Raw genomic sequence first — 71577 nt, forward strand, 5'->3', positions numbered from 1 at the left:
GTCTGTGCTGCAGCTGCGTGGCCCCGGCACCTCAGCCCAAAGCAGCGAGGAGGCTCTCCGGGAGGTCCGGGATGTCCCTGGGCCAAGTCTGGCAGCAAAGCGCACACGGGAGGGCCGACGGCCCGTGGCACGCCTGGCAGCTCTTGCCCAGGGGCCTGGCACCCCGGTGGTGAGCCGTACCCCACAGCCACAGCCCTGGGGGGATCCAGTTGGCCCCTGTGGCCCGGGGGGTCCGCGGGCCTGCTTCACACCAGAGGGGGTTAGTGGCACAAGCCCTTCTGCTTGGAGAAGCCTCTTACTCTTCTTGGCAGCTTTGCAGAAGTTGGCTATAAGCTGTCTGCTCGGCCCGGCTCTGCGCAGGTAACACCCCGATGGGGGTTTCAGGGCTCTTTTGGAATCTTTGGCTTTCCCTTCTGGCCAGCTTTACCATCAGTTGTGGTGCAGCTATTTCAGCCCCATTGTGTATTATTGGTTAAAATAGTCCCATGCTTGTTCATCTTCATCTTGAAGCCTCAGAGAGCCAGCAGGCTGAGTTTTCCTGAAGGTATTGATCAATACCCATGGATAAGGGCTAGACTTTTGCAGTATAACTTGAACCAGCATCAGGTTTCATTTGAGTTTCTCAATTTATATTTAACTTTAGGCAATTTGAAGAGGTTAAGGTAGTAAAGGGCGCATTCCCAAGTAGCTGCACTCAACACGTAGGCGCAGGCTTTCTTGCTGGATGTTGGCAGGGTCTTATTGCATATCCACGGGCAGCGTCTTGGGGTACAGAGCTCATTCAGGGCATCAGAGCTGATGAAAAGTTTCACGCGGAAGGAGATGGATCCATATGGCTTTGCAGAAGTGAAGGATTTTGGGGGGATCACTGGGCTGAGCTGATCATTCCCGAAGCACGCTGTGTGCCACAGAGCTCACTGACTTGGCAGGGAGGTGAGCGTTCTCCCTTCCCACCGCTGTCCTCACCACCTTGCAGGACTGTGCCCGTATTTTGACTCCTGAATGCGTGTCCTCAGCGTGGCCGGGTGCTGGTCCCAGCCTCTCCAGCAAGCAGAGCGTGCTGTTCCGCCTGTCTGCTCACAGCTTTCGCCTTTCTTCTGTCCTCCTGCTATTCTATCGCTACCATAAAATGCAGTTCTGACCTTTTTGTCCTCAGTAAGCTATTCATTTAAAATACAAATGCTGTCCTCAAACAGCAGTCATTAATATGAGGCAGCAAATTCTTTTCTTTGTTCTTTATTGTTGATTTCCCCCCATTGGGAAACTGGGTGGCAGGAGAACTGCATAGCTGCAGGAGCAGCTTGCTAATTGCATACTTTCAAATACTAATTTGTATGGGTTCGTTTGGTTATAAAGGGAAAAAGAAACAAGCCAGGGGGTGATAAAAAAATGTCAAGGTTATAAACCCCACAGAAGCTCTCTGGCCTGGAATTTTTATTAATTATTTAAATGCAAATTGTGGGCGCACGGCTGCACATCCGTGCCTCCCGCCGAGCGCCAGGTAGCACCATGCAATTCGCCCTGCAGACCTTCGGCGTGGCACTCAACCCGAGGAGCCGAGCTCTGCCCTCGGCTGCCTGGGAGCGAGGCCGGCGAGGTGCCAGCCCAGCCGCTGGTCCCATTGTGGGCATGGCTCCCAGCTTGCGCCTGGCTGACTGCGGGCAGGAGCCAGCCCCTGACCCAAGTGGGATCAAATCGTGGTTGGGGGCAAAACCATTTCTGCCTTTGGGGAGCTGTGGTTTGGAGTGCTATCGTGTCAACGGTGTGTCTACGATGGTCTAAGGGAAGAGGTGAAAGAAGGTACACATCAAGGAGTGACACTTTTCACTAAACCAAGAGGGATAGCTGAAAAAAAGACAAGTCTTTGGGCACCTGCACTGAGACTGCTGCTCAGAGATTCCCTGATGCATGTGCACACCTCAGATCCACCAAGGAACGTGATTACTAAACATGAAGTGCAAGCTTTCACCGTTTTGTAACATGACTGGGTGATTTGTAATGGAAGGCAAAACAAGACTTATGGATATTCAGCTCTTTGAAGTGTTCAAGACCATAGGAACCAGCTCCTGCTAGGTTATTAGAGGTGGTTTTTTGGCCAGTTGTCTTTTCTGCCCACTTCCATATTTTTTGCCATATCTGATGTTTTCCTATAGATTCTTCCTTGCCATCAATCAACATCTGCCACTTTTCTTCTCTTTTTAAAAGGTGTTTTTAGATAGTCTCTTCCGAGAAGCTCACAATGACCACGCATGGTACTCACACATAGCAGAGGCATTTCTGCCTACAGCAGTCAGCTCTGTCCCACTTGGACATTATTATCACTTCATCTCCTTCCCTGTCTCCATTTTTTTGCAGTCATAGGTTTGGAGAAGCGCCCCGGCACCCCAACACCCAGCAAAAGCAGAGCATACCATGCTCGTCCTCAGCACCAGCACTGCCCTTGCACCCAAGGACTGTGGCTGCCAGCAGCCCCTGCTGCCTGCAGGGATGCCCCCCAGCAGCACTGCTGCCCATGTGAGCGTGCTTTGAAACATGTGCCGAGCTGCTGCGAATGTGGCAGATAAGCAGCTCTAAGGACCTGCTTTGGTGTTTCTGCAGGAAGGATGTGAGAGCGGCCAGTGCCAGGAGGGAGCTTCTCAGGGCAGTGAGCATTGAAGGGACGGGCACAGTACAGGACCTGCAATTCACCGTCATCCTGGTCAGAGCTGCCACTGTATCAGCAGCTAAAGATACCGGAGGGCTCCAAGGTTGTGAATGTGAGGGAGTCAAAGTCAAGGAAAAATCTTATTAACTGTGTTATTTTTTGTCTGTTTGCATGGGAAGGGTAGTTATCACTGTTTGTTTGCTCTCTTGTTGACACATAACATGATACTGAGTGAAAATGGATTTTATTGTGTACCACTTGCATTAAAAAAAATTCTTTTCCAGTATATACTACAATAGGCCACTGCAGTAGTTATTTCCCCCTCTGCTTAATAAAGTAATCATGGTTGCATGACAGTACCAAGGGGGAAGAAAGCATGCAGAGACACCAGCTCTCACAAAAATAACTTATATTGTATTTCATTGATGAGAAAAGGTCAGAGTTATTAGCCAAGTCATGAAGTTTGAGTGGGTTTACGGTACAAAGCACCGTAACAGGCAGCAACAAACCCAGTATCTAATTATAACACATACAAATGTTTTGTTGGCTGGGAACTGATACCTGAAGGTTTGTTTCTCAGTGTATAATGGGCAGAATAGTGGATCACTTGACAGGAATATTTGGGTTTTTGAGTTATGTGATGCTTAAGATAATTGACCAATTTATTTCCTTAACTGGAAGAGAAAGGATGAGTCAGTAATCTTTATGGCTCATTATTATTAAAATAGTGTTTATTCAAGGAGCGGCAAGAAGAGAATTGGAGTGGAGGTCAGTGCTCAGCAGCCTGCGAGTCATTAGGATAAACCCACTCTGCTGCAGTGAGTACGACCCGTAGAACCTCTGGGTTGCAATAGGTAACCCTTGCGGGCTCTCAGACCTCCGCACTCTCTCAGTGAGGGATCCCCCCTGCCCCAAGCCTACAAGAAGTGGGATGTGGTGGGCTCCAAAGCCGCACTTTACGTTTTGTCACGGCTTTCATGTGTTCTGGAAAACAGAAGGTGGGTGGATTTAAAAACCATAGAGTTTGAAGTGCCTTACTACCACATAGTATTACTGGGTGCTAGTACACGTGCTCCCCAGGACCTGAGTTCCTGCAGCCATGTGATGGGCTCTGCCTCTGTGGCGTCTGCAGCTTGATGGTTGCCTGCTGGTGGAGGAGACGGGCTGTCCGACATCCTGCAAAATCTGTGTCAGGATGGTGGCAACTGAGAGTTGTGGTGGTCTCACCATGAGAGTGCTGTCAGTTGCGAAAGCCCAGCCCTGCTCTGCTCCTGAGTGATGCCAGGGAAGGAAACCAAAATCGTCCAAGCAAGACAAGGGGGACAATGCTTCCACCCCAAGCCCTGGTCTCCCTGGAGCCCTCAGATGCTGCAGTCTTTGGGGGGAAAACCTCTTCGGGCAGCACCTAGTGTAACCCAGCACCAGCCTCCACCACCAAGGTGGGTGCAATTGCTGCACCCACCGGGGAGGGGGAATTAGGAAGACCATAGACCTGTTACTCCCCAGCCTTTTTCCACGGATGTATCTCCATGGACTACAGAGAATTAAAATGAAAATGTTTCTTCAGTGTAACAAAGAAACATTCAGAAGATTTCAGAAACTATACTAAAATCATGGTAATGCTCACAGTCCTTTACCAGCAAAGCAACAGGCTTTCTTCATTGCAATTCACTCAGTAAAAAACATCCTTAACACAAGGTGAAAGCAAAATCCTTGCTTCCCCAGGTGAGGGAAACTCAGGCATTAGCCGCGTAGGTTTATTTTTCAGGATGCCTTTGGATAAGCTGTTCCCCAGAATATGCTATGCTGCTAACTCACACTACAGGAAAAATAACAGTGCAGAAATTGTAGCATGAAGCATGAAGTTCTCTCAGTTGTGGATTCGAGCTTGAAGCTGGCATGCAGCTGGCAGAAACCAGAGGGCTACTAAATATGTCAACAGCCCCAGATAAATGCCAGGATAGCCTTGTGAACAGGAACTCCTGATGGTATTTTCTCTTGTACTGTTGCTATTTTAGTTCTATTTGTTTTCTCTCAATTCTGGACATTATACATAGGGGAAAAAAAAAAAAAAGGGTGCACAGCTAGAGAAAACTAGTCCTGGAAGGAGAAGAATGAAGATGCCAGCTGGTCTCTCCTCCTTTGCTCCTGGCTAATAGAATTGCTGTGTGTTTGATTTTTTCCAAATCACGGAGGGTTTAGATGACAGGTATGGTATGTCATCGGTGTATGTCATCATCTGCCGGGTATTCAAGGATTTCTAAGGATTTAAGCTTCCCTGCTGTTTGAATGCAGGATGAGCAGTGATCCCTGTTCTCTGGCATGTGTAAGGCTTCCCTCAGGGTGGAAAGGGAGACTGGAATTTAAAGCGATTCTCATTTATTTAGTATTTCCCTGTACAAAAGCCAGGAGTTTTCCAAAGCTGACTGGAGTGCAGTCATTTGTGGAGAACAACCCGTGGCTGCTACCTGGGTGATGTCGGCATGTAACAATACCTGTCTGCCTCATGAATGTCAGACAAAGCTGTCATAAATCTTCAAGCCCAGCAGTAAAATTAATGGGAATTGCAGAGAGCAGGACCTTGTCAGCTTCATAATAGGTCTGTGGGTGGAAAAAAAATTCCCGTGTTTTCCTTCAGGCGTTAGGCAACCCAGCTACTGATGCTCAGTGGCCATTATCCAATTACAACCGCTTTTTTGCTCAGAAGAATTCGGTCGTTATTGCTTTTAATGTGTCAAAGTTAAAGAGTCACCAGCGCAGAGCGTGGGCAAGTGAGCAGACCCCGCTGCAGCAGAAGTCGCCTGGGCTGTCTCCTCCTCTTCACCCTTCGGTCTCGGAGCTCTTTGCCATACCGCTTGCATTTTGTCATTTGCAATATTGCTTTGTCATTTGAGAGGTGACTGGGGCGCGGCGGGGGCCTGACCTCTTCCCTCTGCTGCCTCGTCCAGCTGATCGGTATCAGCCCGGGGTGGGGTGTCCTGTTTACGTCCCCGAGCAGGACTGGGAGTGCTGGCCCGTCCCACCGTCCCTGTCCCCGGTCCCCGGAGCGCTGCCGCAGGGCGTCAGGCTGCTCGGAGCGCTGAGGCCGGGCTGTTTGTCCGTGCTGCCTTGAATTGTATTTACAGCGCCTTTCGGGGTTTCTGTCGGTCACCCGCTGTGACCAGAGAAATATTTTTTCCCCCTCTGCTGCGCAACTTGGCTTCTGTTTTCTTGTTGTTGTTTTTTTCCTCCTGCCTTTGTAGCTGTTGGCTGCGGCCAGGGCCAAGTCATGGGGCAGGATGTGCTGCTTCTCCGGAGGTACGGACATGTGAAGAAATTACACAGTTTTCAGGAGCTTTTCCGGGCACTGGAAGGTGATTCTCCGTACCGCCAAGTTGCTAGCACAGCTCCTGGCACAGCTCTGCCCCGCACCACTTCATCTCCTCCCAACGCCCTGGCCCAGGGGCTGCTGAGGGCCAGGGTCCCTCCCAAAATGTCTGTTTCCGAGGTGTTTGATGGCACAGACGGGGGTGGTTCACACAGCAGAGTGGCTCTGGGCACATTTGGTTTGCACGCCCAGCTCCACGTGAACGTGTTCAATCTCAGGTGGCTGCCCGCTGCGTGCGTTGCAGTGACCAGGCTCGGGCTGCCTCATATCGGCCTCCTTGTTCCAGTCACCCCCGCAGCCCCGGGGGCCCTTTTGAGGACCCGCTTCGCAGGTCAAGAAATGACCCCCCCCCATTGCAGCTCTCTGCGGGAAGGGTCTGATCAGGTCTGGGCAGCCATGCTGAGCCAGGGGCGATGGCAGTGATGGCTGAGGTTTCCTCTTCTCCCCCCGCCGGTGTCCCTTGTCCCTGCGTTTGCCCGCAGCTGCAGAGGCGGCAAAGGATGCTGACGGTGTCTTCGCTTGGGCCTCTGCCCTGTTTAACTTCCCTACCCCTACGGACGGTGGGTTTAATCCCCTGCTTTTCTGCTAAGAGCATCTTGGTGATGCTCTTTGAGCTACAGAAATACCTGTACATCTTCCTACTACCTGCCCTGTGCCTGCAGGGCAGTTGGGCAGCCGTAATGGGCCCTTCGGGGTGCTCCTGGGTCTCTTCTGCAACCCTGGGGGGATCAGGGCATCCTTGCACAACTGCCACCGACACCTCAGGTTAGGTGGAGCAGATCTCTAGTCCTTGTTTGCGTATCTGAAATAATGTTTCCTTATCTCCCACAGGTGTTACTCAGATAAAGCCCGAGTAGAGATGACGCAGCAGATTTGACCACCTGGAGGCTGCACAAATGCTCAAGGTCCAGACGCAAGTTGCACCTGACGCAAACAAAGGAGAGGAGAACCAGCTCCTACGAAGAGCAGAGACAGAGCACAGCAGCATTTTTTTACAGCTACACATTTTCAGGTGATAATGTTGGAACTATCTCCTACTGAACTAGGTAGGGATGACGTTTGTGAACCAGGCATGGGAAATACAGTGATGAATGTACTTTACTCCAGATTAACGCCAGCCTAATGGACGCTTGCTTGGTTTTGATCTGTTTTTCCTGTCTTTCAGTACCTCAATGTGTGTCCTGATCCTGGAGCTGGACTGCATTTTGCACTTGCTGAAATGGGTACATATCCATGTTCACAGCAAGTCAGTTCAGGGAAACTTCACTAATGTTGGGTTGAGGAACAATTTTATTCTTCCCAGCAATTTTCGTACAGACCCAATGACCTTCTGTCAGTCAGCCCTGTTTTCCAGATTATTTAAAATCCAGGTCCTGTGCTCAGTAAAGTGTATAAGACTTCTATGCATAAGATTGAGAGAAGAGGCCAAAGAAAGAAATGCCGGCAGTATCAGCAACCTGCCTGGTCAGGGGAGCTCAGAGATGCAAGCAGAGAAAACACCATGTGGGAAACGAAGCGGCAAGCAGTCCCGTGGGGATGCATGTGTACACACCCGCACCTACACACCCCAGACCTCTCAGCAGCCTGATAAACTTCCTTTACACATCTTCTACTGCTGAGAATGTGTCCAGGCAGAGCTTGGAGAAGCCTTGAACTGCAGATCACATTGCATGGAACAGGACTGCGGCACGACAAATTCTTCCCTGGCCTATGTGTATTGGTGGGACTTAAGCATATTCCATGAGCACATCACACCTGTGAGCACATCACATCCATGAGCGCATCACACCCACGAGCACATCATGCCCGTGAGCAGCCCAGCATTAGTTTTGCTCCAAAGGAGCCACCGGAGTGATGAAGAAGTGAGGAGATGGGCTCAGCCTGGAGCCGGGCACACAGTGCGGATTTCCCGATGCCTGCTGCAGCACATTGGCCTCCCGGCCATGCTAAGGTTTTCAATACGCCAACAGATTTCCCATATATAGTATATTTCCCAGCCTCTGAGCCTTGCTGAGGCCTCACTGCCTTCCCTTGAAGGAATAAAAGGCATTCGTGATGTTTCTGTGCTGAACTGTGGGAAAAGAAAGGCAAGAAGCGCTGACCCCTGAGCATGCTTTGGAAACACCGTCATCAAAAAATCAACACATCAGCCCAGAAGGCCCATAGGCAGCTGATCTCCTCCTGCCTTATCAGAGAGAGGGCTCCTCTGGATGCTGGGGCAGCAGCCACTGGACATTTTTGAGATGTTTATTCTATGCAGTGTTGATACTGAAGTCAATATAACTAAAAATAAAGATTAAAAAAAAAAAAATACACTGCAGCTATTTGTTCCCAAGTTGTTATGTTTATCCATACCAGCCCGGCTTTCCATTTAGGCAGGCTGGTATTTTCAGTCATTTTCAGCAACATGGTCATATCCCAGAAGATTTAGTCCACTGGAGCAACTATATTAAACACTCCTGTAATTTTCCACTGTGACTGGAATATTGTGTTCCTCTCGGGCAAGCGACGGCTGACCGGACAGGCCCCATGCACGTGCAGCCGGCACGGCCCCGAGCTCTCTCCTGTCTCTTGTGGTGACAGGAGGGGACACCACTTCTGCAGCTCACTGGGGCTTGGTCTGGGTGGTGCTGAAGGTGGAGAAGGCACCCATCAGCAGTAGCTCCTGGGAAGTAATGGGACATGCTGCTGGGGTCCATGGGCTGCCCAGTCACCCTATGGCCAGCTGCTGCTGTGGGGAAGGACATGGCCAGGGCTGCAGGCAGCTTCTCCCCCATCCCTCCTTGCACTTGCAGCCTGTAGGCATGGATGGTGTCTGTTAAGGTGGTCCAAAGAGAAAAATGCTCTTTCACAGAATCACAGAATCACAGAATCACTAGGTTGGAAAGGACCTTTAAGATCATCAAGTCCAACCATTAATCCAGAACCACCATGTCCCCTAAACCATGTCCTGAAGTGCCACATCCACACGTTTTTTGAACACTTCCAGGGATGGCGACTCCACCACCTCCCTGGGCAGCCTGTTCCAATGCCTGACCACCCTCTCAGTGAAGAAATTTTTCCTAATATCCAATCTAAACCTCCCCTGGCGCAACTTGAGGCCATTTCCTCTTGTCCTATCACTAGTTACTTGGGAGAAGAGACCAACACCCTCATCGCCACAACCCCCTTTCAGGTAGTTGTAGAGAGCGATAAGGTCTCCCCTCAGCCTCCTCTTCTCCAGACTAAACAACCCCAGTTCCCTCAGCCGCTCCTCATAAGACATGTGCTCCAGACCCCTCACCAGCTTCGTTGCCCTTCTCTGGACACGCTCCAGCACCTCAACATCCTTCTTGTAGTGAGGGGCCCAAAACTGAACACAGGATTCAAGGTGCGGCCTCACCAGTGCCGAGTACAGGGGCACAATCACTTCCCTACTCCTGCTGGCCACACTATTCCTGATACAGGCCAGGACGCTGTTGGCCTTCTTGGCCACCTGGGCACACTGCCAGCTCATATTCAGCCGGGTGTCAACCAGCACCCCCAGGTCCCTTTCCGTCGGGCAGCTCTCCAGCCACTCCTCCCCAAGCCTGTAGCATTGCATGGGGTTGTTGTGGCCAAAGTGCAGGACCCTGCACTTGGCCTTATTAAACCTCATACAGTTGGCCTCTGCCCATCGATCCAGCCTGTCCAGATCCCTCTGCAGAGCCCTCCTACCCTCCAGCAGATCAACACTCCCATTCAGCTTGGTGTCATCTGCAAACTTACTGAGGGAGCACTCAATTCCCTCATCCAGATCATCTATAAAGATATTGAACAAGACTGGTCCCAGAACCGAGCCCTGGGGCACACCACTCGTGACCGGCCGCCAGCCGGATTTAACGCCATTCACCACAACTCTCTGGGCTCGGCCATCCAGCCAGTTCCTCACCCAGCGAAGAGTAAACCCGTCTAAGCCACGAGCCGCCAGTTTCTCCAGAATAAAAGCAGGTGTTTCATCTAAACACCTCTGACCCATGACCTCGTGCTTCCTGCTTAACGGGCTGGGCAGAGGTACCCAGCCCACCGGCCCTGCAGAGCCGGGGAGCGCTCACCCCATTTGCAGGTGTTTACTAGCAAGCAGTTGGGTGTGTAAGGTGACCTCCTGGAGGGAGGATGTGGGACACCTCCGAGTACAGCCTCCTCCAAGCATCCAGCTTCAGGTTAGTGAAAACTGATGGGCAGATCTGGGTGGCTCGTCCTGCCTTCTTCCACAAGTAGCAGCGGTGGCAGAGGATGGTGGAGAAAGCTTCGCTTGCACAGCAGCATATGGACTTGCCTTTGCCTGATCCTGACAACACTCATGGCACAGGATATGGGCTCAGAAAGATGTGTGGTGGAAGGAGGAACTGGAAACTTGTTTTTGGGGCTGGGTGTTCCCCTTCTCTGCGCTGTAGCATCTGCTGCAGGTTTGGATCACATGCAGACTCACTGGAGGGGCTGTATGTGCCATGTCTGCTTTGGGGCTGTGCTGTGGTGGCGGCTGACTCCAACACAGCCACTTTATCTCCTCCAGCCCAAGCATGTGTCACCAGCGGAGAGTCACTCCTGCAATGCTGACACACAGCCAGGAGCATGGGGCCTCTGGCAGCCAGCCCTAGCCCCTGTCACTGGCCCCGGGCCACCGCCTACATCTAGCCTCCTGCATTGGAAACAGGGGTGGTTGAAGACTCCACCATGCTTCCTTCGGTGGCAGGCTGCAGGTTGAGTTTGCTCTTTGGGTGCAGGTGAGGCATGAGGACAGCATGGGGGTGCTCTGGGCAGAGCTGCTGCAGCCTCTGGTGCCACTGCCCAAAACCCTGGCACCCACTGCTTTCCTCTCACCAGGAGCAACACGTTCCAGGGGGGCAGCTTGGCCCCTGGTGAAGTTGCCAGCTTTGCCTCCATCTTGTCTGTAAGGCCAGAGGTGTATTTCTGGAAGAAAAGATCCTTTTCTGGATGCTGCTGCCAACTCTGATTATGAACCGGTCATTTTTTCTGCCACTGATTTTTGTCACAGAGCAAGACTGATCAAGGCATTGCTACTCCGTGAGTTGTCAAGCAATAAATCTACTCTTCAGGTGGGCAGGGAAAGAGATCCTATTCTTATACATGTAACAGATGAGATTAAATAGATAAATCAGGCAGGCTGCTCCCATGAACTCACTCATTTGCAAAGATTTACTGTCTGAACAAGCTTTTCTCTCTGAGAAGGGCTTGGCTGGCCATCTTGTCACTGTGAGGTGATCTCATATGGGTGGAGGGATATCCAGCTTGCCTGCTCACCGTAAAGGGGCGTTTGTCCTTCTAGCCAAAGTCCCCTCACAGAAATCTCTCATGGGCAGATCTGTCCTATGGAAGCTAATCCCTTCCTTCTTAAAACCTCCAGTGCCCAGACCCAAGGATCGGGGCCAGACAAGGTGCCGTAAGCAGCGTCTGGCGCTGGAGCCATCCCAGTTCCCTGCAGTGCCCCAGGGGCACTCTGCTCACACCTTCCAGCTTTCGCGATGCCACATTAACCAACCATCCAGTGCAAATGTAGTTTTAATTGCATTCAAATAAAATTAAGCCAAAAACACGTCAAGCAGGCAAAACGGTGAAGTTTTATATCGAAATGGCGATGCTGGAGGCTCTTAGTCTCCAAGCGTGGCCACTGGAGGAGCCTTCCCCTGCGCTCTCGCCGGCCGCCGGGGAGATGGGTGCTGTGGCAGCGTGGTGCGCCCGCAGTCACTGATTAACCGCCCGCCCGGGGTGCTGCCCATGCCTCGACCCCCCGGCTGCTCATTTCTGATGCTTGACTTCACTCTGCAGTGTTTTTATAGACCTTTTGCCGCAGCACTCGTTTCCCACAGCTTTTTTTTTTTTTTTCCCCCCTTTACAGTTTCAAAGGTTTCAAATGTAGGGAGTCAGCCTGGTTTCTGCCATCCCTGGCTTGCTTTTCATGGGTAGCTTCTCTGCAGCTCAGCCGTCAGGCCTGTGTGGATGCAAGGACCTGGCCAGCTTTGAAAATATTTAGGTACAATTCCCCTCCTCACGAGAAAAGCTTAAAAGCCTCACAAAATGGAGGTGAAATGGGATTTCTGTGAGCCATCCATGCTACCTGGCTTTCTGCAATATGGTGAATATTATCCCTTAGAGAGGAAAATATCCTCCATGGCAGCTTCTCCCTGCCCAGCTCCACCTTTGCTGTGCTCCCTAATGCAGGAACGAAGACTGCATTGCCAGTGGTGTAAGCAGTAACAGGAGATGAAGACGTTGATTGAAATCATATTATATTTATTACACACAGAGATATAAAAACAAATTACCAAAATAGTATAATTTTTTTGTGAGTCCACAGGACCTTGAAAGAAAAATACATACGTAAAGCGGATTGGTAGACTCGTGACTTTTCTGGTATTGTATGTCTTCCTTTTCTTTCCCCTCACACTCATGAACAAAATACACTCTATGCAATGTGCTTTAAAGATGCTTTACAGAAAAGATATATTTTAGTGCTTAAAACTGCAGTAAACTGTGCTATATTCCATACTGGTGTTAATGAGGAAATATAATGGCTCTATATATTGCAAACAATAACACAGAAGAAAACAAATAAAATGTTCAGTTTTAAATACTAACATAAAAATAAAGTAAACTCCAGGCCCACCATGAATCGCTGGGTTGTGATACGCAAATGCAAGTCCTTTCCGCTCTCTGCATCCAACTCCTTTTCCTGCAGGCAGAGTTTTTCTCCTCTGGCAATTGCATTTTTTTGTCTCAAAGTCACTTCTTCTTCTCACACTGCTTGTGAAGTCTTTCTGGAGTCCTGCCCACGGGGTCCAAGTGCTGGTCTGAAGCTGGGACTTCAGTGCAAATACTTTATCTTTCAGATTGTATCCTCAGATACTCTGAGTGGCCAGTGCCAGGCTGGCCGTTCCCTTTATACCATTAACGCTGTCCAACTGGGGGAGTCTTCAGGAGTGCTTCTGTTTCAAGGAGTTTTTTTCACGTGCCACCTTCAACCTCTTCTTTTCCCAACACAATTAGACTTCCTGCACCGTGAAGCGGCAGGTAGTAAAGTGCTTTATACAATGAAATATTTACACTAGATCTAGGTTCACTTTTTAACACTTCAGGGACAAAAGCTCAGAGACACTGCACCCTCCGGAGCTGGCTCTTCTCTGCAGCCGTGCGATGGGTGGAGAGCTGGCCTCTGCCTCGCGCCGTGCTTGTGCCAAGGCAGAGGGATTTGATTCATTCCAGCAGCTCCATCCTCACCAGCACCAGCAGAGAATGTAGCCCCCGAAACCTTCAGTGGGGTGACCAGGTTAAAAGCAAACGGTGCCCAATTTTCTTTGATGGGTGCCATGTCCTAACCTGAGAGGGTGTTTCTAAAGGCCGGTTGTGGCTGCCATGCTCCGCCAGCACCTGCCCGCCGCTGCGGCCATCGCCTTCCTCACAGCATCCTCTGGGAGCCTCTGGAAGTCACTCAGGATCTGCACTGGTGGCACTGGCAGCGGTGTTTTGCTTCTCAGCTGTAGCTCGTGGGCACGCTTTCCCTCTCTAGGGTGGCAATTTAGTCTGGGGTGATCAGTGGCTTCACAGGAGTCGTTCCAACATCGCACTGGAGTGAGACAAGCGTCCGCCCTTCCTTTTGTTTCCCTCAACGTAACGACGAGCCAGGCTCAAGCGAGCCCCTGGCAAGGAAGCTACAGGCGAGTGAATGAACATTGGCCAGGAGAGGTTAAGTTAGACAGCGCCTACAACTCTGAATGCCTCGCTGTACGTTTTGGCACTATTTTCTTACATTCCAGTTTTCATCCTAGAGGTCTTCTCTCTGTGAAGGCTGTTGCATTTTGTGCATAAAGAAATGCCCTAGGCGGTCATGCACCTCTAGTTGCAGTCTCTTTTCAAAATCTCCAGGACCTTTCTTCCGAGAGCTGACTTCCACTGATGGACAAAACTTTTCATGTTGACGATGAGTCTGCCCGTTCGGACATCCTCATGACCTGCCACGAGGTACTCCAAGCCTGCAAACCAGCAAAGCGGTCAGGGACTGCACAGCACTATGCTTAAGAGGCCTGCTGCAAAGTCAGTCTGGACACCTAGTCCTGCCTAAAAAAGCACTTATACGAAGAAATATTTATACATATTGATTCCTTCATATATCTGTATATCTATACCTCTACCTATATCTATGGAAAAATGCCCCCTGTGAAGCACCTGTCAGGGAGATGCAGTATACAAACTTTGATTTTGTTAGTGTCTAAATGCAAGTGGAAGCTGAACTCTGGGGGCTGCACTACAAGTTTTTATACCTTGTTTGGGAACTGCCATTACCTTCATTTGGCAGCCACCTGCCTCACCCCTCCCTGAATACACCTGGGTCTGGAAATCGGTTGGTTCAGCACATTCCAGCAATGACAGCACAGGATGGCCCAGTGCTGGTGTCTTGCTCAAAATGTCCGGTGCCCGCTTGCAGGCAAAGGCACGCTGGACCCTGCCGAGAGGCAATGCTAGATTTGCCGGTGTGAGCACCCCAGATGAGCCTCAGGGGTGGCAGTCACACTGAAAAAAGCTACATTAACTTCTGCCTCAGCCAGATGTTTTAGAGACATGCCAGCAGCATCTGGCAAAGCCTTGCCCGGTGTCCAGAAGGTGCCAGAAAGGGATGAAGTGCAGCCCCATAGCACCCCACTGCAAGGCTCGTGCCAGGCACCCATGTCTGGCTTTCGGGGCTTGACTCAAAGAGCGCTTGGAGCTGGGCAATAACTGCTGAGCAGCAGGACGGGGCAAAGCCTCTGGCTTGAATTAGCTAAAGAAACACTGCCACAGATCCCAACAGCCTACAGGGGCCATGAACGTGCCATGAACTGGGACAACAAGGAGGATCATGTGGCAGGAGGAGCTCCCTGCCAGGGCCAGCGTCCCGCTGCAGCACACTTGGGGCACAGTAAGCACGAGACCCCTCCCTGTACCCCCTCATCCTTGCACAGGTCTGGGGAGCACCATGCGGCGGTACAAACTAGCCTGGGGGAGATGGGTGTCCCCCCAGTGCTCTCGGTCACCCCACTCCACCCTGGCCACAGCAGGGATTCTGCTCATGTTTTTTGGGGTTTTCATTTTGTAGTTCAGAATAAAGGGATAGTGTCCCCTAGTTAAAGGTCAAGCATGTTTTTCTTTAATTCAATACAAAATGTTATCTACTGCATCTGAGTTTTTGGGCACACACATCCTCTCTTCTGCTGAGTAAACACAGGATACGTGTATGGCAGTATCACCCTTCGCAAGACATTCATTTTGGCTACATCAAGCCTGCTGTTATAAACATCACAAACATCACCCTTCAAGGGCTCCTAAATCTACCTCCCTTGAGACAGAAATGTGGCATGCAGGCTCAGAGAGCAAGCAAATATTGCTGTGGTTACTGATTCAGTTGGGCTTTCTAGATTTTCAACCAGATATTATAGAAGTGTAAAAATAAAACGAATTGAACGACTGAGATGCCACAAGCCAGGACTTGAGGCTGTGAGTTTTGCCCTGTGCTGCTGGCAGGCAGCTCTCTGCTTGTTTGTGTCTGTGCTTGGCAGAGCCGAGGAGGGGAAGGGCTCCTGTTCCCTTGCAGACAGCTGAGACCTTTAAACCTTTCAGCTCCGTGTCCCCCCAGAAGTCCAACCTGCCTCTGTGGGTGCGTGCACAGGGGAAGGTATGCAAGGGTAGTGAATATCCTCTCGTAGGAACTTAAGCACATTTATCATCTGAAAACAGCCCATGGAGATTTGATAAATGCTTGGAGTTTCTATTATAGCTATATGTTAGGAAATTGCTTTATGTCAGCTTGGCTTTTTATCTGGCTGTTGTTGGTTTATTCATCTGGAGGTCATAAGTTCTTACTCTGAGAGAGGGTTAAATTTGCTAATGTAGCATTGCTGACCATCCGGAAATGAATGTGGTAGCTTAAGAAAATAATGAAATTAAAAAAAAAATATTTAGGATCCTTTTTTTCCACTTCGAAATGATTGAATCTTAAAGATACACTCAGTTGATGTTTTCAAGTTTCCTGTTAGGACCAAACTTCACAAATTCTTTCCAACATGAAAGCTGAGACTAATTTATATCCATGGGACTCCAGCAGCTGCATTTCAAGAAAACACCAAGCTTTTCACTGTAAATCAGGAAAGCTGGCAATGGGGTAACACCCAGTGTGTCAGACACTTGGATTGTCCCTAAAGACGCTTGTGCTTCCACCCTTCCGCTGATGTCTGAGCAATCTTCATTGATTCTGTGATTAATGTTGTCTTTTCCTCTGCTGGGGAAAATCAGTGAAGCTCCTCTGAAGTTAGCAGAGTCACAAAGCTGTGTGTCAGGTGCAGGGCTGCCCTGCACCATCGGTGTCCGACAGCTTCCACGGCATTCCTCCAGGTTTGTATTAAGGCTCTCTTGCTTGCACTTGCGTTGCATATGGAAAAATAAACCGCCTGTATCTACATAATTACAGATTTATGGTGTTTTACCAATATCCAAAGTCTTACTGTGCTTAAACAGCAAAGTCCTGCCTAACGCTGCTGATTCATCCGACCCTTGCACCTGACAAGACTTCCTGACTACAGCTGTGCTATCACGGCAGCTTGTCTTCAAAGCCAGTGACAGTCACTCCGGTGGAGATGAAAGAAGACTGCAAACACTTCATCAATGAATAACCTTTCTGTGTGATCCCACCTCGCAGACAGCCCTGTCCCCCCAAAGGAAGCTCCTAGTGCTGCACACGTAAGGGACGTCTCAGCACTGAAAGCTGACATTTCGATTGGTGATTTCCAAGTGATCTGTGCACCTTACAGAAAGAAATCCCTTTATCTGAATTAGTTGGTAACTGTTGGTTTATCCTGGAGTTGTAAAGAAAGGTGTGTTAGCTGGAGCTTAGTTTTGCTCTACTGAAGAGAGTCTGCATTTCCTTGGCTGTAGCGGAGACCACATGCGCTATTTAGCCACCACTGGCTATAGTCCATTTCAGTGAAAGAAGATGAGAAAAACTATGAAGCCAAAGCTGCTCTCCCACTGCATAAGAGAAGCTCTTCCAAATCTTGTAGCTGCAAATTAGTGTTACTTTCGAAGAGACATCTTCCCTTGAGTTTAGATTAAAAATTGAGTACAGTACCATGACTCAAATTAGATTTAAATGTGTCTTTATGGATTCAAATTAGCATTAGTTTTGAAAAGATATGTCATGTAATTGTGGTGTGATATGCACCTCCCTCCCTCCCTCTGGGAACAGACTGAGACTGGTAAAGCTGAAAGACTGCTATTACACTTCATAAAGAGAAATGTATCTTTGAAGGTCTATAGAATGAACCCAGTTTTTCTCTACAAAATTCAAATTTGATGGAGATTGCTGTTGGAATCCAAATAACGTAACAGCCAATAATTTAATCAACACTGGGCTCCAATCTCAGCTCATTGGCATAAGGGGACTGAGGGGTGGGAAAGAAATCTGTGTAAACGCAGTGGGGATGTACTGCTCGGGGATTCAAACCTACCGGGATTGAGGATGGGACAAGTGCAGCCTCTGTTAGTCCAGGATTCAGGGTAGAGTGTCCTCTTGCCCCGGAGGATCTTCAGCTTTGTAGATTTCAAGACTTTCTTGATCTTCACATTGACTTCTGCATGGGAGCCTTTGTCATGAGCTGACAAGATCTTTGTCTTGATCACTGGGGAGACACAAATTCAAACCCAGGAATATATAGATTACTCACAGTGCTCTCTGTTTTTTTGGTCTAATGCAGGTGTCTGGGTGAAGCAGTGAGGACAATTAGTTTGTTACAGTGGAGTTAGCCTGATGCTCCTTGCTGGGGAGCTGGGGTCAGCACAGCTGCTGGGGGCACATATGTCCCCATACCCATGGGCAGCAATGCTGCTGGTTGGTTTGGCCATGGCCCCTGGACCTGCCACGTAGGCAGCAGGAGAGGTCCAAGGACCTGATTTTCAAAACTTGTGAGGGCCCTATTTTCTCCTGGGGCTCAGTAAAGATTTTGGCTTCCTTAGCACTTTTGGAAATCAGGTGGAAAGACTTGCTTTTAGGGATGGACCTGGAGGCTTTGCTGGCTTTGGTCTGGGCAGGCCAGGCAGCAAGCAAGGGCGTGAAGGGCTGCCCCCATCCCACCCTGGTGAGCATTCCTGCTGCCGGTCCTCCCGCTTTGCAGAACTGCCAAATCTAAATGCAGTGATGTAGATTGAGACGTTGGTGGGGACTGAGGAAAACTGCAGAGTATTTTGAGCTCACAGATACCCACAGGGACAACCCTGCCACCTGGTATCCCACCTGCTGAGCCCCTGTGCAGTGGAGGCTCACATCCCACATGTGAGCCTCCTCCCGACTGCGCTGATGCCTACACTGATAGGTATCGCTGTACGGTGGTGCTTTATTTAGCTCTGCATGTTAGGAAGCTCGGTGAAACCTCTCCTCCAACAGCTTCCTGAAGCTCATGATGAGCCCCATAATTCATAGGATCTTAGAATCATAGAATAGTTTGGGTTGGAAGGGACCTTTAAAGGTCATCTAGTCCGTTGGATGTCCCCCTGCAACGAGCAGACACATCTTCAACTAGATCAGGTTGCTCAGAGCCCCGTCCAACCTCACCTTGAATGTTTGCAGGGATGGGGCATCTACCACCTCTCTGGGCAACCTGGGCCAGTGTTTCACAATCCTCATTGGGAAAAACTTCTTCCTTATATCTAGCTTTAATCTACCCTCTTTTAATTTAAAACAATTACCCCTTGTCTTATCGCAATAGGCCCTGCTAAAAAGTCTGTCACCATCTTTCTTAAGCCCCCTTTAAGTACTGGGAGGCTGCAATAAGGTCTCCTCGGAGCCTTCTCTTCTCCAGGCTGAACAACCCCAACTCTCTCAGCCTGTCTTCATAGGAGAGGTGTTCCATCCCTCCGATCATTTTTGTGGCCCTCCTCTGGACCCTCTCCAACAGGTCCATGTCTTTCCTGTGCTGAGGGCTCCAGAGGTGGACACAGGACTCCAGGTGGGGTCTCACCAGAGTGGAGTAGAGGGGCAGAATCACCTCCTTTGACCTGCTGGCCACACTGCTTTGGATGCAGCCCAGGACATGGTTGGCCTTCTGGGCTGCGAGTGCACATTGCTGGCTCATGTCCAGCTTTTCATCCACAAACTCATCTGTCTCTCCAGTTTAGCTGACACCTTTGCATGTTGAGTGATGAAAGGGGGGGAAGCCTGAGTGCACTTCAGATAAAATTTATGAACTTGGGGTTTTTGTGACTTTTTTTTTTTTTAGTTTCTTATCTTTTTCAAGATTAGACACAGTCACTATCACAGCCAGGGAGCAAAGCAAAGCAGAATCAGATTTTTTCCTAATACCACTAAGCCAGGGCTGTATTTCAACAGCTGGCGGCCTCTTGAACTTCCCTTTGCGGGTTGCTCCGCAGGCTGCAGAGGTAGGCGTTATCTCTCAGTGCATTTTCAACTTCAGTGCGAGACGAAACAGGTGCAAGAGACCCCTGGAAGACTGTGAAGGAAGGGAGTGCTACACAGAGCATTCCTTGCTCTGCTGTGGCATGAAGGAGGCGGTTCACTGGCACACGCCGGAGAGGTCTTGGGAAACAAAGTGCCTCCTCTCACTCATTTAAATCCAGTAGACACATAGACAATATACATCACCTCATTGCAACAGCTGAGCTTTGCTGACCGGGGGAAGCTCCCAGTGGCTGCTAGAGCAGTTTTCTCCATGTAGTGTCCTGTGTGGTGATCACTGTCCCTCTTTACATTCAGTGTAATTCAGATTTAGTGATTTCTAGACCATGCTCAGGGCACCTGGCCTACAGACAGAGTTTCAGTGACCTGTTTTTGGTTACAGTGCTTCACAGTCTTTCTTGGACCTGGACAACCTCTCAGGAACAATTCCAGCTCTTGTCCTCCCATGATTTTGGCACAAGGGTATTTTGGTAGCAAGCGAGGTGGGTGACAGAGTAAGGTGCTTCAACCCACCTTGACTTGGCACCGTGATATATATTTGGAAAGATCAAAGATCTGCCCTTAGACTAATTAGTCCACGGGTTTGCTGGGATGGAGTGGTGCACACAGCAGCTCCTCTCATGCTCTACACACTTGCACCGCCTCGCAGCACCTCCCTTTATGCCTCCACCACCTCACCCACAACTCACCATAGGTGTACTTCATCCCGCAGAAGACCTTGGGATTCCCTAAAACTTGCTCTTTACATTCGCATTTACCTGGGGAAGGAGAAGGAAGCAGATGGCTGTGAATTGTACTTAAAGGACTCTTCACAGGCAGAGCCTGAGACCTGCCAGAGCTTTTCCTGTGATCCACAAGACCCGTGCAAAAAAACCCTATTTTCAGATCCAAGCTGAATATACAATCTTAATCCAAGGGCAATTATTTCTTGTTTATTATTTGAAGAGAAGGGAAACAAGGGCCTTATTATTTTGCCTTGGGATGCAAGTAACACGCATGTCTCTCTCCATGGTATTTTCCGCACCATAATGTACCAGACAAAATTTTAAAAGGAAATGTTGCAGAGGTTAAGGCAGATTAATGACTTCCGTGATCTTAGAACAAAGAATAACATGATATACTTATTTACGTTTAAAATGAAGTTGCCCAGACGAATGATGGAGCTTTCCCCTCAATTAACCCAATTATTGTATCTTTGAGATTTTATCATGCTGCTTGCAGAAAACACAGGAAATTACGCTTGCCTGCTTGCATGCAGCCACTGCAAGGGAGGACAGCTCGACGCTGCGCCGCGGGGCCAGCGTGCCTCGCAGCAACCACACGCAGCACCCAGCTCCTCCAGACTGGGGGGCAATAACTTCCCCAGCTGAAGGCGCAGTTGAAATACGAGGCGATCTCTGATTGCATTGTAAGCTGCAATTGATGCCAAAATTGTTGTGGGAATTGGGGACATAAATTCTGAGTTAGGAATTTCCTAATTCCCTGCCAGCGAAGTGGCAAACTCCAGCCTCTAAATAACGTTGCTGGTTTGTCCAACACGTAGTAGTACTAGTGAATACAAAGACACGTCTAAAACATGATGGCCAAGTAAAACATGAGCATATTCAGCCTTGAAATTCAGAGCTGGGACTGCAAATTGAGGCAGGTAACTCTTGCCTTGCCAACAGCTAAACTCTGGGTGCCGGCTTTCAGCGTGGAGCGTCTGCCTACAGAGTTTACACATCGATAGGACAAGCCACAAGGCTCCTCCAGCTCCTGGAGGGGAAGGAGGTGGTTGCACAGGACATTAATGGAGGAATGTCCATCCCTCCCTGCAACTGCCAGGGCACTAATTACAAGCCAGTGCAGAAGACCGTATCTGCACTGGCTGCTGGCGGGAAGGATGGGGCAGGGAAACACGCGCGAAGCCGCCATCCTACCGGAGTGCCGGAGTGCCGAGAAGCCCTGCTCGTCCTCCCAGCCCCAGGTGGGCTCACTGTCATTGAGGACTGCCTGGAAAGGAGGTGCTTCGTGGTGCCAGGTCACGTCCGAGCTGTTAGGGGGAAAGGGAGATGGTCAGCCTTCCTCATGGAGCCAGCGGAAAGCAGGGCTAACGCCAACCCAACCTCCAGGCACAACTTGACTGCACGTCTTGGTGATGTTAAACGCAAAGGGGCAGTTTTGGAAAGTGAAAAGGTTGAGTGTTGTCAGAGTGGGCCATGAATCCATTTTTGGGTTTAAAATGTGTAATAGGGATTTATAAATACCCATAGCATGGTAAAAAAAAGCAACATATAATTCCAGAGAGTGGGGTATTATTAAAATACGCTGTCTTCTAAAAGTCAGAGCCTGACTCTAAGTCCAGCGCAGTCAATACAAGCTGAGTTGCAACGGCAACAATATTAACCTTTTGGTCTACTCTCACTCAGATCTCCCCAAGGCTCACATTTTGCTCATGGAGAGGAAGCAACGGTTGAAGGTTATGGAAAACACCCGCCCCGAGATCTAATAATCCAACCTTGCCGGTGCCCTGCCACGGTGCGCCAGGCACCCAGGTGAACTGTAGCTGCAGCTCCCGCTCCATCCCCAGTCCCTGACCATACCAAACCCCAAATATTTTATATAATGGATATTTTTCAGACCTGCGTGCCATGCGTAAATCAGGTCGGAGCAGTGCCTTCCCTGGGATGGAGATCACGGGGGTATTGCTGAGGCCGGGGGGCGGCCGGGACCCCTCAACTCACCTGCTGCTGCGACAGTCGCCGGTGCGGGGGTCGCAGCTGCGGGCACAGTCGCAGGGGCGGCAGCCGTAGGCACCGAAGCCCCAGTAGCCGGGGAGGCAGCGGTCGCAGCGGGGCCCCGCCACGCCGGGCTTGCAGGGGCAGTCACCGGTGCTGGGGTCGCAGAAGGTGCGGGGACCGAGGGGGAGCGCGGCCGATCCCAGGGGGTGGCAGGAGCAGGCTGCGGGGAACACCGTGGGGGAAGAGAGAGCATCTGTGAGTGCCAAAGCTCTGCGGGATGAAGGCACAGGAGATGCCTGCAAAACCGCCGCTCTGCCTAGGGAGAATGATGTTTCTGGGCTTTTTTTTCCTCTCGCCTGTATAAATCTGACCAGAGTCTCCCTTTAGAAATGGTACGATTTTAACTTTTCTGAGCTATCTTAATTTGTCAACCTACCCCGTTTTGCCAAACAGACCTTTATTACTTTCCTTATAGTACCTGGACTCCAATCCAGCCAAGTACCCAGGGACGTGCCTGGTTCACAGTGATGTTTAAGCAGCTGTGGGTGCTGCACTGCAAAAATGAATCAGACCATAATTGCTTTCTAAAGTAATAAAAACTGTCTTGCATCCAGGAGGTTGAAAAAACCCCTTCAGAATGGTGATTTTAATTAAAGTGGAGGCTGAGCAAAAAGCACCCTTCTGCCTCTGTCTGATTTAAAGCCATCATTTCAAAACATTAAAAAAAAAAGAATGAGGACACTGATGGCTTTTGCATATACTCCAGGACACGGATTTGCAGAGTGCATGTCAGAAATACCATCTGCTCTTTTTCCCTCCCCCACAGTCCTTTGCAGCAGAACGATGCACTGGAAGCATACTGGGACACACTGGGAGAAATGGCCACTCTCACATCTCAGAAAGGATGCCCTAAAATAGGTGGTGTGAAGTTTTCCTTGCCTACTTCTCAGGATTGTTCTTTTGCATAAATGTAATTTGTGTCTGTTGCAAGACCACAATCTTTTTTCCCCCAAAGTTGTTAATCTTTTCAAAGATCAGAAATACAGTTATCAAAAGCGTGAGCCAAACCTCTGACCATTTGGCCTAGCTGGCAGGCAACGCGATGTCCCACAGGACCAGTAGCTGCGTCGTTCGTGCTTTCGTTCCTCAGGGTTTGGTTCTCTGTCCAGGCCATGTTACAGTCAACCTTGTGCATTATAGCAAAAACTTCCCTGATGAAAGACTTTTGTCTAAAACTCAATTTTGCATAAAAACTGGATTTCCTGAGAAAATTCAATTTGGAGGGAAAATTTTCACCAAATTCTAATACGAATATTTTTATTTTGCAACTGTGAAGGCAATAAAGCAGAAAAGCCACTGCATGCAACACAATCTTTCTTTCTCTTAAAATACTTATTGCTGCACACATATATTTAATTTTGCTCTCACAACATTTTTGTGGTTTCAGGGGTTTGACATACCTGGAGTGTTGTTTCAAAATATTAAAGGATAGATTAATATTGGCAGTTAACTTAGAGGCGACTATGATTCCGAAATCTTTGCCAAAGTAATCCCCAAATTTACCCCACCCTTTCCATTCCCAAACAAATATAATTATGTAAAATTAAAAGATTAGAAAGCCTCTCCACAAACTGCATAACTAGCTGCAGGCAGTGAACTCTGGTACCTTTAATAGCATAGTTTTCAACAGTGCTCACCGGGACTCGCATACCTTTCTCCTGAAGTCTGTGAAGTGTTTTACACCTGACACATGTAGCCAAATGCTCTTTTCCTACTAGATGTGGTGGGTATTTCTGGCATTTCTCAGCCCCTTCAGGGGAAATATCAAACACTTAAAGCTCTTCTATTCTCCTGCAGTCAGTGAGCTAAACCCACTGCTCGGAGAGAGATTTGGTCCTGTTTCTGTTTGGTTTCAGGTGAGTTTTACACCCAACCCTACCAGGGTTGGAGCTTTTTTGTTTTAGACAATGCTTTCGCACAATTTTTTCGCTAATGGAAAATTTAATGGCAGTGGCCACACCATGGTTTATTTTAAAAATTTACAAAGGCTATTATGAAAAATACAGCAGAAAGCTCAAAGGCAATTAAAATGGCAATTAAAAATGAGAATATAGTTGGCTCTACTTTTTCATAAAAGCTGCAAAGAGCTGTGTTGTAAAGGTTGGTAATTTCTACAAGGGCTGCGCACCGACCTGCATGGACCCCATCCTTCCTGGCTGCTTCCCTATGAGCTACCAAGGCGCCAACCTGCTTTCCATGGGCAGATGGAAAACTGGAGCTTTTTGGTCTTGCATCTTGGATGGAGGCCCAAGATGACACTAAGCGGCGTTAATCTGGGTGCTTCGGGTGGCAAATTTACAACATGGTAAATGTGACGTGCCGCAGTGGGACTGTGCTGAGCAATGCAGAGACGTGAAGCGCAGCCTGTTGCTACACACCGGGCACAGAAATGAGACTCTAGAGCTCAAATGTGGGTGCATTGTACCAACTTTGAAAGAACTGCATGCAAACAGGACCGAGTGCTTCCATACTATGGCAACAGGAGGAAGAAAAGGACTGCAGGACTGAAGGTACGACATTTGGCAGCTGCAGCTACAACTCCCTCATGGGCTGCTGCACTGAGAGTCCGCTTTGGACCCCATTTTCCTCCTTCAACCCCGTCTGCCTCACTGTAGCAGGGGTAGTAGGAGATCCACCTCCAGCAAGGTGAGAGGAGCAGCCAAGCAGCAGACAATGCAGCTACAGAGAGTGTTGGAGGGCACTCCGTGGTGGATACACGGGCGCAGGGTGCACATCTCTCAGTGCGAGGCTTCATGACAGTGCCTGTCTCCTGTGCCATGGCCACCCCACTGGGGAGGCTTCCATGGCCAAGGGAGCTCCACCATGAGAAGGGCTGGCTGGGCACCACTAGCCTGGTACCAAGAGAAACTTTCCTCAATCTTGATCTTTTCTCTTTTCTTTCGATTCATAAGCAGCATTGTTAAAATGCCAATTAACCCCCCGGACTACGTAGTAATATTTTGCATGAGACTTCCATGCACATATGAATTAACAGCCGCCTGTGCCGGCATCACATGTCCTGATTGGGATCGAAACCCAGAGAATGGGACTCCAGCAGGGCTGGATTTCCCCACCCCGGATCAATGATACTATTGTGGTTTCTTCAGCTGCCAGCTAACCTTTGGAAATGACAAATATTTACCCTCAAAAACCTACAGTTGAAAAGCAAAAATAACCTCGGCAATTATAAAGCTCAATTTATTGTCTGCAATTATACTGTAGCTGAGGCTTAAAAATTCATAAGGGATGTAAAGAAAAGGACTGATAGGTATGGCGGGGGGAAAGAGTCATCAGATTGCTGTTTTAAACAGCAGAATGTCTCGTTTTATCGGGTACACACCTACTCCTGAGCAAATATTATATATAACACTCTTCGCCTACAAGAATCTTTAAAGTATCCTTAAAGATTACAGCTTAACAACTCCTTTATTTACTTCGACCATGGTATTTTTAAATTTTCACTGCTACCCTGCGGTTGAGCAATAACTGCCTCGAGCCAGAAGCAAGCAGGCAATGCCGTAGCCTTTCCGGAAAGAATAACAGGGCACCACGCACGTCCCTTGTTATTGCAGACCATGGCATGGTCCTTGGAAATGTTCCAGGCATAGGCTGTAATCGGTCTTATATAATTTAATTTAACAGTCATTAGTCATTTGCTACGGCCCTGCGAGCTGCTGGGCTCCCCCAGGAGGTGCTGGGTCCCCGGGTGCAGGGGGCAGCCCCGGCAGCGGGAAACCAGAAGGGGAACAGTGAAGGGGTCTTAGGGAGGAGAGCAGTTGTGAGGGTTTGAAAAGCTCAGAGAGAAATAATCTCTGTGTTTGTGTCAACAGGGCCTCTGAAAAGAAAGCATTCAGATAATCCCTACATTTTTGTGGAACCCAGTTTATGCCGGGGAAAGTTGTCTCCCTGAGATACTCGAGTACTTTGTGCTCTGTAATTCATAAATACTGAAAAAAAAAAAGAGCAACAGAGTAGATGTTCTTAATGCAGAAGGTAAATAAATGTAGACTTTTTCTCACTGTACGCAAGGCTATCCTACAGTTCTTGTCAAATATATGTTACCTTTCGCCTTTAAATACCAGGGTTCATGAATACATAGTGGTCCATAAAGAGGCTGGATTGTTGCATTAAAAAGTAACGGAAACAAATTATAGTCATTATGTCAGACACGCTTTGTTTGGGGGGGCAAAGTAGAAAGTGGAATGCCATGGGCTAGTGATTTAGAGATGAATGCCAGAAGCTGAGAGGACCGAGCACCGGCATTTGTGTCCACCATTATGTCAGTAAAAATACCCATTAATTATCTCATCTCCACAGCTTCCTCCCACCCAGAAGGGCTGGGAGAAACTTTTTAATCAAGTCTCCTGGGATTTGGCTAACATATAGCTAATGATGTGATGTAATGCCTGATTTCATCAGTGCTGCTCTAACTTGCGCACAGGCACATGCACACTGTTGGCAGCCTTTCCTTCGAGTCATGGCTGTTTTGCAGCCATACGTCCGGAGACCTCTGTTTCCACCTGGTTTTACAAGGAAAGAGTTTCCACACTGGCCAGCCCAGGAGGTGCCATTTCACTTCCTCTAGGACCCTCCAAGCAGCCACAGGATTTGGACTGGGCATTTTGGCACCAGGAAAACCCCACGATGGGTCCCTTGTGAAACTCCATCTCCTTGATGGGCTGCATGAGACGTCACAAGAGATGGCAGCCACTCCTACCACCTCCGAGGTGAAGGGCATTATTTTTAGGTGTCCAGAAGATTGTACTCAAATCAGTGCCAAAGCTTGACTTGGCTTCCATGGCCTTGGAAAAGTGCGTGCTCTTCCCTGATGGGAGTTGGCATGTAAAGAGCATCAGGAATTACAATCCTATGAAGGTAGCACAACCTCAGTAAGAGCGCATTTCAGAGCTTGAGGGTCCTGTACAGACTTAATTTCAGTCTTTTGTCCTGCATTATCTACCAGGAGTCAATTAATCCAGTTTTTTTTTTTTTTAATCAGCAAGGCTGAATCCATGAGTTAGAAAAAAACCCTCAAGCCCATGCTTTGGGTCTAAGTGCAAGATTTAAACCTGTTTTTTTACTAATGAGACTCCAAAACAAAAGTTTGTTGCCTAAGTTCTAAAAAGAATTATGGAGGGAAAGTATCTGATGTTTCAGAGGGGGACACTTGGAACTTTGATGTACACAAGTAGGTAATGGAACTTTAAAAAGTCATTAAATTCATTGTTTGAAAAAACAAATTTGTGTACATACTACAGCAGTGAAATAATTATTTACACAAGTAATGGAGAACTGTGGTCAATTCTGTTTTCATAAAGAGAATTAGGGTTGTAAAACAGGCAGTTCATCTGTTGCTGCTCTTCCTTGCAACATGTGAAAGGTGGAGAGGAGGAGGACTTCTGCAACAAGCTGGCAGGGACGCCGGAAGTCCCACAAGGATGATGTGCAGTGAGGGAGTGGGACGAAAGCGGTGGTTCCCTACCTGACCCTGCAGACAAAAGTGAAACCACACACACCCTCCCAGCCTGGGATGCAGCTCCCCACCCCAGAAGGGCTTCTCTTCCTTTAAACACAGGTACTTCTCCTTTGGAGGAGAGAGATGTGCTCAGTGTCCCCTCAAATGACACAAGCAGGGTGTCAATCGGATCTTTTTCTGCCACCCATGAAGGTGCTCCTCCAGATTTGGGTCAATGAGGAAAAATCTGGTGAAGCCAGTGGGTGGCTGTAGGTGCAGAGCAGTGAGCATGCCTGCACCCTATATTTAGCTGACCAGTGTAATGTGCTCAGCGTGGTTTGGGGATCCGGAGTCCCCCACGGTGAGTCACCATCCTCACAGTGGTCCCTGAGGAGTGTGGCTTTTGGATCGCTGCATTTGCTTGGGAAATATTTGATTTCACATGTGGCCAAGTCATTGCCTTTGGCCTGGCCTCCTCAGTGTCACGCCTTCTGAAATATCACTTAACTCGTGTTCCGCTCTCTCCCTCCATACCCACCTGCTGCTGCTGGGAACATGCACTGGTGGGCGATGCTATTTACCAGCTGCACCCCTGTCGGCTGAGGCACCCCCCTTCTGAGGTTGTGGCAATCACCAAACAAGGAGAACATGCAAACATGATGCAGCTTTTGCTCTCCAAAAATAGCAGGAGCAAGTCAATGAATCATCTCTCTTCCCTTGCCCCCAGGCTACAGGGATCCTTGGGATAGATTTGTCAACAGCACCTGCAGGCTTTCGCCCTGCAAAATGCACGACTGTTTTTTGCAAACAGCATCAAAAAGGGAATTCAAAGAGGTCCCTGTCCTTCACTGAAGCAAGATTGCTCCAAAGAGGGCCGGAAGATCTCACCTTTCCTTTGTCACTCTCCCACTTGAGAAGCATTTTACCAGTAAAAGTTCTTTGACTTACGTTTGCAGGCGTCCGGGGCAGAGAAGGGCTTCCTGAGGTCCCGGTAGAAGCCCGGCTTGCAGCGCTGGCAGTGCTGCCCTTCCGTGTTGTGCTGACAGTTGTCGCAGACGCCGCCGCTGCGATTGCCTGATGCCAGCCACGCATCCATGTCAAAATGACAAGTGTCGGCATGCCCATTGCACTTGCACGCTGAGATGAAGCCAAAGGGAACAGAAAGACTCATTAAGAGAATGAAAGATGTTGATTTATAGAAAAGAGACACAAAAACCCAAACTGTGTTTTGGAATGGGAGACCTGACCTATGAACCTGTTATTTATTCAAATGCATGAAGTATCATCACATTTTCATCCACATTTCCCAACCTCTAGAGGTGACATTTAAGAAAAAATAATTTCTTTAACTCTTTTATTTCCAGTTTGTGTTTCCCAGTACAAGGACAGCAATGTGGTAAGGCCGGCACAGGGAGACCTCCCATATTCACTGGTCCTGCTGGGGCAAGATCCTTCCCTCCCTGCTTTAGAAATCAGGAGTGCCCCGTACAGCATCTGCCATGTGGATGCTGCCAAGACTCTCCTTGTGTCTGACGGAGGGGAAAAGCAGGTGGAGGGGAGGTGTATGAGAGGGTGAGCATCCCCCTTTCCCTGCGCTGGCAGTCAAGGAAGACTGGATACCCACACGCCTGAAGCCAGGGGCCAAGTGACATCTATTCCAACCCCTCCTCATCAGATGCTGCTGGTGGAAACGGGGATTCGCTGTCATTCCCCTGGGGAACACCCACACTGCAGTGAGTGCAACTCACACAGGCAGGCTGGTGCTAGCTTCAGTGTTGATAGCATCGTAGCCTCGGCAGGACGGCACCCAGCATGCCTGTAAACCTTGCTGGGGTGGTGCGGTTCATCCCCAGCACCCTTCTGGCTAGACTGCTGCTGTTACTGAAGTGGATTGCACCGTGACCTCTGCGGTCCCCTGCAGCCTGCACTCACCCCAGGCATCCCTTCCCATCACCACAGAAGTAATTCTCAAACCTCCCCAGGGCCCGCGGCTCCTCCTGCCCCAGCACCCGAGGCGTGAGCAGAGCCTATGTCCAGCAGCAGAAGGCCATACTCGCTGCTGATACGTTTGCCAGTGGTGCCCACGGAGGGGACAATGCTGGCCCCCCATCATCTCCAAGGCACGCTGGCAGGCTGCAGTCTGCCCGCAGCGGAAGACCATAACTCAAGGAGATGTGCTCGGGTCCCACAGAAAGGCCAAACCAATAGACAACATGGTCTCATGAGGACTTCCAAGCGAGGGGCTGTGCAAAGAGGGCCACCCCCGCCATACAACCATGCGGCAGGCACTGGGCAGGAGCGTGGCATGGCTCTCCACTCACTCAGGGGCTTTGCGAGCACCTGCCCACCACCCCAGTGCCTGCTGGAAACACGGGAGAAAAGCACACAAGGAGGAAGCGTTTTGCTCCGGCAGAGGTTCTGGAGACACTGTTCCCAGCTGGCTACTTACACCGACACTCTTTGGGGGCTCCAGTTTTGCCGTCGGCAGCCTGCCAAGGCTGGTCGTTGTAGAGTGGGGCGCAGTGCTGGCAGTGGGAGCCCGCTGTGTTGTGCTTGCACATGCATTTCCCGTGGACCTAGCAGGGGAAAGAGAGCAAGGGTCACTCACAGCAAAGCCCAAAATGTCTCTGGGGCATAAGCAATGCCCATGTACTGGAGATACCGCGCCAGCTAGATGCTATTACGTAGACTAGAAAGAGGGCTAGCGTGATGTCTGCCTTGAAGTCCATCTCAGTCAAAGGCAAATATTCTACAGTTAGTCTTTCAATTAGATTAGTATTTGCGCATCTGCATGTCATGGTATTGCATAACCATACCTTTTTTTTTTTTTTGAGATCTAAAAGGATCTTTAGCAGAGAGTTTCCAGCTGCAGCATGGATTTCCAGGAGAGATTAAAAAAAAAGCAAGATCCAAAGCATCCTTGGGAAACACTGTAAAGCCTTTCTCCTTTTCTCCCTCCCAAACATGAGTACACCTTTGCAGTACTGCAGGAATAGCACCCACAATCTCAGAACCCACAACCTCAGCACCCAGCTCTGTGTGCCCAGCCATGACCAAAATAAATAAATACAAGAAAAAAGAAATTCAGCCCCCTGAAACATCGATATCTATTCACCCTAGGCAGAATTTTTGCCCCACAAAGGAAGAACCAAGGACAGCACAAGGACCATGAGTGACTGTACTCGGATATGTTCGTGACAGACAGATAATTTAACAGCTAGACAGCTTAGTGGAAGGGGGTAATTAGAGATGAAAAGCCAGCGTAGCACACTTGGTGCCAGCTGCCCTGTCAGCCGCTGGCATTACTCACACTGCTGGCAAATGCAAAGAAAACGGGACGTAGCCAGAGGGCAAGGGCAGCCCCGCAGCCCCTAGATGCAATGAAATCAAGCTCTGAAGCAGCATGGCTCTGCCGACAAGGCCCTGCCTTTTCCTGTGGGGCGTGCCGGTCAGCTACCTACCATAGCTATTTTGCTGTCTGCCTGTGCTTGCAGCTGTACTCTGCTGAATGTTTTGCTTTTAAATACAGTTTTACTAAGAGCATTTCAGCTGCAAGTCCCTCCAGGTGTCTGATGCATGGCCAGGCTCGAGGCACGACTGGCATCCTGCGTTTGCTGAAACATGGGCTGAGCAGTGCCTCATCACCCTGGTGCTCCTTCCCTCACCAGTCGTGAGGAGAGTGATGGAGAAAGGAAAGCAATAAACTGAGCATGGTTCGGCTTCTCCTGCTGCCCAGTAACGAGCCGGAGACCTCAGTCTACCCTGCCAGGGTGGCCTGTGCTCATGCCAGAGGTTGGCCATAAAACCAACGGAGCTGGGGAGCTGCACCAGCCGCTGGCTGCTTTCGGCACGGGGAGTGACACAGGGCTGCCGGGGTGCCTGGTGCTCCGGCCCGGAGCTGGGGCATGGCTTTAACTGCTACTGGAAAATGCTGCCTTCCGCTCTGTTTAACTTGCGGTTTTACAAGGGTGCTGCTCCTAACTGTATTGACCTGCTGCGAAAAAGGTTCCTGTGAAAACCCTGAACAATAAACAAAACAGAAGAGGACCTTGAACATGTTATAAACAGCTCCTGCTTGTTAAGTAGGTGAACACACAACCCACACACACTCCTGGCTAATGACGACTTTCTGATTTATTTATTTTTAATGAATACATTTCAGCTGCTGTCTCCCAGGGGTCTGATGTAACCAGTACAGCTAAAACTTCAAAACTGACCTTGAAAGTCCTTAAAAGACTTTTCAGCAGTAATGTAAATAGCAAAATCTTTCAAAAACTTTTCAAGTGATCCTTTCGTGCCTTATTAAAATGTCTGGATGATCAAAGCAGGAAAAAGCAAAATACAGTACAGCAACTGGACTGCGTAAGCAATGGGCAGATACAGACGGAGTCAGACAGAATGCACAAGCATCTAAGCTAAAGCACAAATACTAAGATAACGTCACCTTCTGTGCTTTATCTGCCTCATCACAGATAGCAGTTGGTTTCACCAGAGATACTGGTTGGTCTGTCTGGCTTATCGTCTTGATATGTATTTAAATGTGTGCTAATGTTTGAAAAGAATGAGAAACAAATATGGAAAAGAAACAAAACAAATTTGCAGAGGGAATATTTAGTTCTCAAAGTGTGTATTGTGTTTTCATATTTTCATTTTTGCAACCACCTACAAAACGTTCTTCAAGCTCTCAGATGCCTCATTTTCCTAAATTATTACTCTTCAATAAAATTTCTCTCTCTCATGTATTTTTTAGGCAAAGTCCACACAAAAACCAATGTTACAGAGCTACTTCACACACATTTAAAAGCATCCACCAGCATGGAAACAGAAATTGGTTAAACCTGTATTGGTCTTGTGGTCATCTTCTGGTAGTTTTGATGAAGCCCTAGTTGTTTGATGCCATTTTTGGTAGAGGTTCTTGCAAGTCCTTTGGCCATCAAGTGGTTAGGGCTAAACAGGCTGTAGTAGCCTGAACCATATCTGTGGCCAGAGAAATCCTTCAGCTTGTTCCTCACAGGACTGTTGCAGCTGTTAGGGTAAAGAGACCCACCAGATCTGGGATGTGGGTGATCAGGAGGGGAACGTGACCCCAGGGAGCCAGAAGGTGCCATGGTGAAAACTAGGTGGTGAAAACCTTGGTGCTTTGGTGATCATGATACCAGAGTAAGAAGGACATGTGAGAAGACTTGCAAACAGAGGTACGTCTCAGACACAAGGACTCTTGGGATTGCCTGCAGCCTCACCCCTTAAATTCAGCTATCCCCTTGCCAAAGCTGCACAAAGAATCGGTGGGGACTCAATCAACCAGCCAGCAGCTGTTTAGCATTAATAATGTACAACTCTGAAACTCAGCAGCACCTAAGAAACCCTGAAAGGATTAAGCATCCCAAGACACCAACAGAGAGTGAGGCAAAACTCCCCGCCGAGGAGCATTGATGGTCCCAAGGCGTAAGAGCCTGCATCTTCTGAAAGCCCAAGTACTGTATAATAGAGCATGCCGCGTTGCCAGAATAGGGGGGGCTGGGTGAAAATAAACCAGAAGAGGATGGGTATCCCAACAACCTGACGTGCAGCCATTAATTTGGCACACAGAGCTAATAAGTAAACCACTTATTTTTTTATACAGAGCTAAAGTAAACCACCAGCTTATTAATATTAATCCATATGTGAACTGTAAAGAAAGAGGTTTTATAAATTTAAAAAACTGCTGTGGTAACAGCAGGCTTGTGGGCTCTCAGATGCTGTGGCAAGGAGAGACGCAGAAAAGCTAAAATTGGAGATGGTGTAAATCAAGTCAGCTGATGTATAGATAGACCCCGAGGCAGAGCACAGCATGATGCTCCTGCTATTGATCGCTTGTAAAGGTACATTGCACCTGAGGGGAAAGAAACAAATGATCTGGCTGAAAAGCTTAAAAAATAACAAAATAACATGATTCTGACTTCTGTATAAAGGCAAGTGCGGGATGAGCACAGAAGCCCATAGGTTTGGGCTCCCCAGCTGACTTGGTGGGTGCTGTCGCAGCCTGGGTCAGGAGGAACCACGTGTTCGCAGTCCATATTGTAAGGGTGCTGCTTTGCCGTCTCCTTTCCTCCTGGGTTTATCACAGGGAGACGCATTAGCATCTTCATTGGATGCTCCCTCCCAAGCCCAGATCCCACTGTGGATCCTGCACCCCCTCAGCACAGCCTGTGAGCCCCTGCTCGCTGCGGGGCCGGGAACGTGTAATCTCAATGGGATTCATGTCTGGGTGAGCACCCGCAGAGGCACAGAACGCGATGGCCCGGCTGGCCCCGCTTCTGCATCGGATGCAGCCACCCAGGCTCCAGCCTTTAGGAGCAAGCTTTGGAAAAGGCAGCAGGGTTCCCAGTTCCCACAGTGCCAAGCCTTTACTGTGGTGCTACTCAAATGGGCTGCATGCTGAGAAAACTGCCTCCCCGCCGTCCCCCAGGTCCCATGGTGGCCCCGACCCCTCTTGGCCAGGCAAAGCGGGGCACAGACCCGCTAATGGACGAGCTAGATGCTAACGGGCCAGCCTCAGCCAAGCAAGGGGAGGGAAACGGGGTCTTTAATAACTTGTTTCTCAGTGCAACTGTTTAGTTAATACCTTTTTCCCCCTATTCCTTTTTCCCAGAAATTTAATGAAAGTTGGACCTAATGTATTTATTCTCTTTCAGTAGCATTATAATGCTTAGCCCCCAAAACAGCTCTGCTTTAAAAAATCTCTCCATCCTAGCTTTATCCCATTGAAGAAAATATCTTTTTTCTTCTACGTAATTCCAGCATGGCAGGAAAGATTTTTATGTGATGGAAACAACAGAAGAAGGTGAATATTAGCAAGCCCTTTCTTGCAGCCTATCGGCGGACTGTTTTTTTAAATTTTTGTAATAAAGAAATACTGTGACAGCTGAAAACCAGAGAAAGACAGGACAAGAAGGGGTAGTAGAAAGAAAAAAGAAGTGGTGGCAGGTGAAAAACAGCCAACAGACTGTCTATGTGGGGCAAAATTAGTGCCTATAAAAGCTGTAGGAGGGCCAGATGCAAGACTGTGGTGCCCTGTAAATTCCCCGTCATGCCACGGAGCGGCTGGGAGCCGGGGCTGAGAAACAAGCCCAGCAGCTCTGCTGGGACCCAAGGCAGAGTGGGGAAACGACGCACCCAGCCTCGGGGATTTCTCCAGCGTCTCAGCACCTTTCTGAAGGCAGAATGTGACCCGGGGGTTGTGCATCAGCAAGGGAAAGAGGACATTTTTTCCTCCCTTTTCATTCACCTCGATTTACATCTAACTGTGAGGCACAACCACTTGGGTCATTCTGGAGCATCGCTAAGTACACAAACACAATTCCCGGTACATCTCACCCCTTTAAGCATTCACGCGGCTCTTGACTCATTTAAACGGCAAAGCCTTCTCATGCCATTTTTCATTTTGTCATGGGGTCTTTACATCCCAGTTCACTTTCACACTGTTTCTCCTCTTAGCTCAATAGCCCCGTCGCAATGTCAGTCATTAGAGGGCACAATGCAAACAGTGTTACAAAAGTTGACTTCTGTAAGATAAACGAGGGACTGATTTCTCTATACAAAGACAGTTGCTAGGGCATGCTTCCTTCCAGAGCCTTTTGTTGCTGAATTATAACCTTCCAGTGCTTCCTTTCAGATTGCAAATACATAGGGTTTTTTCTTTAGTCAAATCCTATAAAATACTTTTCCCCCTATTTATCATGTTCCAAAATGTTGGGCAGTGAGAAAAAAATGCTGCGTGGAGGGAAAAATACTTTCAGTCACCTGTTGTGAATTGATTTATATTGCAAGAACTCACCCACTATATAGAGTCCAACACAAACGCATGCTAAAAGAAAGTCAATGTCCCAAAGACCTGATAGCATAAATAGGCTAAATAGCTGGGAGGGACAACTGCTTTTAAAAGAGTTTCTTTCTTGGAACTGCTAAAATTGTATTTTCTCTATTTTTTTTTAATTTTTTTACTTTCATGGAAAATGGGCATGGTATCAGCCTAAAGGAAAATCACAGCATTCACACTGAGTCTCTAATGATACATTTTAAACTGTTGTGCTCGAGCCACTGTGCCAATTTTAGAACCAATGTCTACTGGCTGCTGTCAGCACGTGGGGAGGTATTCTTTCCCAAAGCACCAGACAACCAAATTTATGCATGAGAAAATTCTCATATCCTATCTCGTTCTTGTGAAAGAATACAAAGCTTGTTGTCCAGGGTGTGGGGGCCGTCTGGCTTTTTTTTTTTTTAATTCCTTGTACAATAGCCTTCTGTCAGTGCTGCTGGAGAAGACCTTCAGCATCTTTTGATGTCAGTAGCATGATAACAATTTATAACAGCCACTGGGCTGGCCACATGGGAAGGGGGAGGAATATTCACCCTGCCTGACTATACAGAAGTGCTTTAGCATGGCAGCTTAGTCTACTCAGGACCCCAACCACTCCTTCATAACTATGGAAGGAGCCTGGGGAGATCAGCTGGCTGACTAGGGTACATCAAACACATGCCTAAAATAAGGTGAGGTATATCTGGGGTTTGATGCCTAATTGTTGGGCAGCTGCCAGAAACCAACTTCAGATGCATTCACTGATCAGGTTCCTGAACTGGTTTGTCTGTTCAGTCTAGAAAATAAAGCACAGCTCCTGCAAGAGTCCTTGACTTACACTGACACAGCACCTTGGACTACTAAAGAAGTGTATAAGCGTAATTGCAGTGGTACCGTTTTGGTATGGCAGCAGCACCACCACACCAAACCTCTTTGGGCACATGTCTTAAGTCCATTGAAGCTTCTTCATCCCTAAGTTCTAGTTTCCCACTTCCTTTCTTCAGAGCAAAGATAGCTGCTGTATCACGTTATTAAAACGGTCATTGAGGGGAAAAAAAGAACAAGAGGATGAACAAAACCAGACAGCTTCATTTGTTCTCACTCTGTTCAATGGAGGTGAAAGATGTGCAGACAGAGCTGCTCTAGCGGGAGTGCAGGAGAGGAAAGGAAGGACAGAGCAGGAGACATTAGATAGTTGATAATATTGGATTATCAATGAGATAATGAAGTCATTAGGTGATAGTGGGATCTCATCTCATAGGGGTAAAAGCAGGAAGTGCCAGCAAGGACACAGCCCTCTAAGGCTGATAACTCAGGCCAACTGTGAAAACCACTTAGCTGTCGCTGGATTCTGCAGTCAGGGAGGGCCAAGGAGTCTCTGAGATGGATGAACTCCTACCCTCACCTTGAGACAGAACTGCACACCCCAGGTGAGGTACCTCTGGGTTTGCTTTCCCCGCTTTGGAGTCCTAAATTGCAAAATCCTACTTATCTCCAGGTTGATCTCCTCTTTCACGACCATTGCCATAGTTGCAATCAGGCCACGGTGATGCTTTAGCTGATAAGGGGCCAAGCATGCACTGCAATACCTCCATGTGCAGAGGTACTGGCAAAGGATGAGAAGTTCCTATGCTACCAATCATCTGAAAAAACAGTCTTCTCACAGCCACTGAAGATCAGGAGGGATCTCCTGTGTATGTGAATCCATTTCTCTACTGTCCCAGGTCAGTATTATCTCATAGCCAAGCTGGACTTCTAGCCTCCCTTCACCCACTCAGAATACTTAGTTTCAAAACTGTCAGCTTCTCAGCCCATGATGGCCCAGCCCTCAAGAAAAAATGCATCCTATGGGAGGAATCCCGCAGCAGTGAGCTGGGCTGATGTCCCAAGCTGAGTGGACCATCCTGGCCCCCCGGGTCAGGTCCCTGCACCAGACCTGCCCAAGCAGCAGTCACCAGCATCCCTGCATCCCTGCGTGGCTTTGTCAGATCTTCTCTGGGTGAGATGGCTGAAATTCTTCCTGTTGCTTTGCAGCTCTGGCTTAGTGCCCAGAGCAGCCCAAGAGAAAAACAAATACATCATGTCCCGTCTTCCACTGGCCAAGCAGGGACTGAAACTAAGCCTGCAGGTAGGATTTTGCCTGTGGGCTGAGACCAAGTAGGGGTTAAGAAAACTTGCACATATTTTTTTTGAAGAAGTTTTTTTTTTCTTTTAAAGGATCTTAAACTTGCTTAAATTTTGATGTTAACCCTCTAACTTAGGGCATATTCTTCAGGATTGGTCTGGTCTAAACAAGTGTAAAAACAGAGCCATATTTTTATAATCATATTGTGAAATGGCAACGTGCTTCCCAGCTTCTGCTGTCCTCAGCTTTACAGGGAAGGTTCTGCTACAAGCCCATGTAGATACAGTTACATAAAGACAGGACTGAAGTCCCCATCTCACACTTGAATGACTGACCACAATGCTTCAGGGTTAATCTTTTTTTGTGACTTTTTCAGGTGAGATGTAGCAAAATGCTCCCTCTCTGAAACCCTACTCTCTTTTCAGAAGTTCCTCTGACTTCTCCCAGCTAAAGCAGCCACAGACCCCACAATCTTTCGTCCCTTTTCTGTTCATTCACACACACATGCCTTGTTATCATCTTGGAAATAATCCTCTCTTCCCATCTGGAAGGAACACACTGGCAAACCCCAACCGGTATGCACGAGCGGGGTGCTACCGCGGTCCCCAAATCACAGCAGCCTCACGCCAGGCAGGAGGAGCCTGGCACAGACCAGGCTCAGCCCCAGCTGCCCCAGTTCTATGATGGAAAAAGTGATATTGGGAGAGGAAACATCTTACCACTCCCTGACCGCCCCTGCAAACCATGGGGCTATGTGACCCCTACAGCGGCACACCCCTTATGGGATGTGTGGAATAAGCTGTAAGGCACAGTAAAATGAGTCAGCCTCACTGCAGAAACGTCACCTTTGGGACTCCTGCCACATAGACATTTATAAACAGAGTTGAGTTTCCAGTCCCCTCGGGGCCAGTGCCGGGGCTTGTTGCTATTTCTTGCTTTGCTTTTCAGTGCGATTTTGGCACTTGATTCCTTCCCACAGCACCACCTGCTACCTGCGCACTATGGTTTCCATAGGCTATAGCCGTACCAGAAGCGTATTTGGCTGCAGGCTCTGTTACAACTCTCAGCGGTGCTCTGGGGCACGCTCCTGTGCAATTGTATCCGACCGAAATAATCCTGAGCAAACAGCTCCTTTCAAAGACTTTTGCTCAGGGAGCATCTGTGGAAAGCAGAGCAGTGCTACTTGAAACTGCCTTTTCAATAGTAGCGCTGCACGCTTTCAAATTGGTGTATTTTCAAGATGTTGCAAGACTAGCTCTATTAGAAGGGAAACACGCTGTCTGCTTCACATCTGAGACCGTAATTTAAGTGAAATGAGAGTTCCCCGAAGAGCTGGACAGGTGCCAGACTTTCTTACCTCGAGTAACTGCCTTATAATTTTTTTTATGATCTTTCCCTTTCTAACATCATTCAGCACAATATGTTTGACCGCCCCAGGTTTCTCTACCACTCCTCTGCCAGCAAAGCCAGGACTTTCAGAGCCAGCCAAGATGGGCAGAAAGGACAAGATGTGTTGGGGAAGCAAATGTCCCCAGACTGGCAGGATGCAGGCATGCCATGCTGCAGATGTCCAACACATCGGCCACTGCTGTGCCCATCACCTCCCCAAAGGGTTAGTGGCTCTCACTTCTTCGGGGCATGAGAGGACTGAGGTTTAGGTCTTGGTGTGTCCCAAGAGATTTGAGCTCAGAGGTCTTGTGATGAGAGTCCCCTCAAAACCAGAGCACAGGTTTTTTATCTGGAGAAAGGTATTGCAAAGTGCCACAGAAAGCCTGGGAGTGAGAGACAAAACCCAGCTCTCTGGCCCCTTGGTTCAGGACCCAACCCAATGTCTGAGGATCCTCCGGAAGCAATGGCAATCACAAGATGCCTAGTACTTTCAGGGAAGCTCTTCTCTTTCTTCATCGTCAAAATGCCCTGCATTCATGATCTTTTAGGTATTGTGTTACTGCAAGTTAGTGTTTGGGGGAAGAAGAGAGTCAGCAACTTTAATTTTTTTTAAGGATCTACCTGAAATAAATTACTGTGGAGCACCCTTGAGGGATAAGACTCCTGGTAGACTCCACAGCAAGGCACAAGGGAAGCCCAGTGCTTCAGCTTGATATGGAGTCCATCTCCTTTGTAATGACCACTTTTGCTCACTGTGCTTGGAATTCAGGGCATCACATGTCAAATTCTGCATACATGGACCTATACCATACTCTACACCATCCATACTATTTTTAAAACTCTGCTTTCCTGCAGTGCAGACATTGGTGGGTGCATGTACATACCACATGGAAAACGCCAGCCGCCTTGACGGGCTTAAATCCGGCGACAGGGACGCAGTGGTCAGCGTGGCCGTTGCAGAAGCAGCTGCCCTTCACGATGAAGTCATAGATGGCGTAGTGCAGGGGCAGCGGGGGCTGCGGGGGCCGGGGGGCCGGGCCCGCCGGGAGGCAGGGGCAGCCCTGCCGCTCCAGCAGCCGCACTCGCAGGTTGGTGATCTTTAGCTGTGCCTGGGCTTCCGCGCTGTATGGGTCCTCCACGGCGTAAGGCGGTGACAGGGCTCGGTATATCACCTGGGCAGAGAAAGGCAGCAAGGGAAGCAGAAAGGAAGATGTCAGCCAGCCCCGTGGTCGGCCGGGGGGTGGGATGGCAGCGGGAGCATCCCCCGGGAGCACGCATCCGGCTCTTGCGACGCTCTTCCCGGGAGTAGCAAATCCACCTCCACCCCAGTGTGCACAAAGTGACCCCCCTGTGATCCCCCTTTCCACACAAAGGCCGGACCCTATGGGTTTCAAGTGACGTTTTGCCACTAACATAAAGCAGAAGTGGGTGCTGCTGGTACACGGCATGGGCCAGCGTGGGGCCCAGCAGTCCTGCAGGCGATGCTCAGGTGGGGGACTCTTCATTAACCTTCCCTCCCCCAGAATGGGTGTATTTTTTAACAAATAAAGCTCACATTTCCAAATATTTGGCTCCTATCAGTCCCAGGCTGCTTCCTAGTGGAAAAGTGATTAGGTGTGGCAAGTAGTGACAGCAAGCTGATAGTCGAGAAAACCGAGATAAGAAAGAAAGAAAAGTGGGGGGCTTCTGAAGTTTAAACAAATACTTATCGGTCAGTCTTTATTTTAACTTGGGCCTGATTGAGTAGGTAAATATTGGCTCAAGCTGAAAATTGAAAGCACTAGATAAAAACAACCCATTTTCTTGAAGAGGTTTATTTTAAACTTGTTGGTCTAACTGCCTACAGTGTGACATCAGAAACAGCATACAATTCATATAAATACTATTCACATAAAATGACATATTCATGACACGTATTAGTTACTTGTACATTTCGTTTACAGTAACACTTTCTAAATAGTTAAATAGCTCTTCACTGAGTAGCCGCCGAAGGCTCGATGAACTACAATATTTGTAAGCCACATTCAACCGGTCACTTGACGAGTATTTGAGGGTGTAACGCAGTCTAATGGCTTGATGCACTGCTCCCAGCAGTGGCTTAAAACCTCCTCAAACCGCCCCACTGACAACCACCCGTGCCACCCGAAATGCCAGCCAGCCTCCTACGGAGAGCAAGTGGGTGTGTGGCAGTGAAGGGTGACCACCGTTTCTGGCCGGGAGGTGCTGCGGGGTGCCCGGCGAGAGGCAGCGCGCGAGCCTGCCGCCCCTGCTTACAGGGATCAGAGCCTCCTATCCCGAAACCTGCTCCTCGCAAAGGATGCGACTGATACGCTCCAGCTAGTGAAGGCTTCCCTTTTATTTCACCAGGATTCATGTATCCTGGAAATGATGACCCCGGTGCTGCCAGCTCGCCTGCCCATGGGCTCTGCCGGCCGGCTGCCGCCTCCACCAGCCCCGCCGCTTGCTGGCACCGCTCCTGGCCAGGACCTGGCTTTTCTCCAGAGCTGCCAGGATCCAGCTGGAGGAAGCTTTGTCCCAGACTGGAAGGAGATTTAGAGCTCGTTTTGGAGCTGAATGGTGGCAGTGTGCTTTTGCACATCCCATCAGCCTGCCAAGCACGGTTGCCACCAGCGTGTCGGTGACAGCAGGGCTCGGGCGTGCTGGTGCCGGATGCCATGCGCTGGCAAGCATGTTGCAGCTGCAGCCCCACGCCACCACCCCACAGACACTCCCTCCCCAAGGCATTCCAGCATTTTCTGCCGGAAAGACATTGATAAGGCACAAGGTTAACCGGGGGAGGTGGTCAGAGGGCAAGGCTGGTGAGCCGTATGCCCCTTGTGCAGAAGTGTTGAGTCTGATGACGGCTGTTAATAAGTAGTAACACATTTCAAAAGGGTTTTGTTTTTTCCTCTCTTCCAGGAACATACAGAGTTTTTTCTGCTTTCCTAAAATAAAAACATCAAGCAGATATGAACAGAAACCCAAGCAAAGCCAACTATCAGGCCCTGCACCTCTCCCCAAGGCTTGTTATTTACTAAAATTTAATGTCATTCTGATCACATTTATTCATTAGTGGCTTTGTGAACAGAAGATGCTTTCAGATATGGAAAGAAAATTCCTTGGAAAACATCCAAACCGGAGACATTGATTTCCTTTTAGTGGCGATGATGGAAAATGCTGGGCTGAGAATTTTCTGTAAAAGCTAGCAGTTTGGGTTCCTTGCAATTACATAAATTGCATTTCAGAGAATCCTTTGTTCATCCTGATTTGGATGAGAGTGGCGAAGGAAATACATAAATGTGAACAATTTATGCTAGATGTAGCTGCAGACTCCTCTCATAGTTTTCAGTTTTTCTTGTTTATCTCTTGCCATTTAATGCACGTGACTGATGCTTGTAGCTTGAGTAAAGACAATCACAGCAAGGAAATCAATAAGCCCGAGCGCTTTTTGTGCTGAGAGAGTTAAATCTTGTCTGTGTGGAATTCAGGGGGAGTTATGCTGCTGATTTCAATGGAGCCAGTATTCCTGCTCAGGCCCTAAAACCTTACAAACATTTCTTTTTATGGCTACTTGAAAACAGTGATGCTAAACATGAGCCCTCCCTGCAACTCCCGAGGGCTGCGGGCTCTCAGCCGCTCCTCCCGGCTGCCCCGTACGGCTCCGGCTGTGCCCAGTGGCCCTGGCCCCAGCGCCAGAGCCACGCTGCACCCTGCAGCAGTGCAGTGTCATGAGGTGAGCCTGGCCTCAGCGCTGCCAGGACGGCAACACCCTCATCCCTGCATCCCAGACACTAGTAGCTCAGCTTGAATAAAATACAAACTGGTCACCGTAACATGTAGGATGCCATACAAAGAGCAGTTCTCTGCTCTGCCCCAGCAGGTTGAGCTGGAGCCCCCAGGGGCTGCATAATAAGGTCAAGGACATGTTTCCCAGCAGGATTTCCCTGTTCAGTCGTTAATGTCGCTGATTTATCCCAGTCTTGGGAGTCAGCACATCACTGGGGCCACACCAACCTCGTACAGCTGTTATGGGTCTCCACCCCTGTGCTGCCCAGCACCTCAGCCCCACGTACACACATGGGCAGGTAACAGTTTTCTTGCTTTTACTTTTCCTTGGACTTTTCTGTGCAATTGTCCAACTGATAGGACTAGCCCTGGTCCGCAGCACCCCATCTGTGATCAAAGCATGGTTTGTACAGCAAACTTGACTGGGTTTTCACATCTACAGTTCTGTCAGCAGCCCCTGGCTGCTGCAGTCTGAGGTCTCCTCAACCAAAATATTGTTTATTTTTAATGGCACAGGGGAAGCACGTAGGCAGGATTTGAGAAGAACGTGCTGCCAAAATGCATGTGTATCTGACGATGGGGTTTTAAAATCCGTTGTCTCCCTGGTGCCACTGGGCAGGACTTACTCTGAACAACTCTGTCGGGCCAGTGCTCCCCAGTCGCCTGGGATGCTCATGGTGATGTGCCCAATCCACAGCCATCATTTCCTCTTCCCAACAGATCCCCGAAGCCCTCCAGGTTTATCCTGGTAGAACCACACAGAAAGCACGTACGCTCGGTTCAACTTGCAAGGACAGAAACTCTCCCCAGCAGCTCCACCACCATGGTTGCGGTCTTGACACATGTCATGTCAGCTTTGTAGCTGTTGGGGCAGCCCCTCTGCCAGATGTGACGTGGGGGATGGCAATTCCCTCCTGACCCCCAGAAAAGTCACTGCCTGCAGAACCATCAACTCCATTACTCTTCCTATCCCAAAAGTGCTGGAAGAAGTCATGCCTGAGGGCCCTGCCAAAGAGAGCTGTGTTGTGATTATGCAAGGGAGATAAATAGCTCAGTGAGGTACAGGAGAATAACCTTTTTGTGAGATGATGCCGTTCCTGTTTTCACAAGGTCTCTGCCAGGAGAAAGCTCCACCATGTGCAGGGGAACACACCCACCCCCTTGGTAATGGAGCAATGTCAGCAAAATCTGTCCATTTGCCTGCAGCAAGCCTCACCAGAAAGCACCCCACGGTGACCAGACCTCCAGCTTTCCCACTCAAGTCTGTCTACATGCAGGTGTATGTATATTACCAACAACATATCAAAGCCCAGCATTGCAATGTTGGGTAGGCAACGTGACTTCTCCCAGTAGTCCACAGTAGTCTCCCAGTAGCACTACACATGATAGCAAAGGGTGGGAGGCCTGGATCTTTACATCAGCAGCTTTATAGTGCGTGCACTAACCCAAATTTCTATTTTGCAGAAGAAGTAGGAAACCATAAATTGGAAAACCACAGCACTTCTATGCTAGACATGCCATAATATATCCTATCAGAAGGATATTTTCTTTCCCAGAATTGCTAGCTTACTCTGAATCTTATGATATTTAGGATTGTTGCTAGCTCACTATAAATCTTATGGTATTTGGGACTCTTCTTAAACACAATCCCAGGAACGGAATCTTTACCTCAGCTTCCATTTAAAACTAAGAATCTAGCAGTATCTCATATCTGAGGAGCAAATGTCACAAACCAGGAGGCAAATAACAAGAACCTCTGTCTTTAAAACAAAATATCAGTATTTGGGGTAATGCTACTTCCACATCCCATGGAATTATGCTGTTGGAACCCATGTTCTATAAATGTGACACCTGCATGAAGCAACATCAATAAAGTGATTTAAAACTTGCATGAAGATTTTTTGGTGGGGGAGAAGTCTCTCTACACAGCCAAATAAGAACTGTGGGTTGCAATCCCTGAGCGAGGTCAGGTTCACCTGACCCTCCTGGTGGGATGCCTGGTGGTGGCAGGAGGGAGCCCACTCCACTCCCAGGGGAGCATGTGCATGCCATGGTAAAAAAATTCTGCTCTTCAGCCAAACCGCTCTGTCTGTGTGTGGTTTGGGCACATCATTACATAGACACCCCCTAATAAATTTCCACAGTGTTGCAATTTCCTTATGGGCTGTCATAAGCAACTCTTGCTCTGTTGATTACTTCACTTTATCCTGTCTTCCTACTGTGAGAATCCTTAGCTACTTGCCATTCCGCAGATGCAATACTGTAGCCCTGTATATAAATAAAACAGCAGCCATGAACATGCTGCACTCAAGTAACCGCTTGCACCACAATGACCTCGATTTATAAATACATAAAAGTCCCTTTGCAAGAAGTACCCTAGTATGTTTACACTTGAGAGGCAATGAAAGGACATCTTTATATATACCCACAGTGGGAAGGAAAATGCTAATGAATGATGATGAGAGCAACAAAATAGGCTCTGGAGTCAAGGTTGCCTGAGGAAGTCAACAAAACCAATGGAAGATTTGCTGCCAGCAAAGCCTTCTTGATGAGGCACGGGCGCATCTCAGACCACTGGAGCTTCCACCCACCACCGCAGGGACCCAGACCTTTGTCAAAAATACAAGCGTCCACAGCAATAAAATGGAGCCCTTTGGGTCACAAATGTCCACGACATTGAAGAGACACACATGATTCACAAGAAGCTTCTTCCTCAAGACCTTCAGAAATAGGCACAGCCGCTCAGGCCGTGGGCAGGGACCCACAGCCGCTGTGCACGCACCCCTTCCCCGGGTCCCGGTGCCTGGCTAGAGACACCACGCTCCGACCTCCAACTGGGAGACCGGCCTCAGACAGAGTTTCTACCCCTGAGCCTGGAAGGAGGTGGTTCACAAAATGGCAACACCTGTAAACTACAGAATAAACAGACGGGAGACTCAAGAAGTGAATACACAGGAGAACGAGCCAACGAATGGGAGTACGGCAGAAATAAAAGTAATAAACAAATACTAAAAACATAACCACATTTTTATTTGGTTTTAAATGAAAACCAAGGTGGTAACACTGCACAAAGTGGTCCACGGTTTCTTCCCAACAAGATCTCCAAATAAAAGAGATTGATGGACTCTACCCTATGTCATCTGACCTGGATGCATGAGAATGTATCTATAAGCACTCTATAATAATGACCTATCCATATTAGTGATTAACCTTTCGGGTTCATGGGCGTTTCATAAATTCAGCACAGCTTTATTTGATTTTTGCTGGTGGTTTTATTCCTTTCCATGTATTTTACAGGAACCCAGGGGAAAAAAGTAAGAAGAATAAAATGAATGTAACGTTTGCTATCTTCTCCAAATAGAGACAGCAAAAGCAATGAGAGACATGCACCACCTTACAAAAGGGCATGTGATGTCCAGGTAAGTGTTTAACAGAAAAGTTATGGTTTGTGTTAGGAGTCTGGAGTGTCTCTTGGTATGCAGACATTAAATAAATGTGGCTAATTGGCCTGTATTATGGGGCCCTGTTGAATCTCCACATCACTGGAAGCTATCTGGTTTATTTAGTGCCCGGACAAATGCTCTGGAAAATGTAGGCAGTAAAGGCAGTGGCGGAGCTTTGCCAGCGCATCCGGGACCTCATCCCTTTGCCTCCTGCAAAATTTCCCTCGAGCCTGGTACGCGGCCGAGGTTGGGCACCGCCTGCCAGGCGCTGGGGCTCAGGCCAAGGGGAGCCCTCGTCCTCCACCTCCCGGCCCGGGGATTCCAGCCGCATGGCCAGCATCGCCTCATCTCTGCTGGTGCCCAGAGGCCCCAGCTGTTGCTCACAGCTGCACACAACTGCAGCTCAGGATGAGATGCTCCATGCTGTACCCTCTGCCATACCCAGCCACCGCGTGCCTGCGCCCCGTCCCCCCACACCTCCCTCCACAGCCAGCCCAGCCCATTGAACAGTCCAGGCCCTCTCCCATAGGGACTACCCAAAAGTGGCCACTGCTTTCAGCCTTGGCTGGTCTTGTTTGGAGAAGTTTAGATGGAGAACTTCATTGGGCCAGCTAAGCTTTCCTTCTCAACAGATGTAAAAAGTTAAAAGTAATAGTTTCTCTTGCAAGTGTTACAGAAAACACACGGGGGTAACAAGGCTGATTTGTAGAATTGAGTAATTTAAAAAATAATAACAGTGATGCAATATGTGTGTGCCCACCACGACTTTCTATAACATCAACCTGCCACAGTGTCTGATTTCAGCTTCCACCCAAGAATCACAGAATCATAGAATAGGTTGGGTTGGAAGGGATCTTTAAAGATCATCTCGTCCAACCCCCCTGCAGTGAGCAGGGACATCTTCAACTAGAGCAGGTGAAAGAAATTGCATCAGCACTACTAAAGCCTGATTAGACTTTTCTTTTTTTCACTTGTGGAGGAAGTTGGATGTAAATTTAGCTGCAGAAATCCAGCACCAGCCAGGTGCTCCTGCTTCAAAGAGGGTGTCCCAATACCTCCTTCACTCAACCTGCTTGGTCACCTCTTGGTGGTGCAGAGGAGACTTGGAGCTAAGACTGCTGTGCTCATCCCCCTGCGCCTTCCCAGGGAAGAGTAATTAAGCCTAATTAAGCCTAACACCCAATGACACATGCAGAAAGACTGAGGTGAGACTCTTACTTGTATACATGTACATCCTGTACATGTGAAGATGGCTTGACTTTCAAGGTCTGCTGTGCCAAGCAGCCAGACTCACGCTGCAGCAATAAATCCCATTTGGTACCTCGGGGGAGCAGTGACAGTCCTACCTGCCCTGATGCCTTTGGGGACCCCTTTTTACAGCAGAAAGCCTCAGGCTCAGGAGCTGCCTGGTTTAACTGGGTTACTTCAGCGCTGCCAGTTCAGGAGCAGCTCAGGTGCCCTGTCTGGCAGACGCATGGTCTAACCACCAGCCCTAGTACATATAACAACAAACATATTCCCTGCGCACATATGTGCTCTGAGGGAGACAGATACCCTGCAGATAGATAGGTTTTTCATGTCTCCCAGTTTCAGTATTGAGGGCTCAACCCCATGCTAGCATTTACCCTCCCAGTCAGTATTTTAGTTTCCAGGGATTTTCTGCATCAGTGTGCTTCAATTTCTGCCAGGCTCTCCCCTTGGCTCTTCCCCGAGTAGGAAGTCTGCAGAGGAGTGTTTTGCTTGCAAAGCCTTCCCATATCTAACCTAAAATTAGTTCCCTAGTGAAATAGGCCTTACGCCATTTCACTGCATGTGTATCTACGCGTCTGTCCATCAGTCCACGCTAACAACTTTTGAAACCACTGGCTAACTTCAACCACATTTGGGAGATATATCTTAAAGGCATTAACCTCCTGAAAGATTTATGAAAACAGTCTTGCTCCTTCACAAAATCAAGCCTGGCAGACTCCCCCCCTTCACCTCGAAGAAGGCTGCTAGAGCAACAATGCTGGTATGCTCTGTTGACAAAACAAACTTATATGATGTGTTACCACACCAAGCAAAAGAGCTTTTAAGAGAGAAACCCATGCACATCTCCGTGCTATGTTCATTGCAATGACTCTAGGCTAAAAAAAGACTTTTTGGCAGATGCTGTAAATAATTCACATGGTGTGAGAAGTTCAGCAGCCTAAACTGGGCAGGTATCACCCACCAGCTCCTCTAATATACTTTGTTTTTCTGCCTGTCAGACCAAGTGGACTGCAGGGAAGAAGAACCTCTTTTTTCCTCATGGAGAGGTCTGACCATCCCCTGCATGGGCACATTCATGGTGCGTACTTCAGCATCACCTGGGTGAGATGAAACAAGAGAAATTGGGAAACCTGCCTCGCCACTGCAGCGAGGTGCAGAGACACTAAGGTCACGCTGAGCAGTGGGGCCTGTCTTTCGGGCCTCAGCATGATGTACTCAGTCCACATCCCCAAGCAATGGTGACAGAAACCTGCTGTGTACAACCAACAGCAGCCCCTGAACTCCTTGAGATGCTGGAGAAATGGCACACCATTTTGGCCCATGCCTACAGCCCTTCTGCAATCTTTCACAGCACATAAACAAGGCAAATAATCCCTTGTCTCACTGTCCAAAATTTAGGCAGTCTTGTAAAGACTTCAGGAGGAAAATCCAACTCTTTCAAATAACTGGCCCTTGTGCGGGCCTTGGCAAGTTGATTTATACCAAGGCAAATTTTATCTCTCAGGAAACTCAAGTCATTCTTCTGCCATTCTCAAAAGCAAGAAGCTGTATGGGATGAGCTCCTACTTACACGCAGCAGCCGGCTGTTGGGGAGCTGGAAAAGGCACAAGGAGAGCTAGGCAAGAGCCTCGGGATTTCTCCAGGATCCTCGACATCTCTGGCAACAATCAATCAGATGAGAGCTGCCATCTCAGCTTCGCTTCAACATCCTGCTGCACAATTTCATTAGATGAAAATGAAACACTGCTAGGTCATGCCTGTCTTCGTGCAGACTATGATCACAGACGTAATATTCTTACCAGAAAAATCTCTCTCCAGCTCAAACGATTTGGCTTTCTTCACCTCCAGTTAACAATGCTTCTCCAAGAATTGATCATTTATCCCACAATGGCTTTATTTTGCCTAATCACTACTTTCACTCATCAAAAAGACAGAAATGCTCGGTTTCTTGGCTCACAAAACCCTTCAGATGGATGATATCATCGGCTGTGCACTATCAAGGAAAATAATTACTGTTTTTTTCTCATCTTCAGAATGACCATTTCCAAGGCTGCACTATCTCGCATAGGAAAATGAACCAGCACATTTCAGACGATGACACAAAGAAGTCCCTTGACCGATCAGTGTGAAAGATGGTATTTAAATACTCTTCCCTCCAGCAATTCCCCTCCTTTCCCTATCCCCACAAAGATTTATGTTCTCAGTCTTGGCCTACTGGCAGTACCTGTCATGCATATGGAAGACCAAGAAAACCTGGATCTACCTCCAAAGAGCCAGATAGAGAACTGGACTTGCTTATTCATAGGCAGGGCTGTAAGAAAAGCTGGCTCACTCCCCAGAGCTGCAGAATAACCCCTTTAACAGCTTCTGAGCATGACGCACCACTGCAAAAGCCAGCAAGGTAGCAGGTTACTGTTTCAGCAAGAACGGCTGCAACAGTACCAGGGATCAAGGGGATTTCTTTCCGTCTAAGAGTAACCCGATTTCATGAATGTCTTTCAATTGCTCTTGTCTATAATGAAAAGGCTTTGTGTCTATACAGCTGGCTGCTTAAACCATCCAGTTACCATGAGCTACACTTAATTTTAGGAAAAAGAACACCTGTCTGAATTATATGTAAATACGTGTATTCAAAAAGGCCATGAGAAACAGCACCGCCCTTTCAACCCGTGGCTACAGATTTTGACCACAGCAATGAGGGATGCTGCACAGAGACTAGTGATAGAAAGTCATGGTGTATGTGTCTAGCAAGTTTGGTTTCAGACATTAACTTCTTTTCTTCCTGGAAATGTTGCCCAGGGAGAATTTGAGTACTTCACCATTTGTGTAGGATTCTGAATGTTGGTAGACTGGATATCTCATGCTGACAGCCACTGCGCATGGCAATTAATCTCAGATTAAGTGCCCATGAGCTTTTGATCCAAAACCTCTGAGATGTGTCAGTTCACTGCTTTAGGTTACACACTTCCCATATAACCGGCTGTAACCAAGAATCCCAAAGAGAAACATGGCAGCCCTACTTTCCAGCCAGTGAACCGGGAGCTGAGTAAGTGAGCCAGTCCTCCCTTCATGCCAAAAATGAACTGTGAAATGAAGCAGTGGGGTGCAGTGCCTGAAGAGAGGCTCTGGCTGCACCGCTAAAATCCTGCGGCACTTTTCTCAAAGGAAGCAATAGTTCTGCTAGCAAGGCCAGATGCCAATTTAGAGAATTAAATTCTGCCTTACCCAAATTCCTCTTGTTTCATGTGGGTACAGTGCTCTTCACTTCCTACATAAGAAATCTGGAGAGGGTCTTCTGCAGCCCTGGGACCCATTCCCTCCTGCTTTTGGCAGCCTACAATATACCCCCTTTCACAAGAATGGTCAAGCTCCCTCTGAGGAATAATTTGTTTTAGCCATAATTGGAGGCTGATCCAGAAGCCCTGATCCACAGCCTTTAGAAGCTTGTTGTTCTAAACAGAGGATCGCCGATACGCACTGTTAAACACTGGCTAGGCTCCATCCCAGAGGTGGCTGCAATGTCAAGAGCTGGCCAAGCGAAGGGCCAACCTCCAGGTGCCAAAGCACTAAGCCAGGGAGAAAAGGAGATGATGAGACCTTCCTGTGGGCTATCTGCAGCAGGGGAATCGTGGAGGATCACTGGGCAGGCTGGAAAAGCGTCTTGCCCCTCACATGCCCTGGTCCACCAGAGATGCTGAGCACCCAGGAGGCCCAGCAAAGGGACATGTTGCTGCCCTAGGACTGCCTGCGGAGGAGGAGAAGGGATTTGTCACAACCTGGCCCAGAAATCTGGCAGTATTATCCCTGGTATTAGATGTACAGAAAACTTAAAAAGCAGGTGCCGGTGCCCAGAAAACAGCTGTTGTGTCACTCGACCCTGATGGTGACTGAACTCTAGAGGGAAAGTACCTTTCATGGTAAAATTCCCTGGAGACTAAAGGTTCGTCTCCACATGTGCCCAGAACTGCCCTCATCTCCTGTCCTCCCAGGCACAGGTAAAAATTAAGCTCAGGTTTCCCCTTTTTTCCCCTGAATCCTCTTCTTGCTACCCCATTATTTAAAGGGAGAAGGTCGCCCCGCACCCCACTGCATTAAAGCCAGCGGAAACCCCACACAAGGCTTGGGAAGACGGGCTTTGATGCCAGGAGGGAAAGCTGGGTGCCGGGGGGCTGAGCCGAGAGATGTGGTCCCGGCAGCCGGTGGGAGGACAGCGTCCCGCTCGGCAGGCACGCGTCCCGCTTGGCTCTCGCAAGCCCTCCCCAGCCGCCCCGCGCTGAACAGTCAGCTGCCGCAGCCTGCGGTCTCTAGGTTCCTACCTCATTTCACCGACTCCGGCCTGACTTCGTTTATTTTGCCTCATTAACTATTCCCCTAGAAATCATTATTCTTGTGCTTATGAAATAACGGCCCCCACGTCTTGCTAAATTCACTGGTACAATGCAAAGGGCTGGACTGGGTCTGGCCATCGCCCCCGTCACTCCTGGCCCCCAGCTGAGCAGACTGGCCTTTGCATGTGGCATTTCTGTGCAGAGCCCAACAAGTTACTTTTTCCCAAAGACAGAATGATCAGGAGGATGCTGTTAAAGAGTTTTTTTTTCCTACAAAATGCACATCTACAAAGTGTAGAGATGGGACTTGAAAACATACTTCCCCAGCCTTGTCCTCACGTGTCTCGAGCACTGCTGAACACCAGCCAGGATCCCTCTTTCCTTCTCATCAGTTTGGGCCTTTGTTTTCTCTCTGTGCAGACACCAGTGGCACAGGATGATTAAAAAAGCCATTTGCAGGCCTTTAATGGGCTGATGTCCCAGGCTATTTTGAGATTATTCTTGCATATTTGCCCAGGTTCTTTGTGGAGTCTCAAGTCCTGCATGTGACTGAACTCAATTCTCCTGTGACCCACGAGATCCTTGGAGAATCTTAGAGCAATGGAGATGTAGCTTCACTTAACAACAGTTAAACCAAGCTTATTCAGGCCTAGGACACAGGCAAACAAAAATGGGCAAAAGCTTCTAGGCTGCAACAGAGTGTTTCTACAACCCAAAATTAGGGCTCCAAAAAAAAAAATCACTGAGTATCTTTAACTTCTGTTTGTGTCAGCAAGTGTTACAATTTCTCATTGTCTATCAGGGCCAAACTTGTGAGCAGCAGAACACAATTTACTTCTCTACAGAGCTAATTTCAGGTAAAACCAGTAGGACTGGTGTGCACATCCTTAAGGAACAGAGGCAGGCTGCATGCAGTCACAGTGCAAGGCAAAACATTTGAAAGTTTTTATGCTACAGAAGGCACATGAGATCAATAAAATGCTCAGTAAGACACACACCCCACAGTAAAACAGCAGTATGTGATGTTTCAAAAGTTAAAAGCACGTTAGAATTTGTTGCTGGAATATAGTCAAGCTGCAGATATGTCTCTCCTATTAATAGCAAACAGCAACAATAGCTGAGGTCTCCAAGGGATTTATTAGCAGTATTCTGAATAGATGAACACTCAAATAAGTTACTAATTTACTAAAATCTTGTCAAGGAGACTCTGCTTCAGTAAGCCCTTTTATCCTGGAGCTTGTCTAAATGGGGACACTCAGGCGAGCTAATCTGAATTGACCACAGATGGGAATGTAAAGTGAATGAGATAATTGCATTGCAGAGTGGACAGTCACTCTCGCTCACAGTTGAAGAATTAACATCTGCTAAGGGCCCCTCCTCGATGAGCCCTTAGCAGCAATCAGATTAGGCTGCAAAGGAAGAGATATTAATACAATCTGAGCTATGGGAGGGAAGATAGCCTTTTATGCATACTAATAAAATTGGCATTCCTGTCTGAGCATGAAGCTGAAAGAGTTTATTTCTGCATCTTGTTTACTTAGATCAGATTATGTTTGGCTGGTGCATCCAGTTCTGATTTCCCTTGCAAAAACGTGGCTGAAGGGTTACACCCTGGAAAGCAGTGGCAAGACTCTGGATTTGTAACACATTTGTACGATCCAGGCTAAAACTGGGTCTTAGCATTTCTCTTAAAACACTGATGATATTAGGCCAGCATTTAGAGGTTGCTGCCTATGCTAAACAAACTGGAGCTGTGAAACAATGAATTCACTAAATTAAGCATGGGGAAAGTCTTTTGTGACCCCTCTGCATGCAGCTGATCCAAAATTATTCCCTGACAGGGAAGGAGTTTCTTGTCCCCTTCACAGTGTTGCAAATCCAACCCCTCAAATTGGCAGATGCTCGAAGCTTGCTGGAACCCTGGATTGGTTGTGCTGTGAGGCTTCCTCCTCCTCCCTGCTTCTCCTTCGCCCACACTGGACGGGCCCCATGGTGGGGGACAGCCTGGCCCTGGGTGTTGAATGGCGAGAGCTCCTGAAAGCAGTGCCCGCCTGCGGGTGGGTTTCTGAACAGCACGCACCGAGTGCCTGGGGATGCCGGGGCAAGGGGCAGGTGCCCATCTGCCTCTTGTCCTTTGGTCCCTACCGAGGAGAGGTTCAGATGTTTTGCCTGGCTACTGGATCCTTGTGGAGAAGTCATTGCTTTCCTGGCCGCTGGAAAGGTGGTTCTTCTTTGCATGAGGCCAGACCACAGTCAGGCTGCTCTGGCATGAGGCTCAGCTCAGCAAAGTCTCTGAGCATGTGCTGACCTGCGAGTTCATGCTTACTTCCACTGAAAGAGCCTTTAAGACTAGGCATCAGAGCAGTGTTCCTGACATCAGTACTGTGCCATGCAGCCTTCAGCCTCTTTCCTCTACAGCTCTGTCCAGATCTTCCCTTTCCTTCCTAATCTCACCACTGGGCATCTTATGCTCCAGTTCATGCCTGCTTCAGAGTGGAGGACTCTGATGCATGCAAAGCAGAGGACAACCATGCCTGGCAGTTTCGCAGTGTCAGAGGCAGGTAGCGAGGAAGGGCAGAGACCTGCCAAGTCCCTGCCAAGGTGACTCTATCCATCAGTAGACCTGCCATGTCAGTAGACCTGCCACACAATGGCATGTGACATTACCACTGCTGGCTCCCACTGCCGTGGTGGCCTTCAGCTCGGGTGACTGCAGCGCGGTGACACCCTGCAGCCCCCCACGCAGACCACTCTCCCAATGCCTCCACCGCCCTGGTCCCACTACCACAAAGGGAAGCCCAGAGCTGCTGTACTACAGAAGAAAGATGAAAGGCATCTCCCAGAGCCAATTCAGCATCTCTCATTTCTCCACAAGCTCTGAGCTCTGGGTCTTTGAAATGAACCCAGGGTCTTGGCAGTTTGCTTTCTGTGGTATCATAAATCTTCTCAAAATCAACACCATGGCACAGTTATGATGAGGGAGGATTTTTGTCATAAGGGTTGCACTAGGCATCTAAAGAATGAGTCATGAATGTGAGGGCAGAAGAAATGCAAAAAGCCTGATCTTTTTTTTCAATCAAAACTGAAGCAGATACACCTCTGTGCCAAATTAACACAGGTGATTTATTAAAAGAGGCTGGAAGATCGAGCACTGTGAGCTTCTGCATGCTGCTGGCTGGAAAGGGGTCTTGCAGGCACCGTATTGATCGACAGAAACGCGGGCGGATCCGCGCTGCCTGCTCTCCGCTGAGGGCCAAAGCCAGAAACCACCAGCCCAACCAGCCGCGGGTCTGTGCCAAGCCCAGGTGCAGTTTTGGGGCGAGCTGCCACCTCCGGAGGCCTCCCGAGAGGCGGATTGCTCATGCAGGGGGACGGGTGGCAGTGGCCGAGCTGCCAGTGGCGTGCGGAGACCCCCCCCCTCGCCCCCATCTCGCAAAACCCTGCAAGCCCTGACTCTGTGCCCAGAAATGCACACGTGGCGTCGACACGCTTGAAGCGGGAGAAAGCGGTATACAGGCGGTGTGACACACAGCTGGGATCACAGCTTGCAGTTGTTACGTCACAGTTAAAAAAACTCTGTAAAGTTAAAAGAGAAATCCAGTAGCGCTTGCAGAATTTGTGTTTTGGCTTTAGAGAAAACTGCGGCAACTGAGCTGCAATTAAATATTACCCTTCAGACTCGGACTTTTCAGCTGACTGCGTAGTTGAAACCACTGTTTCAAGTGAAATTACTGTTTCCATGTGTTTGAAATTAGGTGCTACGAGACGTGGGAGTAAAGCACAATATAACTCCAAACAGAACACAAAACTCTGATGTTTCTTTAGGTGAGATACATGTTGCTATTGGCAGTTACAAGTAATTGCTGGAATGTAGCACACTGTAATAAATTAAATGTGATATTTGCTAAGCATGCAGGCTTGCCATCTGGTCACCAGAGAGCTGCTGTTATTACTTTGCAGGTAAAAAGTGGTGTTTAAGTGCAGGGAACTGAAGTGTGCCATATAAATAAAATCTTATAAGCTCCAGCCCCTCAGACTCAACATTTGTTTAAAACCTGGAATAATTAAACGAGCTTGACATTTATAGCTTCTTTGCAATAACACAGACAATACCAAAAGAAGAGATCCTGCAGGAGCAAGCTCGGTAAAGAGCCTGTTTTTCCACCATGCTACTGTAGATGCATCAAACACCACCAGATTCCTTTTCTTCTTGAGACAGGCATCAGTTTCTATGCACTGCACCTTGATCCTACTGTCCCCACACATTGCCCCAGCCTGCAGAGGAGCCGGCCTGAGCTCAGGATTTGCAGAGGTTCTCACCAGGCTCAGCCCCCATCCTGGTGTGCAGGGACATCTCGGGGGTGACCGCAGTGAAAGCTGCACCAGGGTGCTAGCTACAGGGGACCCAGCACAAACGGGGCAAATACTGCCCTGAATGATGCCCTGGGTTTCTCATCCCTGAGACCGATCCCTGCGAAAGCTGAAAAAGGAGTGTGCAAGTCAGAGTACCCCAGACGTGTCCCACTGGCTGGCCTGAGAGCTGTAGATTTCAGTCCCTGTCTTGTGTCCCAGGCTGGCATAGCCTTCTGATTCAGGTGGTGGGACACAGAGGCTGGCAGAAGTGCTGAGGGCCTGGAAAATTCCCAGTGCGGTACGTCCGACCTTTCTTTTGTAGGTCCCACCCTGTAGCTAGTCCCAATTCAGAACCACAGAATGGTTTGGGTTGGGAGAGGCCTTCAAAGATCAGCTAGTCCAAACCCCTCTGCCATGGGCAGGGACATCTCCCACTAGATCAGGTTGCTCAAAGCCCCATCCATCCTGGCCTTGAACACTTCCAGGCACGGGGCATCCATAGCTTCTCTGGGCAACCTGTGACAGTGTCTCACCACCCTCATCATAAAAAATGTCTTCCTTATACCCAGTCTAAATCAATTTCAGTCAGAACAGGCCTTGGTGAAAAGTCTTTCTCCATCTTTCTTATAAGCTCCTTTATATATTTCATGGTGAAAGGCAGCTTTTTGGAGGCACAAGCAAAGGGAGGCAGGAGAAGAGAGGAAGACAGCACTTTCTTGCCAGCCATCTGATTTAAACCCTTTGCTGGGCTAATCAAATAACCATCCTGGGTCTGCCTGGCAGGACTGGAGAGCCTTGTTTCTGAGCAGCTTCTCCTGGAATAGGACATCAGGAGCCTCCTGAGACGCAGCTAAGACATGCACTTTGGTGAACAAACAGCTCTCGGCATTTCTCCAGAGAGTGGCTTCCTAGCCAGAACACGGCTATAGGTGACCCCAAATGATTGCAAAGGTGTCTGAACAGGTGATTTTTCTAAGGCATGAATGCTGGTCTCCAATGATCAGGCTTTCACCTCAGAACCAGTTCTCAGCAGAAACTACAATGATGTAACTGACCGCCTGATTCATTAATCAGATTTTCTCCTTTCTCTGTGTTAGGTCAGAGGGGAATTTAAAGTTTGATTAAACTTCGACAAGCTCATTAAATTAGGCCACTAGAGGGAGCAGCCTTTAAAATCCAGAGCTGGTCACTGGGGACATCACCCCACCAGTGGGGACCCTGGAGGGCAGCCCCATGGCCGCGGCTCCCAGGGGAGGCTCTCCAGCACCGCAGGACAGCTTAGGCACCAAAGGGAAGAGTATTATTTGTACCACCTCCAAGTGCATGATTTGTTATCTGCTCTTTCTGATATCGAAGACAAACTTTTTCACACCTATTTTTCCTCTTAGCAAGTGTGATATTTTTCTTCATTTTTTCATGCTCATTTCACATGAGAATAAGTGTGCACAGGGAAAAAAAGATTAAGTATAAGGTTTCTTAATTACCTGGCTAACATGACTTGTGGGAATGGTACTTCAGTGGGGTCAGTAGCTACTCTGAATGGTTAACATGCTTACTTCTCAGTGAAGGCAGTCACTATTCTAAAGTGAATCTGGTGACCATTAATTTTAACATAGTTGTATTTTGGTCAAAGTTGGACCGATTTGCATGGTCCCAAAACCACACAACTGCAAGGACTGGAGAAGACCGACAAGAGAGACGTTGCCTTTGGCTTTCCCGAGGAATCGGCAGCACCTGCCTTGTTTGCAGTTGTGCGGGGGGTTTCACCGGGAGAGGAGAGAAGAGTTTTCCGGAAAAGAGGGGGATTACGAGCTCAGCAAAGCGAGAGGCAGCGCGGTGCCTACATCACCTTGGAATGGATTGCGTTAATTCACTCTGTGAAATAAATTCGATGGCAAAGGATGCCGGTGCAGTAAAATAAGAAGCGTAAGCGCTGGAGCAGAGATTGCAGAAGGAAAGGGGGCTGGAGCGAGGGCTTTCTTTTCCTGACCTCGGCAGACCTACCTCTCCTCCGGTGCAGGGGAAGGGACTCGAATATCTGGAAGTGCAAATGGCTCCTCTCTTCCTCACGTCATCCTCCAGCCCGAAGGTGGCTGAGCAGTTAGCAGCAAAGTATTTGTAAGGCTTCCACGTCTCCCCGAAGTCCTGGGAGCGCTCCAGCACCATGGCGGCCGGCCTGGGCGATTTGAAGACCAAAATCAAGTGAGTGAAGTAGAAGGTGGCTTCCAGGTCCAGCTGGATGGTCTCGCGGGGGGCGTCCTGGGCCGCCTGCCACCAGGTGCGGGGCAGGCGGAAGGGGGAGTCGGCCATGGCGGCGGGGGGGTGGGCCAGCCCCGTATGGGCCCCGCTGCATCGGCCGCAGGCGGGGCGCTTGCAGCGGCGCTGGGCGTCCTCGGCGTAGGCGCAGAAGGGCTCGGTGGCGTGGCGCCCGCAGGCCGTCTCCGTCCGCAGCGCCCGCCCGTGCGCCAGGTTGCCCATCTGGGGGTTGCAGGCCTTCTCGCAGGGGCTGCTCGCTCCCGACGCGCTGCCCAGGCCTGCAAGGTAGAGAGCGGGGGGCTGAAGCCGGCTCCCGAGGTGAGCGCACCCCACCCCGTCGGGAGCAGACGTGCCCCGCGGCATGTTTTCGAGGACACTGCCCGCGTCAAGACCACGTGCCACTGGTACCTGCCGAGCCCCGGCAGGGCCGAGGGAGAGCGCGGCACCGCTGCTCAGCCCTCCTCTCCATGGAGCTCCGTGAAACAAACCAAGAAACCCTCAGGGTTTCCCTGCGCCTGGGAAAATCCCTACCAAGAGCTGCCGAGCAGAGCAGGCCGCAGGGAGGAGGGATGCCTGCACCTCGCCCTCCCGTCCCCAGGGACCCAGAGCAGGGCTGACCCTTCGGGGCAGCGACCGTGGTAATGCCACCCCTGCCCCAAGGCCTCCAAGGGGGTCCCGGAGGTCCTGGGGAAGGGGGAGAAAGGCACAGGAAAGGCAGGCTGCCGGCGACACCGGGGCAGCCGAGGCGGCGTGCCGGTGGGAGGCAGGGAGACGGCCATGGGGAACAGCAGTGCTGCGCCCCAGCTCATGTTGTGGCAGATCAGGTGTCAGGAGTGCAAGAGCTGGTAGGAACATCTCCAGGTAGGAATCTCCTGCCACTGATGACCTTGAGTCTTCACCCTCTTTCCCACCCCTCCATCCCTACCCCAAATCTCCCCGCAGTCCCAAACTGCTGCTGAGGTCACGGTTGAATCGAAGCACCGGTTAAGTTTTGGAAGCCTGTCACTGATGTGTGTAAAGCGGGGCGGGGGGGAGGAATAAATCCTTGGTTGAAATGTCGCTGGCAAGCTGCCTCACAGCTGAGGCTCTGTGGTTTTTGTCCAAGTTTCTCTGGAAGCCTTGTCGATTTAAAAATCCACAGTTAAAGTGTCAAAGAAAAATAAAATCACCATGGGGTTTGGCGTGAAACTATCTGCAATGTAACCCTCCCGGCACAGGAATGTTTAATTAGCAGCTCTCCACCTCTTTATTAATAAATATAACAGTAGGTCAAGGCCATATTTTATGAACCATAACTGTTTAACATAAAGAAAAAAAGTTCTGATGACTTGGATGTGGGCAGGCCAAATCATCTGAGGTGCATAATGTTGTCTTTATCACTGGGCCAGTCATACACAGTCAGCTTTGTGCACCAATTATTATGGCTTCTTCATGGCATTTTTGCTATGTCCAAAGGTCGTCTCAGTTTAGTATCCAATAAATCCTTTACTTGGGGTTTATTCAGCTTTTGTCTACAGTGTCATAGTTGCAATTAAGCTATATTGTGCATTAGCAGAGACTAAGCCTTCAGAGCCTGACAGCATTCCCCACTCTGCTCCTTAAGACGAAAGACCCTGGAAACAAAACGTTTCTAGCACCAAAGGTCTATACAGGCTTTCTATACTGATCACTCAGAACAGATGTGGACCGCTGCTTGTTATGCACCTATTATAAAGCATTTCTGAATCCAGCCTCTGGATTCCACCAGGTAAACAGTCTTGGGAAATTTTTAGTGAACAAGAAATGCTTGGTCAAGTTAGCTTTCTACAGAGACCTGGTAAAAATATGTCTGAGAGGATCTACATTAACTTTGAAGAATACGTTTACTCTAGAAAGGTAAACAAACAAACTGTAAAATTAATGTAATATCACTTACATCTCCTGAACATCCTTTTCAAAGCGTTGTGTAAACATTAACGAACCTACGCAGCTCTGCTGAGGGGTAGGTAAGTAAGTGCTATTATCAGATTATCAGTTAGGCTTGCCACAGGTTGGCCTAATTTATGTCTTTGGCTGCTTTCCTGGATTCTTTGGCTACACCTAACAGCGCAGTTAGCCGCTAAACAAATAGACGAGCATTTACTGCGGTTCCCTCAGCTGCGGGATTGCAAACCAGATTTGGGAAGAGGTAAACAGTCAGTACCCCGAGACAGGTCGAGATTATTGTTTGTGTTTATCGAGTCCTTTTGTTTCTTGCACACCACTGATTACAGCCCCGGGGAGGCAGCAGCGGAGGACCTGGTCAGTGGGAGGTTTCCCGCTGACTGCGGTGGTGGCAGGGCTCGGCGTAGCTGTCCCCGGGCCGGGGGCAAGGCTTTGCCTGAGCCTGGCTACCAAATTCCCACATGAGACAGTGGGAGCTGAGGGTATTCGATTGCTCCCAGTGGTGTATTTCAGCTCCTGGCACGCTCCAGCCCGGATCACACACTCGTACTGGCTGCAGCTGTTCTCAGGCCAGGCATGGATGGTCCCTTCCTCACCTGGGGACAGTTTTGGGGCCAGGGACCTTGGCTTCAGTAGGATTTGAGATATGCTGCTGGCACGCAGACCCCACTTCCCGTCCCAGGGGCAGGAAGGGGGGAGAGGAAACCCCCTTTGAAAGGGTGTTTGTTTTCACTTGAATTGGAAAGAGTTGCCTGACGGAGGCAGAGCACCGCATGTTATAAAAAGTGACAGCTTTCTAGTGTAACGCTGGCTGCCACAGGAATTCAGTTAAAGGACAAATGAGAGCATAAAGATTTCCACGCCGTCAGCCCCAAGTTCACGGCTGCTCTGCCACAGCCGTGGAAAAGGTGCTTTCCCTTACTTGCACTTAATGAATCTGCCCAACTAAGTACTCCCATTCCCTATACTGTACATGCCACCGCACTGGGATCTTCAGCAATGAGTAAGAGCATGCAACGAATACCATGACTCACCTGTAAAACATCCATGGAAAATCATATGCTTCCTGCTTAAGCATTTTAGCAACACTTGCCTTGTGATGTTTCGTTTATATCTTGTGCCTGATTAAATGTTTGTTTCCCATCTGTGTTTTTTCTTCTTTTTAAAGAAGAAAACTGGCACTCAGCTTGTGACCGGCCGAGGCGGCGTTACGCAAACTGTTTATGCACAAGTCTCTCCGCTGTGGCGCGGCAGGACCCCGCTGCGGGCCCGACTCAGCGCAAAGCCTTTATGCTGCGGGAAGGGGCTTTGATAACCCTGCCTTGCCCTGCCCGCCCTGCCTGACGCCCTCCGCACCCCGACGGCTCGGAGCCCGCAGCGCCTTTCCTCCGCGTCGCGCCACTGCCCCCCGCACCGCCCCGGCCGGGGCAGCCGGGCCCCTCTCCCCCAGCACCCCCCGCGCTCCGGCCCCCGGGCGGAGCCCCCCCGGCCCCGGCTCCCCCCCGCGGGGCAGCGCGGCGCGCCCGGACCCCTCTTTGTCTACGGCGAGGGGCGCTGGGCGCAGCCCCGGCCCCCTCCGCGCTCCTGCGCGGCTACAGGGCGCACGGGCGCGCCGCACCCTGCGCGCACAGCGCGTGCGGGCGTACGCACGTGTGTGCGGACACGCGCCGGCACAGCAGGCACGCACGTACACGCGCACGGGCGCGTATACAGATACGTGCGTACAAACAGGCGCGCGCGCGTGCGTAGCGCGCACACGCGTGTGCGATACCCTATGCAGGCGCGCGCCTACGTAGACGCGCGCATATACCCCCCCTACACACACACACACGCACGCACACGTGCATGCACACGCGCGCGCCTATACGCACAGACGGCCCCGTACCTCCCGCGTACCCCTGCGGAGGACGGACGAGGCCGAGCGCGGACGGCCGCCACCCACCTGCAGCGGCGGCGGTGCCCAGCAGCAGCAGCGGCAGCAGCGGCGGCAGCAGCGGCAGCCCCGTCCCGCGCCCCATGGCCGAGCGCCCCGCGCGCCCCGCCGCCCCGCGGCGCCGCCGGCCCCGCGCGGCATCAGCGCCCCGCGCGGCACCGGCGGGCGGGCGCGCACCGCCCCGCCGCCGCCCGCCGCCCCGCGCCGCCGCCCGCCGCCGCGCCCCGCCCCTCCCCGCCCCGCCCCTCCCCGCCGGGACTGGTGCGCGGGAGGGAGAGCCCCGCGGCCCGAGCCCCGCCGCCGCCCCGGCCGGGGGGGGCGCCGGCTGCCGATCCCGGGCGCGCTGTCGGGCGGAGGGGGCGGGCCGCAGCCTCCCGCCGGCCCGGCTCGGTTTGAAACGAGCGTCCCGAGAAGCCACCGGCCAGAGCCGCGTTGCTTAAAACTTTGAAGAGGTTTCGTGTCGGGTTGGCTCTTTCCCGGTAACCGAAGGACTGCGCCACGGCGCTGCGCAAACGGGGGTTTCCCCTCCTGTCCCAGGATCTGGCGATCCGTGGCTTTAGCTCGCAGGTTTTAGCGCCGGCAAGTCCCACACGGTCTGAGCGGTTTGATAGCACCGGTCGCCAATACCTCAACAGGAGTCTTGGGCGCTGAACATCGGAAAAGACACGGTTGTGACTATTTTTCACCGCCGGACTGTCACCTTTTTAGGTGGGACATGAGGAGAGCAAGGGTGGGATGCTTCTGAGCAGTCGCTTTTTTTACTTACCTGAATTTAACCCGGGAGGTGAGCATGTTGCAAGTGTCACAAAATGTTTCATACTTCTTTTGCTGCACTTTGAACCGGGATTACTTAAGAAGGGCTCTGTTTTAAAACCCAGCATGATGGTACCTGAAGGCCACCGTGCTGCCTTCTGCAACGCAATGCCGCACATTCGGGGCTGCTCAGGGTTATATGCTCACCAAAATGCTCCCTGAGAGGTATTTAGTCTATAAGCTGATAGCAGTTGAACATCTGACTCACAGGACGTTGTTATCTCTATATCTATACCTTAAAAGGTACAGGTAGGCCGATCATCGTCATCTTTCTAATTTTTCAGTGCTGACTTACATACCACTGAGAAATGTTTTGCTCGCGTTGCTGCTGTCGTGCTCTCTGCCCTCCGGATGAGCGCGTCTAGACAGGGACTTCCAGCCCCCAGGCACCCGTCGAGCCCCTGTGGCCACTTGCGAGCTGCTCAGGGGCTTGTCCTGCAGCCCGCCTGTCATGGCGAGGGCTGCACCCACATTTCTGAGCCCCCTCACGGCAATGTCTGTGGAGGAAAAGGATGTTCTGGAGGATATTTTCAAATACTGTGTTCAGTTTTGGGCCCCTCACTGCAAGAAGGACATTGAGGTGCTGGAGTGTGTCCAGAGAAGGGCAACGAAGCTGGTGAGGGGTCTGGAGCACAAGTCTTATGGGGAGCGGCTGAGGGAACTGGGGTTGTTTAGTCTGGAGAAGAGGAGGCTGAGACCTTATTGCTCTCTACAACTACCTGAAAGGGGGTTGTGGTGAGGTGGGTGTTGGCCTCTTCTCCCAAGTAACCAGCAATAGGACGAGAGGAAATGGCCTCAAGTTGCGCCAGGGGAGGTTTAGACTGGATATTAGGAAAAATTTCTTTACTGAGAGAGTGGTCAAACACTGGAACAGGCTGCCCAGGGAAGTGGTGGAGTCACCATCACTGGAAGTGTTCAAAAAACGTGTAGATGTGGCACTTTGGGACATGGTTTAGTGGGCATGATGGTGTTGGGTTGAAGGTCACACTTGATGATCTTAAAGGTCTTTTCCAACCTTAATGATTCTGTGATTCTGTGATTCTATGATTTCTGCCTCACATCTCGCAAAAGGATGATGTGTGGCTGAGGAATCGCACAGCTGGGTTGCAGCAGCCACATCACACAGGGCTAGGAAAGGGAAAGTGCAAGCCACTGGCAAGGAATTTATCTTCATTGTAACTCATCACTCATAGTTTCTCCTACATCAAAATTGCCAGGTGATAAGTGTGCTGTAGGGTGATAAGTCTGCTGTAGGGTGATAAATCTGGGTGGACCCGAGCAAGAGTTCACACTACTGTGTCAACCCATTTAGCATCAGGAGCATAGGGCAAGTTGAGATCTGTGAGCAGGAGGAGTAATTGTCTGGAAAGGAGATGAAAGGGCTGTTTGGGGCAGAGGATGGCTCTGGAGATGGCTTCAGGAGGGAAGGAGATGATCCGGACAGAAAAACTGCAAAACAAAATCCTGAGGGAGGAGATGGATGGTGGCTGGAGAGGAAGACAGCAACCAGGCTCTGGCTTGAGTTAGAGATGAGAGAGAAGAGCAGTGGCCAGTGGGGGAAAATGGGAGGAGAGAGAGGCTACATGGTGGGTAAGGAATTGCTGGGATAGGAGAGGGAAAGGGCATGTGGTAAGGACATGCTTACAGCAGTGGCAGGGGCAGAAGGTCTGATATTGCTGGAACAGATCCATTGCATAGAAAACTGGAGAGCATCATAGAATCACAGAATACCAGGTTGGAAGGGACCTCAAGGATCACCTGGTCCAACCTTTCTTGACAAAAGCATGGTCCAGACAAGATGGCCCAGCATCCTGTCCAGCTGAATCTTAAAAGCGTCCGATGATAGGGAATCCACCACTTCCCTGGGGAGATTATTCCCATGGCTGATTGTTCTCATTGTGAAAAATTTTCCTCCTGTGTCCAGTCGGAATCTCCTCAGGAGGAACTTGTACTCGTTACTTCTCGTCTTTTCCATGTGACTCCTTGTAAAAAGGGAGTCTCGATCTTCTTTGTAGCCACCCTTTAAATGCTGGAACATGGTGATAAGGTCTCCCCTAAGCCTTTCTTCAAGGCCGAACAAACCCAGTTCTCTCAGCCTTTCCTCTTATGGCAGGCTTCTCAGTCCTTTGATAATTGATAAGAATGAAGGAAAATTTCCAGATAACCTCAGCTAGGACATCCAAAACTCAGCTGAATTATGCCAAAAATTAAGAGCTGTTGAACTGCCCTCACCTTGGTAGCATAAGCCTGCTCCTTTGAGGTGCCACTGGCCCACATGCCTTGGTCCCCATAAGCCAAATAATGGGGTTGCACTTTCTTTCCTGCCTAGCAGCTCTGCAACCTGATAAAACACGCTTTCTCTTCCTAGATGAATTTGTCTTACTTATTGGACGCCACACAGTCTGCAACTCTGGCCATGGGCAGCTCAGAGCCTTCCAACAGCCCCTCGTGGCTCTTGGTCACCCCATGGGACCTGCACAAACAAGCGTCTGTAAGTGCACCCAAGCTGGTGGTTCAGAGAATACCCCCTGCAGAGCTGTGCATGGCCACAAGCTGTGGGCATCTTCCAAGGGCAGGTGTGGCTGCCTGCTGCTTCCCAGGGCTGGCGGGAGTTCAGCAGAGGGTAGGAAGCACGCAGAGGTGTTTCAGCACAGTTTTATTTTCTTTGTCTGTCAGTGTTGCCTCTTTTGGTGCTGGAAGAGAAAAATCACATAGTTACAAGAAGAAGAGTGTTCACCTCTCCTCAAACTTTCTTCAGGATCATAGGCTTTTGGGTGTGTACTGTACTGCTGGTTAAGCAAGAGCAAGAGATGTTTCCAGCTGTCATTCCCGCAATGTGCTTGTAGGTAGCGAGGTAGACGGAAACGCCCAGAAATGTGAATATCACCTGCCTTTGGTGTTTGCGTTTCCCGACTGCATTTAAGAATTCTTGAAAGAGTGATGATGTTCCCTGAATATACGTATCCCAGTAAGTTAGAGTGGAATAAGCAGGGGTGACAGGCCCAGGGGATGGCCTCTGCCCTCTCAGAGACGCTGAGGAGGTAACTTGGAGGAAGGAGCAGAGCCTGCTGCTTTGGCTTTGGCAGAGGTCCCCAAGGGCGTGATGCCACCCCTGGGGAGAGGCAGCAGGAGCCCTTTGGCCTTTCCTGTCAGGGTGAAATCCTGGCCCCTGAATCAGGTGATGAGAGAGGATCCTCTGCAAATCTCTTCCCCCAAGCCCCCTGCCAAGGGTAGGGATGAGCTGGGATTAACATTTTCAAGTCAGTGTGTGAAGCTAAGTTTAGAAGCAAACCATGGGGGGAATACCTCACCGACTGCCCAGTCGGAGCCGTCTGGCTTAGACTATTGTCACAAAAATCTCAAAAATTGAAAAGATCAGATTTACTTTTTAACTAGAAGGTTGTTCAAAGATCACCATTTTCTCTACTGGCATCTGTGTAAGTATGCAGAACTCCTGTTACAGTTTAACAGGAGGCCCTTGGGGCCGATGCGGTCCTTCAGACATGCCTGACTATTTTAAGTGGTGTCACATGTGCCATCCTGCGCCTGCTCCTCCACGGACTGGGCATGGCCCGTGCGGTTCTGTGTGGCGAGCAGAGGTGATACCCAAACGGAGCATCGCCCTTGGATGGGAAGATGAGAGGCTGGAGGCTCCTCTCCACCGAGGAGCATTAACTGCGGGGCAGCAATTCCAGCTGAACGATTACTTATGCGCTTGAGCTCTGGAGATGCTTATTTTTAGTGAGTTATTTTTCATTGAGGAGTCCTTTCAGGTGTCCTCTGAGCAGGACTGGGCGTATCTCACACACTGCTCAGCAGCAGGTTGCTGGTGGGAGAGACGGGGCGAAAGGATCCCCCCTCACACCGGTGCAAAGCGTGTTGTGTTGTGCAAGAAAAGCTGCCAAGCTCCTGGGCAGAGTCCTACTCCATGGCAGTTGTGCCTTGCTCCGTCTCGTTTTCACTGACCTGTTTTGCCTTTTCCCAACGTTTTGGGTGACCAACATAACATATTGAGTGATATGGTACTGGTCCTTTGCTCTACTGTGTGGGAGATGGTGATGCTACTGTCTCTACGACGGATCTACTGGATTAGCGGTCCTTTTGACTTCAGAGAAAATTTGGCTCATCCAGATCTGGTGGCTGTTGCTGCTTTCAAGAGATGATCCCCTCCTCCAGCCATGAACAGAGGTTAATTCACCACATACACATTTAAACATGTTAAAAAGAGCTTTGTTGAAAAAACCAGAAATTTGTTTGTCTCAAGAAAAAATATGGTCTTGATTCAAAGTCCACTGAAGTCAATGGAAGTTGACATCTGATCAATGGATTTTGGATGGGGTCTGAGGCCACGTCCCTCTTGTCTGTTTTGGTACCACATCTTTAATCCTTTCTATTACAACCTGTTGTTAAGTCTTGCACTTTTCCATTTTTTTTGCAAATCACTGAAAATCTTCCAACTGTCATCAAATGAGCAATGAAAACATTTCACTGACTCATCATATTTTGAAACAGCTTAATTCCTAAGTTTTCTGTGTGAAAATAAACCAAAGGATAATCCAGAGCGATAATTACTGATTAGAGCTTCGCATTTCCTTGTTTAACCTCCTGTTAAAGCTGAGTTCTGATATAAGGCATCACCCTACAGACAACTGGAGAAAATGAGGGAACCAAAGTGCCCTTACTTTTCGCTGTAGCCAGTGATCAACTTTTTGGATCCAAGTATTTTGCATGTTGCACCAGTGTGCACGCAAGAACGAGAGCACTTCCATGGGATTTAGTAATTGGAAGTCAAGTCACAGAAGCTTTATGGCAATGATAGCACTGCTCTTCAGAAGTCTGTAATGAGGATGGAAAGGACCCTATTTCTTCCCACCATGGGGAAAAATGCAAAAGGTCAGTAGGGAACCTGAAAAAGAGAGGAAGAAGAAACCCTGGAGTTACTCATTGCGGTTCATTTTATATGGGGCAAAGCTGAGACCGTCGCAGTCTTCGGGTAGACTTCTGCACATTGCACGTGACAGCAAGTCCCTTGATTGAGCACAGAGAAACCCATACACTATGTAGTCTGGTAAAGATCTGAATCCTGTTCCCTCGGGATATAGCATTGGTCCTTTCAGTGCACAAAAGGGTCTCCCCTCACCACTCAAAGGGACCCCTGCGCTCCAGCAAGGGTTCATCACCTGCTTGTGAAATTAGGTATCTCTTCCGCTTACAGTCCTCTCTTGGGATTCATGGTAGGGATGAGAGGGTTAAGGCTTGTTCTGGTGTCCAGGAGGTCTGACAGCAGCTACACTTCTCTGACTAACAGCACCAAAATGCTTTCTGACAGGGATTTGTTTTAGGAAGGAAGGTCAGCCCCCGAGCCCAGTGCCACAGGGCTGGGCAGCACACAGGCTTGGATCCAGGTGCATTAAGATTCTCTGCACTGCTAAAAAAACCCAACCCAAACCCCTATTTTCATCAATACTTTTTAAAGATTCTGCTGTCTTTCTGGAAGTAAGGGGTGAGTTGGTGTTTTATTCTCCAAACTAGCTCAAAAACCACATCAATTATTTTTCACGTGCATCTGGTTTTTATCCACAAGCCATAGCTCCAGGCATTCTGAGGTTTGGGGTTTTTTTCCCTCTCTCTCCCCCTCTCTTCTTACCATCCATTTTGGACAAACAGGAATGAAGGGGAATCAATCTGCCCATGTCCCATTTACAGGGGATTCAGGAGGGAGAAAAGCAAAGCACAAGAGAGAAAGAGATGGGGAGGACTTGCTAAAGAAAGAAAAGTTTTGGTAGGCAGTCGGTGTAATTTTTTGCAATAGGACCTGCGCTTGTCGGATTATTGCTGTCACCGTTTTCTTAGCTCCCGTGTAACCTCTGCCCCGCCTCCTTCCCTCTTTTCCTGGGTAATTGATATGCAGATACCGAGACAATGATGAAATTTAAACGCCATAGAAACCCACAGCACCGATGATTTCTACATCAGTTCTCTGCGCCATCCTGCATGCTACAGATTATTAGGAGGATTAACCTGCCAGCTGCTTCCTGAATAACACCTCCGCCCAGCTTCAGCACCTCGTCAGCAGAAAGCCTCCGAAACGCTCCCGGCAGTCGGGGAGGGCAGCTGGGACGGCGAGGGGCGGCGGGGCAGCCGTCCACGGCCAGCAGCGTTGGGGCTGACAGCGGGGCGAGGCCAGGCGCAGCCCTCCCAGGCCCTCGCTGCCTCTTGTTTCAGCCCTGGCGCCTGGCCCGAGAGCCGGGAGCCGGGTGCCGGAGGGCAGCAGCGGCCACAGCGGTGGGATGTGGGGCTGAGGGAGGGCAGATGGGTTAGGCGAGAGCGCCTGCTGCCCGCCTCTCTGCCGCCCTCCGAGCCGTACGGGGAGCTGGTCCGGACGCTGCCCGGCGCTGAACACGCCGCGGGGTCAGCGCGTCCCTGGGGAACGCCTGGCTGGCCACGGCGCACTGCAGCCTGCTCAGCTCCTGGTGCGGGAACGACTGCCAAGCACTGCTCTGCCTCGCCGCCGCTGTAAGGGGAGGCAAACCCCCGGGCCTGGGGTTCCGGGCAGCCGAGGGGGGTGTCCTCTGCCAGCTGGCGTTAAGGCATGTGTGGAGACCGAAACCGCCGTGCCATGCTCCCCTCCGTGCCTTCTCCAGCGGGAAAGGAGGGCAAGGCAGCTGCCTTTGCTCCTGCCTCTCAACCGGGGCATCTGCCAGCAGGACACATTTGCAGGACCTTGGGTGTATGGGGATACAGATGTCGGCGGGGCCGTGCCACTCCTTTTGGCATCTGCTCTTTGCCCTTTGGTTCAGTCCCTCAGCGTCACTCTTCTGTGATCCTCCTCACCTCTGGTCTGCCGAACAGGTCGGGTGCCCTGGGGACCATCAGGGCATCCAGCTCTTCCATGGTGACCTGATCGATGGGAATTTGGTGCCAAAGCGCACGCACAAGCCTATTGCAGCACACCTTACAGAAAGGTAATGAAGCAGAGATGGCAGCAGGGACTCTCAGATGCAAACGCAGAATGAATTTAGAAAATGGGATTAAAATGTAACTTCACAAGTCAGGAGTAGGCACCAGACAATCAGGGCTTCCTCCAGGACAGTGACTCGCTGCTGAACATGCCTCCTCAAGTGGGACCGTTTGAGAACCACATTACATTTGAATTGAACGAGGTTTAATAGCCTTCAGTTACAATCACAGATCATGTGGAGGAAAGACGGTATTAGTAGAAAGCAAGACTGAAAAAAGTGCCTCTGTCTGCCTGATCAACAGGATGAACAGCAATGAAAATCGGACACATTGGGTTTAGAAACGCTCAAAGAAGTATGTGGCAGTCGTCTCACAGCAAACATGGGGAGGGTTAGGTGGTTGTAAATCACTCCCTTCAGGCATTACAGACCAATTTAAATAATGACATTTTATCAGACATAGCAATAAAGGCACTCTCATCGGACTCCATTGAGAAAGAAACAGAAAGGACTGTCAGACAACATGTGGAAAAACACTGACTAAATGATTATACTTTGATTGAATGAGCTGTTGGAATAGAAGGCTCCTCCTTGGGTCCAAGAGGTACCATGAGCATTGGTTCCCTCTTGAGCCTGAGTCCCTTCAGAAAGCAATACAAGGGCTCCTGCCCCACGGGCCAGGCAGGCTTGCTGCAGGGCACACAGGGCAGCTTCCGAAGGTGGGCAAAGCCCCGCACACAAGCGATGGGGAATTTGTGCCGGTGAACCAGCAACAAAGATGGAAGGACCTACGGTCCTGAAGGAGAGAGCACGGCCAGACAGGGCAGGGACATGACCGGCTGCCCTCCTCCTTCTGCTCTGTCTGGTAGAGACTCCACAAAAGTGCAACAGAAATGATGTCTGTCTTGTGCTGGTGGGAAAGCTCTTCTGACAAAGTGTGTTGCAGAAGGTCTTTTGTCCCTCCTTTCTTTGGAAAACAAAGTATCTGCAGCTAGGACATCAGGAAGAACCCAAAGGAGCCAGAGCCTGGTCTCAGAGGAGGATAGCAGCCCTGTCACACAAAGGTCCTTTCTTCTAAGGATTGTACCTGTGCTGGCATGAAAGTCTGGCTTCTAAGTAGCCATAAGCACAGTGGACTTTGCCTCCTGCCACTGTCTTTGCCAATGGCTGTTTCATGGAGGGATGGTCTGGGAAGGCACCTGGTGGCTACCTGGGAGATGCAGAGCACGGCTAGGTAAGCGGGGCCCCACGGGTGTCCTGCTCTGGCCGTTTCTCAGGCTGTATTTGCAGGCTCACAACATGGATTTCAGGTTAATTTGGTTCAGAGGAAGCCTCCAGGCCATCCTTCACAGTGTCAACCCAACCAGTGTGCATCACTCATGTGTCCCAGTATCAGCGAGGAGCAGGCATGTGCTGGATGCAATATAGAACAGCCTAAAAACTACTCCTTTGAACCTGCCC

At 49.6% G+C, this 71577-nt stretch overlaps 1 protein-coding gene across 1 annotated transcript; it reads right to left on the bottom strand.

The window, feature by feature from the left end:
* Positions 1 to 13883: 13883 nt before the first annotated feature.
* Positions 13884 to 58710, bottom strand: NTN4 (netrin 4; the record flags this gene model as incomplete). Its single annotated transcript, XM_082009851.1, has 9 exons — positions 13884 to 14020; positions 17525 to 17695; positions 20175 to 20243; positions 21405 to 21517; positions 22209 to 22425; positions 28669 to 28857; positions 30170 to 30296; positions 39956 to 40243; positions 58237 to 58710. 9 exons carry the CDS (start codon positions 58708 to 58710, stop codon positions 13884 to 13886), a joined length of 1785 nt encoding a protein of 594 aa, XP_081865977.1.
* Between the last annotated feature and the right edge of the window lie 12867 nt (positions 58711 to 71577).

The sequence above is a fragment of the Phaethon aethereus genome (assembly GCF_964289735.1).
Source record: "Phaethon aethereus genome assembly, chromosome: 1".
NCBI lineage: Eukaryota > Metazoa > Chordata > Aves > Phaethontiformes > Phaethontidae > Phaethon > Phaethon aethereus.